A 72,089-nucleotide genomic window follows, 5' to 3' on the forward strand; every position below is an offset into this window, starting at 1 on the left:
TGAAGCTTGCTTGTAATGACTTATAAGAGCCAGTTGTTAAATTTTTAAAATCTTTGTAGATTGGTTGTTAAACATAGGGATTATTAAAAGATATATTATACAGAGTTACTAATATTAAGTAAATTATATTAAATACAAAAGTAATAAATATTCAAAATTTACCACTTACTGATTCTTTCAACTATAACTTAATAATATTTGTTCTTAAGGTTATTTACATTTATAATTATTGCATCTGTATGGTGAAAATACTATAAAATTGTGTTACTTCTCATTTCTTCCTGTGTTCAGTGATATGATGTCACATTGATAGTTTGAAATTGGTCATGGTAGGAGTAATAACACCACAGAAATTGACAAACATTACAAATAAGTTTTGTTTTGTTTTTCTGGAGAGCTGGTTGTTAAACATTTACCAGTTCACTACTGGTAAAAGGAGTCATTGTCAGAAAATACCTTTTACCCCACTACAATATCTACTACTTCTACTATACTAGAAGATAACTTCCTTCAAAGTAACAATAACACATTTGCTTGCAATATAATTGTTTCTTCTACAGTATTTGGCATTCTAATTAAGTTATAAGAAAGCTGATACATGACTTGGCTACCATGATTACAATTTAATTATTCATGACACTTCTAAAAAGCCCTGCTATCAGAGGGTTCATGTCCTCTGCCTCCAAAATCTGTTTGTTGAAATTCTAACCCCCAAGGTGTTGGTATTAAGAGGCTGGGATTTTGGATGGTGATTGGATTGTGACAGGAGAGCCCTCACAAATGGGATTAGTGCCCTTATAAAAGAGGCCCCAATGAGCCTGTTTTCCCCTTCCAAAATATGAAGACACAATCTGTAATCCTTTGTTATAGCAGCCCCCCTGAAATAAAACATACCCACATACAAACGTTGTTTTGTTTCTTTTTCCTGTTTCAGACAGTATCTCTCTTATCCAGGCTGGAATGCAATGGCACAATCATAGCTCACTGCAACCTCAAATTCCTGGGCTCAACCACACCTAAGCGACTTTTTGTAGAGACAGGGCCTCATGTTTACATTCTACAAGCATTTTTTTTTTTTTTTTCCAGAGATAGGATCTGGCTCTATCTTCCAGGCTGACATGCAGTGGCAGTGTTACACCTCACTGCAGCGTTGAGCAACCTGGCTGAAGCAATCCCCCCACCTCAGCCTCCCAAGTAATTGGAACTACAGGCATGAGCCAGCCACACAATCACACTCAGCTAAGCTTTTAAATTTTTGTAGAGACAGGGCCTCACTGTGCTGCCCAGTCTGGACTCTGACTCACGTGAGCACAGGATGACTCTGAGTTATGTCTATCTCTTGTTCACAAGGAATTTCCTTGTGGGAAAACTGGGAGGGAGGTATGTAGCTTTTTTTATCTTTGTAGCTATTTTATTTAGGAATAGAATGGGAGGCAGGTGTGCCCGTTGCAGTTCCCAGCTTGACTTTCCTTTTGCTTAGTGATTCTTGGGTCCTGAGATTTATTTTCCTTTCACAAGAGTAAAGTGAATTTTCTCAGCTTGATAATAATGATGATCAATTACTAAAGTACTTAGTACTAATATGCATACACACAACAGGTTAGTGATAAGTACTTCACATATCACTTGATGAAGAAAAACTATTAGATTAGCTATTCTAGTTAAAGAAAACAAAATGAGGTTCAAAGAGGTAAATAATTTGCTCTGGGTAGCAGAGCGAGGATTCAAGCCACATCCCTAACTCTGGAGCCAAGGCTCTTCACCTCTATGTTATGCTTCTCCAAGTTCACGTAGCTTCTAAGCAGTAAATGTTTGCTAAAATGCTAATCTTATGCCCAAGCCTATACTCCTAAGCAATGAGAAAATGTATGACAGATTATATTTTCAAGTGTGTTTTGGGAATTCACAGAGTTAAGACCCAGTCCAATATTTTTCAGATCTGAATTGACTCTTGAGACTTTCTTTTCTTCTTAGCAACAGGTCCTGAGGACTGCAGTTTACTTGCCTCTTCTCTTTGGAGTAGTCATCCTGGAAATCACCTCTTAGAAGTCTTAGAATCACTGTCCCACCAGCTCTAACTTTCTTTTTTCATCCTGAAGTTATGCTAAACACATTATTTACTAAATGGTGGTGGTGGTGGTGATCATCTTTTTTTTCCCTTTGGTGCTTGTTTTGGTAATCTCTGTGGTATAAGGACACAAACATCACATACACAAGAAATTACAAAAGTTGTAGAAATCTAAATATTCTTTCTAGTTCGCAGTTTTTGACCTTCTTTCTTAGGTTGTACCTTGAGGCCTCACTAGATTCTTTATCATCAAAGTGGTATCACGAACACTTTGTCCAAGAAGAGGGTCAGAGGGAAATTGGGTGGAAATGTGCTTCTGAATGTCTGCAGAGACATTAAGTGAAAGTACATAGGACTTGCACCCCACTTCCTGTTTGGAATTTTGGAAGCAGAGTGCCTAGAGCCAATGTGAAGGCCACAGTTGGGTTAAAATGGTTAAGTAGCATGTTTAAGCAGGGGGAGCCTAGGAGATTGTCTCTTGGTTTCCCAAGATGTGAAGAGAACCAGAAATGCCCACGTAACTCTGGAGGTGTGTGCAAGTTAACCATGGACTGAGTGAGTTTTTCCCCAAGGAGTCACCACTGCAAAGGCCAGTGCTGGGGTCAAATGGAGTATGCACATGAGTGAGTCTTGAAAAATCCACAGTACCAGCAAGAGCTGAAGTGAAGAATCTGGTCAGCCTGGGGAGATGGTGGGTTGTGATCCTTAGAAGAAATTGCCATACATTGGATGGGCCAAAAGAACAGAGCATGAGTTACAGCAGTCTCATATACTTCAAACCAGAAACTGAAGCCTAATCACCAAGAGAAATAAGTTGCACTCTTATTATGCCTTCAAGTTCCAGGAGAGAAGGAGAATATTTGGGTCAGGCACTCTTCTTAGCTTGGGTAATGTTCTCTGATTGTCTCCTTTGTATGAATCAGGATCCTATCACAAAACAATTAGCATGAATGCCAATTAGGGGGAGTTTTAATAAAGGGACTCTTTACAAAAGTGTGGGCAGAGTGTTAAGAAACTATAAGATAGTGCCTTACTACCCCAATTAGTCAGCTTGGGCTTCCACAACAAAATACCACAGACTGGATGGCTTAAACAACAGAAATTAATTTTCTTACAGTTTTAGAGACTGGACAGTCCAAGATCAAGGTTCATTCTAGCAGCGTACAATATGCGGTGAGGGCTGCCTTCCTGGCTTACAGACAGCTGCTTTGTCCTCACATGGCCTTTCCTTGGTGCCTGAATGAGAACAGAAAGCAAGCTTTCTGTCTCTTTTAATAAGTACATTAACCCAACTGGATCAGAACCACATCCTTATGAACTCATTTAAGTTTAATAACCTCCTTAAGGTCTTATTTTCTAATGTAGTCACATTGGGGAATAGGGCTTCAACATATGAATTTGGGGTCAATAGAGTTCATTCCATAGCACTACCCTAGGCCTGGATGGGCAAGTGGAGGGCAGAGTTACCAGAACCCAAATAGAATAGATGTATAGATAGGGTTGACAAGGAATTGAGGTCATGGATAGAGAGACAGAGCCACCTTTGTTAATCCTACATAGAGGGAGCCATGAAAATAAATAGTTCAAAACCCTTACTTTCTTCCTATCTTCAATTGCCTGAACTCAACTAAAAGAAGATAAACAATTATTGTGTAGTCCCTATGGATGAGATTCTTAAGGTACAGAGCAAGGTGGAAAACTGATCGGGGGGCCAGAGATATCCAGCACACCCTGTATCAAGATGCCACTAAGAAGCCGGCATGATGGCTCGCAACTGTAATCCCACCACTTTGGGAGACCGAGGTAGGCAGATCACTTGAGGCGAGGAGTTTGAGACCAGCCTGGCCAACACAGTGAAACCCCATCTCTACTAAAACAACAAAAAATCAGCCAGGCATGGTGCCACATGCCTGTAATCCCAGCTACTTGGGGGGATGAGGCAGGAGAATGCTTGAACCCAGGAGGAGGCGGTTGCAGTGAGCCGATATCACGCCTCTGCACTCCAGCCTAGACAAGAGAGCAAGACCCTGTCTCAACAACAACAACAAAAAGACTGAATGTTTACTCAGAAGAAACTTAGTTCCTAATAAAGTAAAGAGAACAAATCAGGTGCTGTGGCTCCTGCCTGTAATCCCAGCACTTTGGGAGGCCGAGGTCAGGAGTTCAAGACCAGACTGGCCAACATGGCAAAAACCCACCTTTACTAAAAATACAAAAATTAGCCAGGCTTGGTGGTGCTTGCCTATAGTCCCAGCTACTTGGGAGGATGAGGAAGGAGAATCGTTTGAACCCAGGAAACAGAGGTTGCAGTGAGCAAGATCGCACAACTGTACTCCAGCCTGGGCCACATAGGAGAGACTCTGTCTCAAAAAAAAAAAAAGAAAAAAAAAAAAAAAGGTAACAATAATCCCTTATAAGACTCTTATAGGAATGAAGTGAGGTAAAATATAGGCAGCACATGGAGCAGATTGGGCACAGTCAGTACTCAGAAAATGTCAGCTACCAATATTACTCAAAAGTAAGCAGAACAACTTCAGAATTCCAGAATTCTATAAATATCTCAGGGATAATTAACTAAGTTTTCCAAAAAAGGGCTTTGTAAAATTCTATCCTTTTTTGGAAGTACTTACATTTTCATAGTCTATTTCCTGTTATGAGACTCAATAAACCAATATAATTGCTATTAAAGGATTCAAGGCTGCATTCTGTGGTACATGTAAAAGCTAAATGAAAATTTAACGTTGACATCCTGGTGTGGAAGAAAAGGCTTAGATACCTGGTCTTAAATCTGAAGATCAATACATTTCCAAATGTAAGAATACCCAGTGATATTTAAATATTCCTTTTATTTATTTTTCAATTAAAAATATAATTGCTGTTATTGTAATTAAATCACAAGCTTTTTCAGAATGTTAAATAAGATAATATATGTGAAAAAGAAGTTATAAGTAAATGTATTGGTAAAATGTTAGTTATTTTAAAACTACAACATATGCTAAATTGTACAGGCAGGAACTTGGCACAACAAAAACGACTCTGCTGCATTACACTGTTAAAGAAAACCACAGTTGAATAGTAGCTAGAGCAGAAAAAACAAATTTTATTTAGTAATTATTGCAACGTAGGAAAATAAACTTCAGTATGGAATTGGGCTCAATTCTGAATACAGCATGAACAAGGGGAGATTTATAGCCAATGAACAGGGTGGGGTCAGCGGATTGAAAATTACTAAGAGAAAACATTAGGGGTGTCTGTCCATTCTGTGCTGCCGTAAAATAATACCTGAGACTGGGTTATTTATTTATTTATTTATTTATTTTCTTTTTTTTGAGACAGAGTCTTGCTGTGCATGCCCAGGCTGGAGTGCAGTGGTGCAATCTCGACTCACTGAACTCTCTGCCTCCCGGGTTCAAGCGATTCTCCTGTTTCAGCCTCCCAAGTAGCTGGGATTACAGGCATGCACCACCACGCCAGGCTAATTTTGTATTTTTAGTAGAGATGGAGTTTCTCCATGTTGATAAGGCTGGTCTCGAACTCCTGATCTCAGGTGATCCACCCGCCTTGGCCTCCCAAAGTGCTGGGATTGCAGGCATGAGCCACTGCGCCTGGCCCAAGAGACTGGGTAATTTATAATGAATAGATATTTATTGGCTCATAGTGCAGAAAGCTGGGAACTTCAATATCAAGGTGCTGGCATCTGGTAAGAGCCTTCCTGCAGCATCATTCCATGGTGGAATGCAAAAAGGCCGACAGAGGATTGAAGTCTCCTTTTCTTAATATCAATCCCACTTATGGGGGTGGAGCCTTTATTGCTTAATCACCTCTCAAGGGTCTCACTTCTTTTTTTTTTTTTTTAATTATACTTTAAGTTCTAGGGTACATGTGCATAACGTGCAGGTTTGTTACACATGTATCCTTGTGCCATGTTGGTGTGCTGCACCCATCAACTCGTCAGCACCCATCAACTCATCATTTACATCAGGTATAACTCCCAATGCAATCCTTCCCCCCTCCCCCGCTTCTTAATACTGTTACAATGGCAATTAAATTTCAACATGATTTTGGAGGGGACAAACATTCGAATCATAGCGAGGGGTAAGAGGAGATTCTTGCTAAACTGATTTGATAGTATTCTTTCTAAAGGCAGGTTAGGGTGATCAGATATCATCTGGGGGAAGGTAGAGAATGATGAATTTGATCAGATATTGAAGGTGATCAGCTATCAAGAGCAAGGGACTCTTATTAAAGTGACTTAGCAGAATTCTAGCTAAACCGGACAAATATAGACATGGAAGCCTAAGGTCAAGGTCCAGTTGACAAAAGGGATCAGAGGAGCCTGACTAAAGTTTGGTCAAGGAGAGAGTCTTTGTATTCATCCATGTAACCACCACAACAATCAAGATATAGAGCATTTCCATCTCCCTAGAATGTTTTTCATGCTCCTTTGCCATTAAACTTCCCCCCAACAATCTTACACCTGGGAACCACAAATGTGATTTATTTCTTAATGACTAATGTTGTCTCAATCATATTGTGTCCAGCATCTTTCACTCAACATACATGTGAGATTCATCCATGTCGTCATGTGTAGTTTGTTTTATTGCTAAGCAGTATTTTGATCGATAAATATGACACAATTTGTTTTTGTTAGGAGGGGAAATATTGGGTTCTATGATAAGAACTTGTTTAGATTCATAATAAATATTACCACTGTTTTCCAAAGTGGTTGTACCATTTTATATTCCTACTAGCAAAGCATAAATGCTCTAATTGCTTCAGATCCTTGCCAACACTTGCTATTTTCTTTTTTTATTATTTATTTATTTATTGACACAGGGTCTTACTCTGTCACCCAGGATGGAGTGCAGTGGTGTAATCAGGGCTCACCTAGGCTCAGGAGTTCTTCCCACCTCAGCCTCCCAAATAGCTGGGACTACAGGCATGTGCCACCATGCCCTGCTAATTTTAAAAATTTTTTGTAGAGACATCTCACTATGTTGCCCAGGCTGGTCTCAAACTCCAAGCCCAAACAATCTTCCCACCTCAGGCTCCCAAAGTGCTAGGATTACAGGTGTGAGCTACCATGCCTGGGCAACACTTGCTATTTCCAATCTTACTAATTTTAGCCATTCCAGTGGGATTGAAGTGATATTTCATTATGGCTTAATTTCCTGATGACAATGATGTGATAATTGCCTGTTCAACACATCTTCTATGATGAAGTCTTTTGTGTATTTTTTCAAATAGGGATATTTGTCTTTTTATTGAGTAGCAAGTCCTCTCTATATATCCTATGAGTCTTTTGTTGGACAAATGTTTTGTAACTATTTTCTCCTAGTCTGTGATGTGCCTTATTCACGTATTTATTCATTTACCATCCTTTAAAGACCATAACATTTTAATTTTTTGAGCTGCAATTGTATTAATTTTTAAAAATGTTAGGACTCGTGATTATTTTATATGAGAAATCTTATCCTACTCCAAGGTGGTAAAAATGTTCTCCCATGTTTTCTTCTAGAAGTTTTACAACAACTTTTATATTTAGACCTATCATCCATTTTGAATTAATTTTTGTGTATTATGTAAGGTAGGGGTCATGGTCATTTTATTTCCATGTGTATGTCTAATTGCCCCAACACTATTTGTCAAAAAGACTATCCTTCTACACATTTCAGTTATGTTGGTGCCTTTGTCAAATTCAATTGACCATAATATTTGTGACTCTACTTTTGGACACTGCGTTCTGATCTGTTGATGTATTTGTCTTACTTTACATAAATACCACACTGTTTTGATACCATAAGTTTGTAAGTCCTGAAATCAGGTAATGCTAGTCCTCCAAAACTGTTATTGTTTTCCAAAATTGTTTTGGCTATCCTGTATCCATGACATTTCCTTGTAAATTTCAATTCACATTGTGAATTTCTGTTAAAAAGCACACTGAGGTTTTGATTGGGATTGTTTTGAATCTATAGATGAAATTAGGTAGAATTGACATCAATATTGCCCAATGCTCTCGACACTTTTTTATTGCTAAATTCCACTCATCTCAATTCACAATTCGTTATGAGTATAAAAGGAACTGCCTTCAGAAGCATTCTATTTCTTTTTACTACATATTGAAATACTTTTTTGGTAATTATTGAGGTTTTTTGAAAAACATTTTATTATAGTATGAACCTTGAACATGAAATTACCCTCAACAAAATGTTAAGTGCAGAATACAGTAACATTAACAGTAGGCACAATATTGTATACCAGCTCTCTATAACTTATTCGTCTTGCAGAACTAAAACTTTATACTTGTTGAACAGCAACTCCCCATTTCCCTTTCCCCCTAGTCTCTGGCAACCACCATCTTACTGTTTCCATTAATCTGAATATTTTAGATACTTCATAAAAGTGGAATCATGCAGTACAGTATTTGTCCTTCTCCGACTGATTTATCTCACTTAGCATAACATCCTCCAGGGTCATTCACGTTGTTACATACAGCAAGATTTCCTTTTTTCAATTTTTTTTAAAAATTTGAGACACAGTCTCTCCTCCGTGGCCTAGGCTGGAGTGTAGTGAGAGGTGCGATCGCGGCTCACTACAGCCTCTGCCTCCCAGGCTCAACCGATTTTCCTGTCAGCCTCCTGAGTAGCTGGGATTACAGGCGCGAGCTACCACACCAGGCTAATTTTTGTATTTTTAGTAGAGACAGGGTTTCACCACGTATGCCAGGCTAATCTCGAACTCCTAGCCTCTAGTGATTGGCTTGCCTTGGCCTCCCAAAGTGCTGGGATTACAGGCATGAGCCACTGTGCCTGGCCGATTTCCTTCTTTTTTAAGACTGAATAGTATTCATTTGAATGTATAAACCATATATTTTTTAACCCATTCATCTTTCAACATACGTATAAGTTGTTTCAAAAGATACCAAGTTTTGGCAAGGATATGGAGAAATTGGAATACTTATACACCATAGCAGGAATGTAAAACAATGCAGTGACTATAAAAAAAAAAAAAAAAAAAAAAAAAAAAAAGAGTATGGAAGTTCCTCAAAAATAGAACTACCATATGATCTAGCAATTCTATTTCTGTGTATATATCCAAAACAATTGAAATCAGGATCTCAAAAGAGATATCTGTACTCCCATGTTCATTGTTATATTTTTACAATAATATTGTGATGATCCCTCAGGTCTGAAGAGGATTTTCGGCTGTACGTTTTTAGTTTAGCATCTTTACCCAGAAAGTTATTTCCACCCATAGCTAGGCCAAAAATCTGAGTCCCTCAATATTACATTTTCTGTTTAAGTTCACCAACAATAATTGTTAGAAAAATCCATCTTTCCTGAACTACAGGAACAATAAAAATAACAATAGCTCCAGCTTATTGATCACTTAACTGCCTTTAAAAAAAAATCATTTGAAACATTATAACAATCCTTCAGAAATTATTTCTAAATTCCCATTTATGAAGACACTAAAGATTAGAAATTAATTTCTCTAAGGTCTCATGCTATTGAGAGACAGAGCTGGAATTTGTACCCAGGTCATTATGACTGCAAAGCTTACTCTCTTAATCACTATACAGTACCTTCAGACCGATGTTCAACATATCTAGAGTTCACTCTTTATAACCTCAACAACTTTTCCTATTTACTAACATGACTGAATTAAAAACCACTTTTTTTTTTTTTTTTTACAGCTGTGCTCTTAGTTTAACATAAACTTACTTCAGTTTATTTTTTGAGACAAGGTCTCACTCTGTTGCCCAGGTTGGAGTGCAGGAGTGTAGTCATCTCACTGCAGCCTTAACCTCACCAGCTCAAGCAATCCTCCCCCTTCGGCCCCCAGAGAAGTTGGGACTACAGGTGTGCACGACGTGGTTTCGCCAGGTTGCCCAAGCTGGTCTTAAAACTCCTGAGCCCAAGCAATCCACCTGCCTCGGCCTCCCAAAGGGCTGGAATTACAGGCATGTGCCACTGCAGCTGGCCCCATAAACTTATTTTAATAACAAAGATGCACATATGGAATTCTATTTACATTAAAAATTACTCCTTAGTTCTAATAGGACAAATGTAGAATCACGGAAAACGGCATTTTTATATCTTCTAAATTACTTGGCTGTTTTCTTTTGCTCTTCCTTATAAATTTTTTTTTTTTTTTTTTTTTTTTTTTTGAGACGGAGTCTCGCTCTGTCACCCAGGCTGGAGTGCAGTGGCCGGATCTCAGCTCACTGCAAGCTCCGCCTCCCGGGTTCACGCCATTCTCCTGCCTCAGCCTCCCGAGTAGCTGGGACTACAGGCGCCCGCCACCTCGCCCGGCTAAGTTTTTTGTATTTTTAGTAGAGACGGGGTTTCACTGTGTTAGCCAGGATGGTCTCGATCTCCTGACCTCGTGATCCGCCCGTCTCGGCCTCCCAAAGTGCTGGGATTACAGGCTTGAGCCACCGCGCCTGGCCCTTATAAAAATTATTAAAGAAAACTCAAATTGCCAAAAGTAGAGAAGAGACTATAATATCTACTAATGTATGTGTAAATCAAAAGGTATCTAAGGCAAGTCTCAATCAATTTAGAAAGTTTATTTTGCCAAGGTTAAGAAAGAGCCCACCACAGCCTCAAGCTGTCCTGATGACATGTGCCCAACGTGTTCGTGCACAGCTTCATTTTATACATTTTAGGGATACGTGAGACATCAATCACCAGCTTGACTTCTTCCTTTGGCTTAGTGATTTGGGGAAGATTTTCCTTTCACATGTGTATCTCTCAGCTTCAACAATTATTAACTCATGGGTAGACTTGTTTAATCTATTCTCCCACCCACTTTCCTACACCTGCCACCAGTTTATTTTGATAAATCCCAGATACCATATAATTTCATTTGCAAATATTTATTATTATTATTTTGAGACACAGTCTAGCTCTGTTGTCCTGGCTGTGGTGAAAGTGGCACAATCTCAGCTCACTGCTACTTCCACCTCCCTTGTTCAATCAATTCTTCTGCCTTAGCCTCCCGAGTAGCTGGGACTACAGGCACACGCCACCACGCCCGGCTAATTTTTGTATTTTTAGTAGAGACGGGGTTTCACCATGTTGGTCAGGCTAGTCTCAAATTCCTGACCTCAGGTGATCCGCCCACCTCAGCCTCCCAAAGTGCTGGGATTACAGGTGTGAGCCATTGCACCTGGCCTGCAAATATTTTCATATGCATCATGAAATTGTAAGAAATTCTTTTTTAAAAAAAATAACTTATTACAACTAAAAATACAAATAGCAATTCCTCAGGATCATCAGATATTATTTAATGTGTGTGTGTTTGTGGTGTGTGCAGGTTCATATATTCAAGTTAATGTCCAATTAAGGTCCTAGAAACAGGACCAGTCCTGGTGGCTCCACACCTGTAATCCCAGCACTTTGGGAGGCCGAGGTGGGAAGACTGCTGGAGCCCAGGAGTTAGAGACTAGCCTGGGCAACATGGCTAACACCATCTCCACAAAAAATGCAAAAAATTTGCCGGGTGTGGTGGAGCATGACTGTAGTTCCATCTACCGGGGAGGCTAAGGTGGGAGGATCACTTGAGCCCAAGGTTGCAGTGAGCCACGATCACACCACTGCACTCCAGCCTGTGTGACAGTGAGACCAAGTCTCAAGGAAAAAAAAAAAAAGAGGTACTACATTCTAGACTTCTAGACTACTTGTCTTTCTCTGAATATGAAATTAGTTTGCCAGTTTGTCTTCATATCATAAACTTACTTAGTTACCTTTTTGCAGATTTTTCTTACCCTTATAATTCAGTTATAGTTCAGGGAAGCAAAATTAGATTTTCTTTCCATTGGATAATGAATCTTAAGCAAGTTTCTCTTGCAGATTTTACCACACTATGTAGTTATGTATCTACTGGTCATTTCTTCTGTAGTTTCGATTCCTGGATGGTCTGCTTTAATCAATTTTGTGCCCCAGGGCCTTGATACATGTTTAAATTAGTTGTTAATTACAAAGACATATTACGATACAATTCTTTCCCCAATTAAAAACAAACCTAGGACGGGCGTGGCGGCTCACGCCTGTGAGCCAGCACTTTCGGAAGCCGAGGTGGGTGGATCATGAAGTCAAGAGATCGAGACCATCCTGGCCAACATGGTGAAACTCCGTCTCTACTATAAATAAAAAAAATTAGTTGGGCATGGTGGCGGGCGCCTGTAATCCCAGGTACTTGGGAGTCAGAGCCAGGAGAATCGCTTGAACCTGGGAGGCAGAGGTTGCAGTGAGCGGAGATGGAGCCGCTACACTCCAGCCTAGCGACAGAGCGAGAATCCGTCTCACAACAAACAAAAACGAGTAGGCTTTTGTGACTACAAAGGAGCTGGTTGCATGCTGCATTGCCTTTGGGTAAGAGTGGAACCCCAACTAAGAAAGCACATCTGGTAAACATAAAGGATTCACCCAGACTTGTCCTAAATAAGACTCCGATTTCCCGAACTGAATCAGGAGTCCTTTAGAGAGACTCTAGCTAAAAAGGCCTGGCAGGCACCCCACTAAGAGTTTCAGGTTGGAAAATTACGCCATCCGGGTATAGCCAGCACAGCCGGAACTCCATGAACAGCCTGGGCAACCTAATCTCTGCATAAGACTCCTTCCAGGTACCAGCGGGCTGAGAGCAGCGGGGTGACGCGCTGACGTCACGTCACGTTCTTTTGCACGTCCCGCCTCCCCGCCCCTCTCCGTACTGTGACGTTCCCAGAGAGGAACGAAGCGTAAACAGCGCACGGCATTTCGGGAGCGGGATTGTTTCGCGCAGGAAGCAGGCTCCATTTTAGCGCCGCCCGCCGTCGCCATCTGTTTCCCTTCCCTCCCCCATACCCTCGCTCGAGTCTGAGCCCTAACGAGAAGGCTGGGCCTAGGCGGCTGGAAGCTGGAGTGAAAGGAAGGGAGAAAGAGAAAAAGAGGGAAGAGTCGAGAAGGCTGAGTGTTAAAGAGGCCAAGTGCGACGCGCGCAGCCGGGCGGACGGACTGACGGACGGGCCCGTGCTTCTGCCGCGGCTGCGGCACCCGCGCGAGTCGCGTCTAAGCGGCGGCGGCGGCGGCGGCGGCGGCAGCGGCGGAAACCGAAGGGGAGCAATGGCGGCCGACAGTCGGGAGGAGAAAGGTTAGAGCGGAGAAAGGTGACGGGCGGAGGCGAGGCTGGGGCTCAGGAGTGGAGTGATGGAGCAGTGGTCGTCGTTGCGGGGCGGGAGTGGGGGTTGGGGAGGTTAGCTTGCCTCGTGAGGAGCCGGTCGCCCCCACCGAGACACTTGGACTCATTGGCGGAGACCAGGCCTGCCCTTTCGTCCTCGGTCTCCATATGGCCTAACACTTCATCTCGGTAGGGTTTTTCTTTGATCCGGATTTCAGGCTTGATTTTCCGTTTAGCTGTCTTGGGCTGAGAGGGGGCCCTTCTGAGTTGCAAGCTCCTAGGTTTATTTCCTGGTAGGATCATGCGGATGTAATGCGTATTTTCAGGACAACCATTTCTGTTAGACTAAAATTTGAGAACCCCAAATGCCGCGATCAACACTAGTAGTGTGGTAAGTGAGCATGTTTAAGAAGTGGCACTGGCAGATTATTAATCTTGAGAAATATCTGCAAATAACTTCTGGCTGTTCCTGTTCAGTAGGCAAAGGGAACTAGCCGTTTTGTTCCTCGAATACTCATTTTGGAAAAACATAGTACTTGGAAAAATGAATACTTAGTTTGGAAAGATAACTATGTAACTTAGGCTGACAAAGAAATCCTGGGTCTATTATGCTAGAAAAACGTGTGTAGGTCCCAGAGGGTACAGTCAGAAACAGATGGATGCAAGTTATAGAGAGTTGGAGGGATAAATTTCAGTAACATGTAGGGAGAAGTGATGTTGCTATAATGGAAAGATATACTAAGTTCCCAAGCCCTAGAGATGTTAATGTAGGTCCTACATCAATATCTGTCTGGAGAGTGGTTTAGATTAAATGCTGCTTTAAGATCTTTTTCAACCCTAAGATTAACATAATAGTCTTGGAAAGATTTTAGTTAATAATATGACACGGTCGCTGCTCTGTGTCTCACACATCTCTTCTGTGTGCCTAACTGATTTGGGAGATTTTTGTGGGGGTTTGTTAAGTGGGCTCTAGAGTCAAGTTACTTAGGCCTGTGATCCTTTTTTCTTAATTTTTCTGGTTTCTACATCAGGAGAGTCTTCATGGTTCAGTGAACTGCCCTAGGATAGGGACAAGCTTGGAAAGTGGAGTGGGTGGGAATATGTTTAAGATACTGCCCTTATCCTAAAGCAGTTCTTTGATTGGGTTATAGCAGTTTGATGTTCCATCCTTAAACTAAATGCTAAAAAATCTCCCTGGGTTTGTGTTTTGTTTTTTGTTTTTTTCTGAGAAATCGAGAAGGAATGTGAACATAGGATTGCATGGTGTTAGTAAAAGAAACTGCTTTTACTTAGTTAACTCAGTTATTAAAAATACATACTTTTAATTAGTAAGTATTCAGCAAACATCTGATTGTAATTTATGAGCTGTGGATATGGGAGTCTGTAGTGGTTGTGGTGGGCGAAATGAACCAAACACAAACATAAGTGAAATTCAGTACTTCTCAAGAATTCGTTGTCTAATGTGAAAATATTTACAAGTCATTGATAGAGTAGACGCAGTAATGCACATTGAAGAAGAAAAGTAGATGATTTTAAAAGTTTTGCTTTAGAAATGATTTAGTGGTGATAATGCAATACAAATACATAAACTGTATAGCTATTATTGGGAAGTAGTGATGTCACCTGTTGTCTATACATAGGATGCGTTTCCCCACTTTTGAGAAGGTTCTTTGCCTCACATTTGCTTAGTTTTTTTTTTTTAATTTAATTTTCATAACTTTATTTAAAAAGTTTATATAAGTGCTTTATCTTTATAGTTTAGAACAAAGATTGTTTCTGGGCTACATGGAGAACTAGCACCTACCTACTGAAATTGTTTATTTGTTTTTGGGAGAGTTTTAGGTAACCTACAGGTTGTATCATTTACTTGATCATCATTGCATGCTGCCTAGCTTTATAGTTAGAATCAATACTTGGCTCTTCCTCTCTTAAGGAAAAATGGTACTCTAAGTGCTTTATTGCTTAACATGAAACAGGAAATTATGAGGATAAACCCTCTAAAAAATCTCAGTCATGTCACAAACGTTAAGTTCCTTCTCAAATGATTCCATAAATGGTTTAAGATCTTGATAACGAATGCGTCTAAGTTGCAGAAATTGGCAATTATATTAATCACAGAACAGTGAAAAGACTCCTGTTCGTAGAGTTCTTGAATTAAGGGTTTTGCACCTATCTGGGTAATAAAGACATTAATTTCTTTTTTTTTTTGAGACGGAGTCGCCCAGGCTGGAGTGCAGTGGCGCGATCTCGGCTCACTGCAAGCTCCGCCTCCCGGGTTCACGCCATTCTCCTGCCTCAGCCTCCCGAGTAGCTGGGACTACAGGCGCGCACAACCGCGCCCGGCTAATTTTTTGTATTTTTAGTAGAGACGGGGTTTCACCGTGGTCTCGATCTCCTGACCTTGTGATCCGCCCGCCTCGGCCTCCCAAAGCGCTGGGATTACAGGCGTGAGCCACCGCGCCCGGCAGACATTAATTTCTATAATCTATAATTATGCTTCTATAATACTCATACCTAGAAGCTGAAACCCATATAACTGGGCAGATTGCTAGCTCCCTGTCATTCCTGTGGTGATAATTTGCCCAATAAACTGGATTTGAAAAGTGTTACAATGTTGGTGTTAGCTAATATTAAATGCTATTTTTCTATATAAGGAGGAAATACGCATCTTTTCTGTTATCGCAGACACCTTGTATAAATTTTATTAAGCTTTTACAAAGTTTCCTACAAAGAACAGTTAAAAAATAATCTATCCAAAACGTGTATGAGTAATGTGTAATGAGTTACTGCATTAAAAATAACATGTTTTCTACATTACCCAACTGGAAGCTCCCTGAGGGCTCAGAGTACATCTGTCTTGTTCACTGGGTTCCTTGTATACAGTAATTGTGTTTTAGTACCTTGAATATTTACCAGGTTGGACTTCGTTAACTGATTGGTTATATGACATGTGCAGTGTGATAACCAAAGCTAAGAGTTTCTCAGTTTAAGTTATACAACACTTTTCCCCCCACCCCCAAACTCTACTAGCTTTATTCCTGATAAATATGTTCTAAGACTCACAGTGAATACCTGAAACAATGGATATTACTAAATCCGGTATATACTGTGTTTTTTTCTATATGTACATGTCTATGATGAAGTTTAATTTATAAGTTAGGGACTGTAAGAGATGAACCACAACAATAATAAAGTAGAACAGTCATTACAATATGCCACCATCACTACTCTTGTGCTTTGGGCCTCTTATTAAGTAAAATAAGGGTTACTTTGAACACTGGCACTGCCATATGTGGACAGTTGATCTACTACCCGAGACAGTTAGCTAAATGACTAATGGCAGGTAACATATGTAATGCAAATATTTGTTGACCAAAGGGATGATTCACTTCCCAGGTAGTACAGAGTGAGACGGTGCATAACTTCATCACACTACTTAGCGCACAGTTTAAAACTTATAAATTATTTATTTCTGGAATTTTCCATTTTTGTATTTTTGGACAGTGATTGACTCAGTTGACTGGGGGTAACAAACCCTCAAAAGCAAAACCTTGGGTAAGTGAGGGACTACTGTATATATACACACAGTTGTTGTTTTCAGACAGCCTCTATCGCCTAGGCCACAGTGCAATGGGGGGCAGTCATGGCTCACTGCAGCCTCAACCTCCCAGGGCTCAAGTGATCCTCCCATCTCAGCCTCTCTAGTAGCTGGGATTATAGGTGTGTACCAGCATGCCCAGCTAATTTTTTATTTTTAGTGGAGACGAGGTCTTCCTATGTTGCCCAGGATTATCTTGAACTCCTAGGCTTAAGCAATCTGCCCGCCTTAGCCTTCCAAAGTGCTGGAATTACAGGCGTGAGCCACCATGCCTAGCTGTTATACACATGGTTACATTCAGGCGTATACAAATCTGTATACACACACACAGAGTCTTGTGCACACACATAGTTATGTGTCATTTATCAGTGAAGGTGGGCATTGTTAGGTGGTTTCGTTGTGTTATCATAGTGTGTTTACACAAACTTCGGTGGTATATCTAGGCTGTATGGTATAGCCTATTGTCCCTAGGCAACAAATCTGTACAGCATGCTACTGTAGGCGGTAGTAACACAATGGGAAGTATTTGTGTATCTGAACATCAAAATGGTAAAGATGAGGCATTATAATCTTAAGGGAACCACTGTCGTTTGTATATGCATTTCATCATTGATCAAAATGTTGTGGCACATGACTGTGTATATACTATGGCTCTCGCTATAGTAATTTCTTAGGATAAAATTGCCTTTCCTGGTTCACTTTAGTTTGGGCTGTGTAAAGCATAGAGTATGTAATTGATATTCCAATATATTCATTTTATCTATAGGAGAAGTAAGGTAGAACATTTTAAGTGCTTTCTTTGCACTTAAATTGTATATTTTTTAGAAGACAGCAATTTTGGATGGGAAATCCAAGTTTTTAAACTTCATTTGGAGGAATGAGAATTTTGAATGACAAAAACTGAGAAACTAGTCTAAACGTACAATGTACATTACAAGATATAGAAGGGGGAGGTTCTAGTAATCTTACTTCATTGCCAAATCCCACTAAAATTATATTAAATGAGTTAAAATATAATTTATTTTGGTACCTTGTGTTAGAAAAAAAATGTGTAATATATTTAATATTTAACTTTCTTTAAATACTAAATCTTAGTCTGATGCTGGAACCTCACATCTTAATAAATAGTGCAGTCCTCTGACCCAGAAGCTTCTGCAGTAAAAAATGACTGTCCCAGATGAAGGTTAGTTTTCTACCCTGGTATCCCTGGAGTTAAGGTTTGTGACCTTCCTGGACAAGAATGTAAAGATTATGGTAAATTTTAAGTTTCCATGTTTACCTAAAACAAAAATCTCCCAGCCAAGCAACAAACAGCTAGCTTTGTTATTTCTAACATCTTGTCAGTTTTTGAACAGGCTTTAAAAATAATGATGATTTTTTTTTTAGTTGTAGGGGGACAGAGTCTTATTCTGTTGTCCAGGCTGAAGTATAGTAGTGCGATCAGGGCTCACTGCATCTGCGACCTCCCGGACTCTGGTGATTCTCCCACTTCAGCTTCCTGAGTAGCTGATAGTACAGGTGCGGTGCGCACCAGTAATTTTTGTGCTTTTTGTAGAGATGGGGTTTCGTCATGTTGCCCAAGCTGATTTCATGCTCCTGAGCTCAAGCTATACACCTGCCTTGGCCTCCCAGAATGCTGGGATTACAAGTGTGAACCACCATGCCCGACCTGTTACTCTTTTTATGTCCTTGTTTACTTCCTATATCCTGGGTATCTATACCTTTACCTCAAAACTCATTTTGCTAATAGTTTCTGATTATAATATTAATACAAAACATTCACACATGATTATACTTTCACAGAGGAATCTAGCAGCCAACTATGGAATCTAGCAGCCAACTGTTTCGTTTTTAATTGAGGCAGCACTTAAAAGTCATGCAATTCCAAATAAAAATCTGGGTTTCAGAGTCCTCTTGAAAATGTGGAAGATCTGACAACACAGTGCTTGCAACTGTCAGGGAAGTTAATCTGCAGTTGAGTAGGATTGTCCCTTTAGCTTTCCTCCTCTTTCCCAAAGTATTATATACTGTATACTAAAACTAGTTTGATGTTCCTGTGCCTTAGTATATTAAACTGAGCCTTGAGTTTTTTTGAAGTTTAAGATCAGTGTTATGCAGGGTTTGCAGATATGTGTGCATACCAGAATCTGGCAGATAAAGTACTTGCTTAATACATTAGGTAATATATCATGGGTTTTTTGTTTTGTCTTTTTTTAAAGAGCCAGCATGCTCTTTGTTCAGGTAGTGATAGTAAATACACTGATTCACCAGATACAAACCCAGATTGTCTCATGCAAATCTTTGACATATGTTACCTTCTCTGTGTCTTAACAGAAGACTAGACTACTCCAGCTGGTTGTTTTCAGGGCCCCTAATAATCAAGTAGTATATTTTTAAGTGGGTTTTCATATTAAATCCTTAGAATTTTTTAAAACAGCATTGAAGAGCTGAGTTTATTCTATAGACTGCTAGTATAAAACTTTTGGATGGATTTGAATTTTAGCTCTAAATGTAAATACTGTTTAATGTAGGATTGTTTTATTAAGCTTATTTGTTGCACTGGCACATTATTAAAAAAATCCATCTTTTTGTGACATCTTAATTTTGGAACAAAATTTTATAGATTTTAACCTGAGGTCGGGAGTTCGAGACCAGCCTGGCCAACATGGCAAAAACCCTTCTCTACTAAAAATACAGAAATTTGGCTGGGCCTGGTGGCGGTTCCTGTAATCCCAGCTACTTGGGAGGCTGAGGCAGGGAGAATTGATTGAACCTGGGAGGTGGAGGTTGCAGTGAGTTGAGATCATATCACTGCACTCCAGCCTAGGCAACAGAGCAAGTCTGTCTCAAAAAAAAAAAATTTTTTTTAAGAGATTTAAAGTGATTTTTTTTAAAGGCCAGGCGCGGTGGCTCATGCCTATAATCCCAACTTTGGGAAGCCAAGGCAAGTGGATCACCTGAGGTCAGGAGTTCGAGACCAGCCTGGACAACATGGCAAAACCCTGTCTCTACTAAAAATAACAAAAATTAGCTGGGCATGGTGTGGTGGGCGCCTGTAATCCTAGCTACTCGGGAGACTGAGGCAGGAGAATCACTTGAACCTGGGAGGTGGAGGTTGCAGTGATCCCAGATTGTGCCATTGCACTCTAGCCTGGGTGACAGAGCGAGACTCCGTCTACAAAAAAAAAAAAAGTTATTTTTAATGTCTGTATAGTTCTCTATATAGACCTCCAAAAAAAACTTTCAATGTGAAGTGCTTTGTGTCATAGAAATTAGGATTTTTGTAGTGCATGAATTGTATGTTTATAGACCTTTTCGTAACCTGGCATTTCTAATCTTTGTTTACTGTTATTATTCTTGGGTTGGGATGCTACTGTCAAACTATTGTGAAGTAATTGAAAGCATACATATTTCTATTTATATAGAATATCAATAATGTTAAATTTCAGGACAAAGGAAATGGTTAAAAACATTTGTTCAAGTAGGTTAAAGAAAGTCAACCTAGAACTAGTGGGTATTACTTTATATCTTAAAGAGATAATTCTTCTTAAAAATGGATATGCCAGTGATGATTATAGTCTTTAATAGCAGTAACTTGTGAGAGTATTAAAATGTTTCTGCTTTTGTAATTCATTCTACATTAAAAAAAATAATTAAAATGTATGGAAAGTGTACTTTTTCAAGTCAGTGAAGGTTATGGCCAGAGACTATAAGCTTTAACACTGACCTATTTAAATGAATTTTTTTGTTACTAAAAATGCACTTCACGTATATAATTAAAATATTTATCCTTAAAACTATCGTCATTTTGGAAACATCTGTCATGTATTATATATGACACTTCTGTCAACAGTGATTAGAGTATGTGTCCCCTCCCTTTGAACCTATGTAAGCTTTTGTGATGAATAAATACTGTGATAGTGTTGCTGGATTTCTCCCTGGTCCTTTCTCTATTGGGACACGAATGTCCTAAACCACCATGTAAGAGGTCTGCCTACTTGTGGCTGCCATAGTAATGAGTAATCACACAGAGAGAATTGGAGAGGCTCCAGCTTTGAATCTTCCCAGCCTAGACATCAGCCAGACTTGTCAATGAACAAGGCTTCAGATGATTTCAGCCCCAGCCCTAGCCCCATTTAACAGCAGCCACATGGGAGACCCAGGTCGAGCCCCGGAACCATGAGCCATAATGAAAAATGTTACTGTTTTAAGTCAAGTTTTAGGGTGATCATCTTACACAGCAGTAGATAATTGGAACATGTATGTATATACCATACCTGTTTTGTTGAAGAAGGGATTTTGTTTTGTGTTCTGGACCAGGTTTTATATATATCATGTAGCCCATTAGCAAGAGGATTGGGGCAGGCAACCTCTTAAAGTCCGATAGTGATAAGGAAGGAGAGTCTTAAAGGTTGAAAACTCATAGAAGATTCAAATGTCCTCCTTTTCTTGTCCCCAAAACTGATCTTTTTTAAGTGCCTCTTATCAGAGGTGAAGAATCTTGAACTCAGAAAGACTGGGAATTTCCTGATACTTAAATGTAAGCTATAACCTGTATTTTCTTAACCTCCAAGACTTTTTCCCTTGTATATCATATTCCAGTATATATATAAGGAGTTTCAATGATGGAGAAAAGTAACTTAAAATTTGGTCATTTGTATTTTGTCAGGGGTTGGCAAAACTCTTTGTAAAGGGCCAGATAGGCTTTGTGGGCTGTAAGTGTTTTCTGACATATTCTTTGCTTTTTTTTTTTTTTTCCCTTGTTAATAAGCACCTTAAAAATGTAAAAACCATTCTTGCAGACCATTCTAAACAGGCAGTGGGCCACGTTTATCCTGTAGGTTTTAGTTTGCCAGTTTGTGGTAAAACCACACAGTTAATTGATGTTATGGACTGTAATATGGATAAAAGTGTGTACATCATTTAAGTGAGGATGTTATAGTTGATTTTGAATATTTCAGTAGATTTTAAATGTTGTAATGTTAAAGATATAGAGCTTTCTGGTGCACTAATTTGAAATTTATGTTCTAGTATATATATCCTTTTAATATTTTGCATTTGTGTTCTTTATACTTTGGTTAAAGGTGCTTTTATTGTTCCCCATCTAATTTAACTGTAGATTTGTAAAGCCAGAACTTCATACTAATCTGTTTGTTATTAGACAAGTGTATTTGGTGAACTAGAACATTTGCGCTTCTGTTTCTTTATCTGCTAAGTAATGAATGATTAAACATGCCTTACTTTATATGATTTGTATATATATTTTAAAAACGATAAGATTTTAAAGTGACAAAGTATTTTTAAAAAGTAGTAAGGATTGGTTAATATTTGTTGTCTTGAAAAAGGTTACAGGTGCTTTGTAAAACTGCAACCAATGTCTGAATTTGAATTCATTAAAACTTTTTAAAACAGTAATACCCCCTTTTATAGGAAAACCAGGCTTTAAGTGTCTTTGAAACTTAAATTTATTTAAATTAACATTCTGCAGAATTCATTCTGTATTAAATTTAGCATGTCTAAAGTGTATAATATATAAATGTTCAGGGTTCGGGGGTGATATTTCCAAATAAGATCTAGTGATTTTATGAAAAGATTTGCATAGCATTATATTTGCCTATTTCATTTGATAGTCTTAAATTTTTTCTTTTTGTTTTCTGCAAATGTATTTGATTCTGTGAAGACCTGTTGGATCTACTTTTTTATTGATTAGTGAACTTTGACCCAGTACTTATTAAACATCTGTAAAACGTGGATTTACTTCTGTCAAACTATTTTTTTTTATTTATGATGTAGAGTCCAAAAATGGTGTTTGCCACCGTTCAGATCTTGAAGGAATTTTGTCTTAGCAAAAACATGAGTCTAGATGATGAGAGAAGCTTTTTTGTTTGACATGTCTGGATTTTAAATAAGATTTTTAAAAAGTAAACAAAAATGAAAACCCATGTAACCTGTTTTCATTTTAGAAAAATGATAGAAAGTACATATCAGCATTGGTACCACCCAAAATAATCAATTTTGCTATTCCAGACATAGTAGTTTACAGATATCTTTAGACTGTGTCTGTCCTCAAATATAAAGGAAAATGTTATCTTTTCCATTTCCCGTGTAACCTTCTTATCATTTGTATTAACTATTCTCTTCAGTCACTGATTTCTTTCCCACTTTGGGGAAAATTTGAATCCCCGTTAACCTGTTTATAGCCCCCAGGTTAATTAATAGACTTTGCTGTAATTCAAGTGGGCTTTGTTTTTTCCCTGAAGCCACAAATATAATTGTTCTGTCTCATCAGTTTTCATTGCTTTATACTTCCTCTTTGGCACAACTTAAATTTGGAAAAATTTTTTTGGTATTGGAATAATGTTTAAACATTTACTATTAGCATTAGCACATTATTTTAAAATTTAAAATGGTATTTGTGTGTATTTCTAAGGTTTGTCTTGTTGGACAAGGTGGAAGTGGGGACAAAACTGAGTTTTATGCTCTCATGATCGTTGAATATGTCAATATAGTCATAGTTCCCTTGTCTGAGTAAGTTTTATGCTTTTACAGTCCACACCAGCAGGCTCTAAACTTTTTTTATTATATAGCGCATTGATAATTTTTTCGTTTAACTTCCTTTTTGACATAATTTCACATAAACATAATAGCTACAAGTGCAGTGTGAAGAATTTTCTTTTAGTCTCCAGCCACATTCTGCGAATATTAGCATTTTGTCACGTTTGTCTCATTCTGTGTGTCTGTGTGTGTGTGTACGTGCGTATGTGCACATTTTTTCCTGAACCATTTGTAAGTTTTAGACATAATACAGCTTTGTCCCTGAATGCTTAAATATGTCTTATAAGGACTTTCTTTGACTTAACCGTAGTACAGTCAAAATTAGAAAAATAACGTTGATATTTACAACCTTTTTCAAGACAACGAATATTAACTAATGCTTACTACTTCTTAAAAATATTTTGTCACTTTAAAATTTTATTATTTTAAAAATATATATACAAATCATATAGAATAAGACATGTTTAATCATTCATTACTTAGTAGATGAAGAAATAGACGTGCAGATGTTCGAGTTCACCAAATAACGTTGATAAACACGTTAAATGGGATACATTTACGTTGATATAAACTATTCAGATTTCACCAGTTTTTCCAGTTATCCAATATTGTGGGCTGTGTTCAGTTTTCATGCTTCTCTAGTCTGCTTTGATGTGTAATAGTTCTTACTCTTTGTTTCATGACAGTGACATATTTGGATACGCTTTAATTTGGGTTTGTCTGATTTTTCCTCATGTAGGTTCAGCTTTTCCATTTTGCATAGAACATTACAAAAGCATAGTTCTGTTCTCAGAGCATTGTAACAGGAGGTCCATGATATTGATTTGTCTCATTACTGGTGATGTTAATTAACTTTAATTACCTGGTTAATTTGGCCTGTGCGACATTTCTCCCCTGTAAAGTTGTTTTCCCTTTGTAATTGTGGAGTGCACATTTTTGGTAAATGTGTATTTATAGGTTGTACATATGTATTTCTATACTAATTTATTGTACACATTTTAAAGCCATCAGAAATTTTAGAAATTTAAGAATGAGGTAAAAATAGAGACATTCTTATATTTTCTTTTTATGCTCCAATATATCTTTTCATGCCTTCTGAGATGTATACTCCTGGCTTTGTAGACCAGATAGCCCAGACTTCTCTCTGTCTCTGTGTGTGTGTGTGTGTATGTATGTGTGTGTGTGTGTGTATGTATGTGTGTGTGTGTGTGTATATATATGTATGTATATATATTTTGAGACACTCACTCTTACCGTCCAGGCTGGAGTGCAGTGGTGCGATCTTGGCTTACTGCAGCCTCTGCCTCCCAGGTTCAAGTGATTCTTGTGCCTCAGCCTTCCAAGTAGCCGGGGTTAAAGGCATGTACTACCACGCCCTGCTAATTTTTATATTTTTAGCAGAGCAGAGTTTTACCATGTTGGCCAGGCTGGTCTCGAGCTCCTGGCCTCAAGTGATTGGCCTGCCTCAGCCTCCCAAAGTGCTGGGATTACAGGCATGAGCCACCATGACTGGCCAATTCTTTACCCTCTATTGTTTTATAGAAATTAATCTTGTGTCTTGATTCTGAAATGTAATGCTTTTTTGTGTAAAAGTGAAGTAAAAGCTCCCTGGGCACTTGTGACCTCACACTTAGTAAGTACTCAAAAGTACGTGCTTAATGATAGTGATTTTTCCCTATTAATTTTTTATTTGCAGATGGAGAACTTAATGTTCTAGATGATATTTTGACTGAAGTACCAGAACAAGATGATGAACTGTATAATCCAGAGAGTGAACAAGATAAAAACGAGAAAAAGGGTATGTAAGAGTTCTATTATTTTTGAAATAACAGTATAAATAGAGGAGATTCAGTTTCTTAAGAAAATGACTTAAGTGCTTTTTTGTACTTGTTCCTAGAGGCAGTTAACACTTAATGTACATAACAAACTGATATCCATATGAATGGGGATAATCTGTTTTTTTTTCTAATATGTGAAACTTTTCAAATATATGGATTTATTCCTGTAGTTGAAAGCTATGTTTTCTTTTAGATTAACTCTGGAGCAGAAATCTTTCAGAAGACTTTTAAAGAAATGAGGCCTTTTCCCCCCTTCCTGATGTATATTATTGTCAATCTTTGGTGAAATAAATGGAATACTACAAATACTACTACTACTTTTTTTTTTTTTTTTTTTGTATTTTAAAGGATCAAAAAGAAAAAGTGATCGAATGGAATCTACTGATACCAAACGACAAAAGCCTTCTGTCCATTCAAGACAACTGGTTTCTAAGCCACTGAGCTCATCTGTTAGCAATAACAAAAGAATAGTTAGTACAAAAGGAAAGTCAGTCACAGAGTATAAAAATGAGGAATATCAAAGATCTGAAAGAAACAAGCGTCTAGATGCTGATCGGAAAATTCGTCTATCAAGTAGTGCCTCCAGAGAACCTTACAAGAATCAACCTGAAAAAACCTGTGTCCGGAAAAGGGATCCTGAAAGGAGGGCCAAATCTCCTACGCCAGATGGTTCTGAGGTAGTAAATGTTATTGCAGATATAAAACAGAAAGCCATTCTTTTTGAGGCTTTAGAACTGTTTATTCACCCTGACCTTGTCTTTTATATGACTGCTGATTCCCTTTTTCTTTAAACATCAGAGAATTGGGCTTGAAGTGGATAGACGTGCAAGCAGATCCAGCCAGTCTTCTAAGGAAGAAGTGAACTCTGAAGAATATGGCTCTGACCATGAGACTGGCAGCAGTGGTTCTTCTGATGAGCAAGGCAACAACACTGAGAATGAGGAGGAAGGAGTGGAAGAAGATGTGGAGGAAGATGAAGAGGTAGAAGAAGATGCAGAAGAAGATGAAGAGGTAGATGAAGATGGAGAGGAGGAGGAGGAAGAGGAGGAGGAAGAGGAAGAAGAGGAGGAGGAGGAGGAAGAAGAAGAATATGAACAGGATGAGAGAGATCAGAAAGAGGAGGGAAATGATTATGACACTCGAAGTGAGGCCAGTGACTCTGGTTCTGAATCTGTTTCCTTCACAGATGGGTCCGTCAGATCTGGTTCAGGCACAGATGGATCAGGTACTACTTTTTATTTGTAAAAGTTCGTCTTTAAAAAAACTTGATAGGTTTCGGTCTTGAAAATGTTTAAATTATAAAATTGTTGAGGAGATGGGGGATATTAATAGGATTGTCTTGTGATCTTTTATAATTATATGCCATTGAATGTTATAAATACATTTGAATAATCTTGGATAAGATTTGCATATTTTAGTAAAGGCATTTCCTAGCTACAGATTGGTTGTGTTGTAAATGAGCACAAGTCCATTTGATTCAGTATAAGGAAATGTATTTCAGATTTCTGTAAATTCTTAGATTTTCATACCAGTCAGCAGTTTATTTAAACACTGATGTACTTGAAGTATATTCATATGAAACCTGTCCACTGGGTATTACAGTATTTCCTTGGTAAAATATCCCTGGATTTCCATCTTATGGCTTCAGAATCAAAACAAATTATTTCTTTTTTCCCTGGGAGCACAGACTTTTCTTCTAATTCTGTGTCTGTCAGTTGACTGGCTGAGACAGGGTCGACAGGAGGGCTGGGGTGTAAGGTATAAGATGGAGACGAAGACTATAAATAAAATTCTTGTGGAAAAATCAGGTAAGAGCTGTCTTGAGTCATTTCTTCAATGCTGTCTATCCTGCCTCTCTATACCTATGAGACAAAAATGTATGACTGTTAGGTAGTTGGAGGCACTAGGCTTAGGGGAACCTTTCCTGGGGGGAGGGTACAGCAAGGAGAGGTCAGGGTACTTACAGAGCACTGTATGACTCTCTTATGTAAAGATGCTACCAGATTGCTACATAAGCAAAATGTACTAAGCATAAGAAAATTCCTATTTTTTGAAATACATTTACAGTTTCATTATTATAGAATTTGATCATTTATAATAGTACATTTTATATATATATAGTATAGAAAAGTACTTCAATTGCCAATCACTAGAAGATAACTGGCCATCTGCTCTACCTATACTACATATAGATAGTACATATCTATACTATATGTATTACATATTTATACTATATAGATGGTTTATATCTATACTATATACAGTATAGGTAGAACAGATGGCCAGTTATTTTCTAGTGATTGGCAACTGAAGTGCTTTCAACCTTTTGTTCGCTAGAATTCTGGGTTTCGGAGTTAAGATAGGCTTTTCAAGGGAGGTAGAGATAAACGGAATGGATGAGTAGTTGGATTTGTTGTAAAAACTTGTGGAATCTTTAATTCTGTGCTTCCATCATGCCTTTTGCAAACTGATAGGATGTATTTTTTATAATTTAAGATAATAAGAAAAATTTCATTAGCATTATGTGTTGAATGTTCATTTATTGTGGAGAATGTGTGAAACCACTCCCGTGGGTAGGGAACATTTTGTTGTAGGAATCTTTTTTGTATCTGTGTTATTTCTTAGACTTTAATGTTTGTATTGTTTACATTAAACAAAGGGAACTTACTTAAATGGTAGGACCAGAAATCTGCAATTGTAACAGGCTCCTAGGTGATACCATAGTAAGGTAACTTGATTGATATACTTTGTTTTTGTGGAGAAGACATTTCAAATTAAATGGTAACTATAGTTTTATAACAAATCTTGATATCAAAACTCTGTTACTAGATTAGGTTTATTCTAAAAGAGATACCTGAAATTTTTATTTTCCTTATTAAAGGAAAATCCCTTATGTGGAACATGCATTAGGTACTATATTAATAAGCAGGAAATTTTTTTTTATACAATAGTTTATGAAAGAAAATGGAGTGGTTTTGGAACTTCTTCATTAGGAGACATCAGTTTTTAGATAAAAGTGATCACAATTTAGTTTCTGTGTCATGAATTTTCTAGATTCCAGTTCATTTTACCTTATTCTCAGAATGTTTGGTAAGTTTATAAAAGCAACAGGCTGATGGATAATGCTTTATTTATTAGATGATTTTCATTGTTCTTTTGACCTAAGAGTAACAGTTGGGGGAGAGAGCCATAAACTTAAGAGCATTGGGAGTTATTCATACAAAAATGATGAAAATTCCTTGGAGATTTCTAATGCTAATGCTAGATTTAGCATTATATAAAAACAATTGAGTAGGATCTTCTTCTGTTATTTTCCCTGCATTATCTCAGATCTTTTTAGTAATTTTTTTATTATTGTTTTGTCTTTATATAAAGAGGGTCTTGCTATGTTGCCGAGGCTGGGCTCAAACTCTTGAGGTCAAGTGATCCGTCTGCCTAGACCAAAGTGCTGGGATTATAGGCATGCGCCAGGCAGGCCCTTTTTGGTACTTTGGACCATAAAGTAATTCTTTTTTAACAGCAACAAGAGATAAATTACACTAAATCTGATCCATTCATAATGCTTAGACTCCTGAAAGAAATATCCATGGAGGAAAAATTAGAACATATCAGAACTTTTGAAAGGAACAATGAAAAAAGCCCCCCAGACCGGGTAAACCTGTAATCCCCTTTCAGAAATAGTTATAAAACATCCTTTCTACTTGCTCAAGCCAGAAGACCTGCCCTTGAGTCTAGGTTCTGCCACCCAGGAACTGTGGGACCCTAGTCTAGTTGCCTAACCACTTGTCTAATCCAAGGTTTCTTCATCTGTAATGAGAATATCTTGTAAACTTGATCTGAGAATTAAAGGAGATAAGTATTTAAAGCTTTTTAAATAGCTGTCATTATATAGTGGGTTATTGTATACATGGGCACTGATTATTCTTTTTCAGCTCTCCATTGTTTGTATAAAAATAAACATGCATTTTTTTTCTTCTTATTCCCTTATCTCTAAGCTGAAAAGTAAAAGGAGCTTATCATGGTAAAATTAAAATAAAAATAAACAGATAGGAGAGCTGTATTCCATTTCAAGTCCTCATGTATATGCTTATAAAGTTCCAAACTAAGCTTGGGACTGGTTCTTAACATGACAGGTAATCCAAACCTTTTCTATTTACTGAAGATTTTCAGCTCTGTTACAGAAGTACACAGGCTACCATTAAAATTGTAGGGGTAAATTTTAAATTGAATTTGAAAATAAGAGCAGTAATCCAGGGAGGAAATGGCTAAGGAGAATGAAATAGAAGACACAGAAACAAGCAGTGACAACCAGAAGGGAATCACTAATTATGGTATATATATTTTTTCCATTTGTAAAGCTTTGGGTTCAGGGGTTTATCACATCTCTTAAGATAGAATCAGAATTGTAATTGTGATGAAGAATGGTAGTGGAGTTTTAAAAAATAAGGACTTAAGACAGTGTTACTTGGTGTGTAGAAAGGACACAGTTTTGAAAGAAATTGTTTTTGCTTTGCAAATTTTTCCCCCTCTTGGAAAACTGTATTCACGGTCACCTATATATGCCAGTTAAGGCCCTGACTTTGTAGTTATTTCATTTGTTTTTATTTGCTTGAAACTAATGAGAGAAATAAGATGCCTGTACTTTTAAAACAGTATTTTTAAAATAAAACATTCTTAGGAAATTGAGGGATCAGGAGAGGAGCACAGACTAATATAAGGGCTATGCAAAAACTAGACATGTAATGATACATTCTTGTTTGATTACTTCTCTTCGTTTCTGTATTGTGATTTAAAAAAAAAAACTCTTGTTCTTTTTAGATGAGAAAAAGAAGGAAAGGAAGAGAGCTAGAGGCATATCTCCAATTGTTTTTGATAGAAGTGGAAGCTCTGCATCAGAGTCATATGCAGGTATTCTCATTTTGTGATCATATCTGACTTGATTCTAATGTAATCTGCTTTAGAAAGCGTGTGGAGGCTGTAGTTTAGTGTGAACTTGTTGATGTCCATTAGTACTGATTTTTGGCATGTTCAGTGTAATAATTCTAGAGAAAAACTAAGCTTTTTCTTATTATTTTAATCCTGTTCTGTTACTGCTTAAGTGGAATTTTCACTTTTTTTTTCTTGGAAGATGATGATTCAGTGACTAGTTTTCTGAGTGGGAAACTGTTCAAACACATACTTTTAAAAAAATCCAAACAACCCAAAAAGCAAAACACTCGTACACATTGAGAAGTTTTTTTGTGTGTGTGGGTGCGCCAGGAAGAATAATTTGTCTTGAATGAGAATTTTATGTGACAAGACTGTAGAAATTTTGTCTTATCTCTATTAAAGCTCAATCTGAACAAATGTACTTTGGCTAAATACAGGTTCAGAAAAGAAGCATGAGAAATTATCATCTTCCGTTCGTGCTGTCCGAAAAGGTATCATTTAAATTTGAAATTGTTTTCATTGCATGCTGCACAGTTATTATTTTGCCTTATTGGTTCTCCATTAATAGCTGCTTTTAATGTAGTAATGTTCCGATATATTACATGAAGCAAAAAATAATATCTTACATTGAAAGCTCTCTGTCTGCTTCTTACTGCGTATCTTTTAGAATAATGCCAAACATTTCAGGATATTTTAGTTTTTGGACAAAATGGGATGGGTGTATGTGTGTATATGTGTGTATGTGTTATATATAGATGCGTGTGTATATTTATGTATGTATATAATGGTCTATTATCACCGTTGAATCTGAGTAAGAAAATCTGTAAAACTTGGTAACCATTTTCATACTTAAATATGGATTTGATATATCGGAACATCACTAGGTTAGGTTTACTTTCTTGCAGTATGCTGGTTGTCTTTTCTTAGCTTTGCTTTATTACATGTCGTGGCTTAGCTTTCCAGGTTGAATGGGTGATTGTTTTAAAAGTTTAGCTGGGTTGTGGAGGGCTAATTTCAATTAGTACAGTTTTGATCCCTTTGTGTGATAATGGCCTGTGGTTAATTGATTTGGGTTTCTTTTTTTCAGATCAAACCAGTAAACTCAAATATGTGCTTCAGGATGCAAGATTTTTCCTCATAAAGAGTAACAACCATGAGAATGTGTCTCTTGCCAAAGCTAAGGTATTAGCATCAGTTCTGTTGAAACTATCCTAATATTAAAATTTTTAAATGGGAAAGTAGACTTGTATTGTATCAAGTAGCATAGGTATTACGGTTTTCATTACGGCTTTAAAGGTCTACATTGCAATTACCACTTAGGATCTGGGTTGTAGTCAGGATCTGGGTTGTAGTTAGGCAGCCTACTTGTAATTTTAGTTTTCTTTTTTTTTAAGATGATTTTAGGAGTCAGAATATTAAATGTTGAAGGCTATACAGTTTAACTTTTTGCTGTAAAAGATCCTGTTTCTGTTGATTTTTGTTTTTGTACTTCCTCAGTGGCTTGTTTATTGTGCTAACACTTCTAAAAGTACCTCGAGTTAACCAATTACTGTTTTATGTTGATGGTTGATGAATACTTTGAAGTTCTTTTGAAATCATTCTTTTATGGAGAGTTTTATTTTTTTAAATTAAGATCATTGGTGTTTAGAAGAAAAAGGAAGAATTAGTTTAAAGGCCCACTCCAGACTTTGCAAAAAGGATATGCATAGTTGCTGTAGGATGTTGTAAGATAGTAATTTTCTTTTTATATTTGGCTGCAAAAATACATTTGTGTGTTATACTAGCTATTATAATGTTTTGCTATTCTTGGTTTAAATTGAGTAACTGTACAGTTTCAACTGATTTTCAGAAACTTTAAAGTTAGACATTTTTCTAACGATATTTTTGTCAATATTCTGTATTTCTAACTTAAGGACTACCCATAAAACTTTACAAACAGAAGGAAACAGTACACCAAATAGCCTTATTCTGCTCTGTAGCTTAAGTGGATTTAGGCAGAAGTACACTTAGCCCTCAGTATCCACAGGATTCCCCATCTTTCGATTTAACTAACTGGATTGAAATAATAGGAGAAAAAGGAATGAGAAATAACACAACAGAAAATACAAACTTAAACACAGTATAACAACTGTTCACATAGCATTTACATTGTATTAGGTATAAGTATTCTAGAGGTGATTTAAAGTATATGGGAGTGTATGCATAGGTTATATGCAAATACTATGCCATTTTATATAAGGGACTTGAGCATCCTCAGATTTTGGTATCTGCATGGGTCCTGGAACCAGTCCCCAACAGAGACTGAGGAACAACTGTAAGCACTTAGTTTGAATGAGATGTCATTTGTATGAGCAGATTAGTGTGAGCTGAATGATAGCATCTGCCTTATTATTCCATTTCTTTTTATCTTTTATGAATGAAGAATTGGTTAAAATGCTTTAGAAATTAACAAATATCTTCCAGCTCTAGGTAGAACATAGGCCTTTTCAGTCAAACTATTGATACATAAAAATTTGAACTTAAAAACTGCTTTGAAAAAACGAAGTTAAATAGAAAAATGCTAGATTCTTGACTAATACAGTAATTTTTAATTATTTGATTAGGCACAGTTTTTCAAGAAGACAAACTTCTAAGTTGCAGTTCACCTTCAAACAGGATGTATTTACCACAGTAAATCGTTGTAATATTAAAATAATTGTAGGTGGTTGGTTTCAGTATGTAGAATTCTAGTCCCTTAGATTTGAACCTCGTCTCCATGTGTTTACTAGTTGCTTTAATAATTTTGTAAAATTGGTAATTGTCTACATTTTTTCCCGTAGGTTTTTATTATTTTGACAGCTGATAAATCTTCATTATAGCTTACTTAAATTGAAAGCACACCAAAATATATAGTTTTTTTTTGCAAACATAACTGGAAACACAAAAGAGTTGTAATTAATTTCACTTTGTGGTCTTTATGTCATTTATATAGGGTGTGTGGTCCACGCTCCCTGTAAATGAGAAGAAATTAAATCTTGCATTTAGATCTGCAAGGAGTGTTATCTTAATATTTTCTGTCAGAGAGAGTGGAAAATTTCAAGGTAAGAATAAAAATAATTTGGACATATAAAAACATTAATTATATTAGCATCTACATATTATTATATGATTCTCTTAGGGTTTGCAAGACTTTCTTCAGAATCACATCACGGAGGATCTCCTATACACTGGGTGCTTCCAGCAGGAATGAGTGCTAAAATGCTGGGAGGTGTCTTTAAAATTGACTGGATTTGCAGGTAAATTAACACTTGAGTATAGATAACTGAAGTTTTGAAAACGCTGCCAGTTTAGAATAATGTGTTAGAGTAAAAACATCATCATATGCATATCTTACCTTATTCAGTATCTTTATCTAATGTGGGACCCAACAAAGGTGTATTAAGTCTGAAGTTTTATGTATTTGATTTGTTTTGTATATTAGTAATACAGCAGTAAATGAATTGGACAATTGCTTGAAATGTTGTCAGGCATATCTGTATAATTTTAGTGATTTAACATGTCACTTAGCTATTGTGGAATAAGTACTCTGACTTGGCTAACAATTTCGGAGGTAACTAGTTTAGTTGTGGACAGTATTTTTTAAGGAGGTTAGCAAATGATGTTTAGTTGCCATTGTGATCTTTTAAAACTGAATTAAGATTTAACTATATTTATTAGAAAAATAATCAGGCTTATTTTGAACACTGAGTTGTCACTGTTTTTAGGTCCTTACTACATACTGAATTATTGTACACAAGAAGCTCATTATTTAAGTGATCTTTATGTGGCATACACAAATCTGTTACCTATAAAATTAATTTTAGTTAAAAAGTGTCTGAAAGGAGATGGTTACTTTGTGAGTTTTAAGTTGTTTTTGGGTATTAGATCTTGATGAGCATGAAGGAGTTGGATGAAAAAAAAGAAAACTGCTATGCATATGAAAGAAAGCAGCCTAAGTCAAGAAGAGCATGGAAACAAACTATGGGTGGGGCGGGTGGGGAGGGCATGTGGTTGTGTGAGTGGGATAGGGAGCTACCTTTTTTTATGAAGGAGATGGTTAGGAAAAGAGAAGGACAAAGGGCAAAGATGGATAAGAATGAATGAATGTGAGTCAGCCTAAACGTTTATTGTAGGATAGTGAGGAGCTGTGAAGATAGAGGGGTGATATATTACAAATAGCATACAGTCACTTGCTGCGTAGTGACATATCCATCAAGAAAGAATCTTGTCCCATAAGACTGTAGGATTCGTAAGAGGTACCTATAATACCATATTTTACTGTACCTTTTCTATGTTTAGATACACAAGTATTTTCATTGTGTTACAGTTACGTACGCTATTAAATACAGTAACATGCTGTGTAGATTTGTAGGCTAGGAGAAATAGGTCATACCATATATCCTAGGTATGTATTAGACTATACCATTTAGGTTTGTGTACGTACATTCTGTGATGTTCACACAATGAAATCACCTGATGAGTGTATCCCTGTCATTAAGTGACACATAATTGTATTAGGTTGATAATAGCATAGCAAAAAGCTATGTGCAGAAAAAATACTCATCCCATTATTACTTTCTGTGGGGAAGAGTTGGAAATCATCTAAATTCTTTGAAATAGAAAATTAGTTAAACAGATTATAGTTTGTCTGTTAAATATATGTGGAAGTAATCTTGCACATATCAGCATAGAAAGGTATAACATGAAAAAATCCATAATTACGGTATTGGAATGCAGTGTTAGGTGGTGAGACTGTTAGTACTATGTCCCACCTCTCTATTACCCCCAGGGATTTTAAAATATAAATTTAATAGTTTTTTTGAAATCAAAATTAAAGTTGAAAATCTGGTGACAATTTATAGGGAAAGGGAGTGATTATTTTTCAGCAGAGAGATGCACATTTTTATTTATTTTTATTTTGTGAGTGTATGTGACTGCTCTGTAAAGGCTAGAGGAAACATTGTAATGTAACATATTTGCAGGTATTGCTTTCTTGAGAACAGGAGAGAAAATAATTGCCCATTTTTATGTGGGTTGCAGCAGATTTTTGTTTTGAATGTTATTTGTTCTGTTAACTTTCATTTTTACATTATTGATAAGGAAATTTGTTTCTTAAGATGAATTTAATTTTTCATGGATTATTCATTCTGCATATTCTTCATTGACTTACTGACTATTCTACTGACTTGTTTGAAATGTATCAAGCAACTGAAGAGGTAGACAGACTCATGGAGCTACATGGGAGGCTAAGGCATGAGAATCGCTTGAACTCAGGAGGTGGAAGTTGCAGCAAGCCGAGATCATGCTGCTGCACTCCAGCCTGGGTAACAGAGTGAGACTGTCTCAAAACAAAAAACTGTGCACAATTTTACATTGTTTTGTTAAATTTGCTGTATTTGCAGAACCACTTAGGTCAGAGAGTCCCTTACATGTTCTCAAAGAACTCACAGTAAAGATAAGTTGTATCTGTATGCTTCATAACATAGCTGCTCAGAAGGTAACTGTTTGGTTGTTCTATGATTGCGATCTGAGAAGAAAGGATAAAGTAAGAAGGATACATGGATCACAGACCCTTCCATTTTCTTAATTCTGAGCCCTGTTTTGCCTCAGACTTCACAGTTTTCTGTGATGTTCTGGCTGAGATAACTGTGTTGAAACAGTGCACAGATGTCTCTTGAATATAGTTGGAACCAGTGCCACCAAAGAATCTCAATCCCAAATGATACATCTAGCTTGGCCTATGCTTTTACTTCTACTTGGATCATGGGTATTTACTTGCTGATATTTAAATAACAGTGATAATCCCATTAATTTATAACCTTCTTATATTTTGTTGGCTGTAGATTTTCATTTATTCCTTTCCTATAACTGTTTTAAACTGGCAATTAGAAGAAAAATTTAAATTATTGAACATAATACAAAGAAAACTAGATATCTGCCTCTGGATATTCAAGCTTTGGTGTGGACTTGTTCTAGTCTTTCTGCTTCTGACATCCTGAAAAGGGGAAAAAAAAATTCAGTATTTTTGACTCACTCTTGATGGGTGAAGTAAGGTGTATATTAGAAAAAGAAACCAAGCTTTTAAGTGATACTTAGTGGGTATTTTCATTACTCACTGATCACTCTTCCATGTATATATATATCACTACCATCACAGAACATACCACCTTGTTAGTTTAACTCTAAAATACTTCTGTTTCCCTGGAAAATGTCAAAGTTTTTCCTGAGGTGTAAAAAAAGTTATATAAGATCTGAGCATTCAGGCCAGGTGTGGTGGCTCACACCTGTAATCCTAGCATTTTGGGAGGCTGAGGTGGGAGGATTGCTTGAGCCCATTTGTTCGCAACCAGCCAAGGCAAAATAGTGAGATCCAATCTCTAAAAAATTAAATTTAAAGAAAGATCTGAGCACTCAGTATTCACTTTCAAGAAAATTCATGTAAGGTTATGTGGCATATTCACTGGGTAAAGTTACTTATGTTTTCGTTTTTCCATTATACCTCTGTTCTAGCCGTTCTCTTTGTTTCAGATGTATTCCTGCCTTAGTTCTCTACATAAGGCTTTACCTGGGTTATTTTTCTTTCAAGCTTAACTCATGTACCACTTCTTTCATGAAGCATTTTGTGATTATTTTTCTTTCTTTGAAAATAGATATGACCACTCTTATTAAAAACAAAACAGATCTTCTGTATTGTGCACATAGTACCCATTCTCTTTGAAAATTGTGTGTGCTTGTTTTTTTTTTTTTTCTTTGATGGCTATGGAAGAAAGGTTAGGGATACAAACTCTTTTATCTTTCTTGTCTTTGTATGTCCTTTGGCTGAACAGTTTCATTTGTGTTGTAGGTACAGTGAATAGTTCTTTAAAGTATTTATTTATTTTGGCATTATTGTTTTATGCACAGGCAGATAAAACCTTAAATACTGTTAATTTACAATTATATCTTGGCAGCTAACAACTGTTGATTTTGTGTCATCTTTGTATTCATGTGACATTGTGTTAGGTTGACAAAGCACTATAAAAATACAAGGTATCCTTTTAAGTTTGGTGAGACCATTTTGTCCTATGGCTCAGAGATCTTAAAACCAGGTTTTTAATATTTAAATTATGTAGATACTGCCTTTGAGTTTCAGTAAAGGGCATAATTAATATAAATATACGCATTTATAAATAATTTATTGCACAACTCAAGCCATTCTATGGGTGGTGAAGAATATTGCCATATTGAATGAGGGAGTACACTTGAACAGGGAAAGCAGCCTCCAACCTCCAACTGAGAATAGGGGACACTTCTATTTTCATTTGGTTTTAATAGCTGGGTTAAGGTACAGCTTCTTTTTGGTCAGTTTTAAGTTTTTTGAGGTCGTAGAGGAAAGGGATATGCTGAATATTTTATGTGTCATTTCATTTGCAAACTGCGTAAAACAACTATAAAGTAGATGGTGATATTCTTTCTTATCAAAGGAATAGATTCAGGCTCAGAGAAGAGAGCAGGCTGGGGTTTAAGCCCCGAGTTATCTTGGTTCTCAAGCCCTTGCTCTTAAGTTTTTTTTAGAAAACCAGAGAATATGGAAAAAGTCTCTGAAGAGGCTTTCTGTAGGGAATAAACTCAACCACTGTAAGTGATTTTTAAAATTTTAGTCATATTTAAGTTACAATTAATACAGGAATTCACTGCTAGAAGTAGTATAAGGTCCTTAAAGGATTCTGCAGAAGAATGTAATTGATATTACTTTGTGTTTAGGCGTGAATTACCCTTCACTAAGTCGGCTCATCTCACCAATCCTTGGAATGAACATAAACCAGTAAAGATCGGACGTGATGGACAGGTTTGTGGTTTTAATTGATTCTTTAAGAAGCACATTTAATCGACCCTTTTAGAGGTCTTCATTGATGTATTTGTTTTAACCATCTGAGATCATGTGAGAATTTGAAAAAATAGTCTTATCTGAAGTTTATAATAACTGATTAAGACTAATAAGACATCCATTAATGTTGAAATATAGGCAGCTTTGTATGGTACTTTCATTTGATATAATTGAAGAAATATTTCTAAAGAGAATTTGCCAGATTAAAAAAATGTTTTAACTATATTATCACTGTTTAACAGATTCTTCAGTTTCTGTAATACATTTTAGAATTGCCATTTAGTATATGTGCTAAAGTTTTCTGAGTAGAAAGCAGCTTTCTGAAAAGATTAAATATATGTACTCAAGTTTTCAACTCTACAAATGGAATTGAAAATGTGGAGTAATTGAAAACCAAAACCTTTGATCCTTGTAATTGTCACATGTAACTCTGAACCAGAAGTTTTGTTTTATTTTATTTTTTAATTTTAATGTTTTTGGAGACCAGGTTATGAGAGTGGCAAATTTTTGTATTTTTGGTCAAGACGGGTTTCACCGTTTTGCGAGGCTGATCTCAAACTCCTGGCCTCAAGCCATCCACCTGCCTGGGGCTTCCAAAGTGCTGGAGTTATAGGCATGAGCCACTGTGCCTGGCCACACAAAAGCAATATGACATTTTATTGCTCATAAGTAAAAATGTTTTCACTTTTTCAATTACAAATAACTGAAAATGATTTAATTTTAAAGAGCCCATAGATTGGTCTGCCTTTGTGGTAAATCTAATGTATTTCAGTGCACTTAGATCATAATTATCAAAGTTGTTGGTACACACACTAACATGTGTTTTTTCTCCATTGTATTAAATGACTTTGTCCTGGTATTTTTGTATTTTGCACAAAGAAATAGTCCCTTCTTTTCAGAGGGTGATTGTCACAGAATTTTAAGCAACTGCATTTGTGTATTTAATTTTGGCGATTCTACACTTTCAATTTTTACCCTTTATATAAATACACAAAACACTTTTGAAATGTTTCATAAATCTGGAAATCTTACTGGAATTGCATATGATCATCAACTTGGGAACAAAACCTCCAAGTCAGTTTTTGTTCTGGTATATCAGGAAAGTGCAAGTCTGTTGAAAGGGTCTGTTTTTGTTTTATAAATTACTGCTTTCCTATTCTAGGAAATTGAACTTGAATGTGGAACCCAGCTTTGTCTTCTGTTTCCCCCCGATGAAAGTATTGACTTGTATCAGGTCATTCATAAAATGCGTCACAAGAGAAGAATGCATTCTCAGCCCAGATCACGAGGACGTCCATCCCGTCGAGAACCAGTCCGGGATGTGGGAAGGTTAGAAACGTTCTTTGGACTGATAATAGGCACATGTATCAGAATAACATGATGGAGGAATATGATTCGTCAAAAGTTTGTTCTGCGGTAAAGAAGAAAGAGAAAATCCTCAAATCAAGCTGCATGGACTAGTTTGTGGCTTCATTGAGGATTTCACATGGTCACCTTGGTCTCAGTCATTTTTCAAGAGGAAAATGGGGATCTTTCCTTATTCTGAAAAAAGTATAACCAGTGATAACCAGTTTAGATTAGATAATACTCTGATAATACAATGTATACAATTGAAATGAGGTAGGCATTTGTTGCTAAGAACAGGCTAGAAAGGAGGAAGAGGAGGAAGTCTTTATTTGCAAAAATTGTTAATATTTTTTAAAAAGCCTTTTCTTTCAGGTATGTCTCTGGATAAGCCTTATCAGATATGGGACTTTTATAAAGGATCACTAATATTTTTTCAGAAGATGACGCCTCATTTAGAGGATAAAATATTTTAAGTTATTTTGATACTCAAGAGGAGCATTATTGGGACTATTTCAGATTTTATCACCGTGATGTGTTAATCCTATTGCCAAATATTCTCTAACATGTACCCAGTGAATTCATACATCTTGCTGAGCTTCTGAAAACAATAGGTTCTTTCCAAAGGGGATCAAGTGGCCCTGGGAGACCCGGCAACAAACCAAAAAGAAGGGCTGTTGCTGTGTCTGTTTACAACTTTTCCAGATGCTGGCAGTACCTGTGGACTTAAAGTGTTTTTTAGAGGATCGCCATGGTTATTGATCACTGCTTTATGAACTAAACAGCATTTTCCAGAAAAAGGGGGTTTAACTTGTTACAGAATTGGAGAAGTCTTTGCAAAGGACTGATTTAAGCCCTTCTACCCAACACCTTCCCCTGTGTAGATTTGCATACAGCTAAATCTAAAATATTCTGCTAAAGACTATTGGATGTATGGTTGATGGGATGAAACCTTTGGTTAAATTTCCTTTTGGTGGAAACATCCTGTGGTAGGTACAGATAATCCAACAAGAGTCCCCATTTCTTTGAGCTTAAAAAGGACACTGTCGAGTAGGTAGGAGGAAACCTGGCAGAGCCCCTTATTTTTGGCCTAAAAGGACTGAGCACCAAGATGTCTTTTGAAGTTTTAAACTAAGAGGTTTCCAGTGCAATACAGTATATACAAGTGAAGTTTTTACCTCAGTTTTGCAATGGACTGCAAACTATACTTATTACACCACTACACCTCCTCTCAAGCCTGCCAGGGCCTCCATTTATGTATGTGGCTTACAGCTTAAAGTCAGTAGTTGGACTACTATATGAACTGTTACTATCATGTTTTATACCGGTCGTAAATGCACTCCCCAAACTACAGGAAAGCGGTATGTTTATTTTTTAAACCAGCTTTTAATTTTCTTAGTATTATTTATTGTAGATGCAACTGTTCTTATTCTGTTGGGGGGGCTTGGGATTATTGCACTTAACTTTGCAGTTTGAATGAACTGTGTAGAAAAAGTTAATGAAAGTAGTTGGTATTCAGACAAATAGCTGAAAACTAGTGAATGCCAGGTTGTTATCAAGTTTTTATTTGACATTAAGGGTAAAAAGATTTATTTTCTAAATATTTTGGACTTTTTTTTTTGTTTAACTTTTATTAGCTGCTAAGTAAATTGAAGTGTATTTAATGATGTGTTAAGTAAACCCAATTTATGGAAGACAGTAAAGAAAAGCCCTCTGTAGTCAGTAAAATTTCACCTTCTAAAGAATATATTTTGAACTAGTTTTATGAACTCTGTTAAAATTCTGACCCATTACTTGCCGATTTATAAAAAGCCAGTTTTATTTCAAGGCATTGTCTCTGGAAAAAAAAATTCCCTTAATTCTTAAATGTCATTAAATGTAGAAAGAAAAACTAAATGTTATTAAGGAATATTAAGAAATTAGTTTTTTAAACTATTAAGATTTTAAAAACTTTCCTGTAAAGTTGCTTTTAATAAGTATCAGATTTTCTGTATGATCATGTAAAAATCATAATTTTGTGCAAAGCAGAGGAAAAATAAATTCTTAATTTTGTTTAGACTTAACCTAAAATGACATAAGTTTTAAATATATAAATTTTAGAGTTACATATTGTACAATGATGATAGGTTTTTCTAATTTTTATTTTTCAACTGAATGGAGACTTTATTTGGGAAAGTGTTTTAATTGTTAAACTGGTATTTAGTTTGAGAATGACTCTGTTTACTTTTGTTTAGACTACTAAAATGTGATTTACATGTTTTGATTGGATTATCCTGCAATTTTCTCATCATAGCATGAGATGGCAGAGAATATCTACTTCCAGCATACATTTAAGGTTTGGTTTATAGGAATTAATTTGAGAATCAAAATGCAGGAATTTTAAAACTAAAAATTAAGATGTTAAAGTAAATAATGGGTTATGTTTTGTACTTATCTCTGTCAGAAACTCTTACTTTACTATTTGTTCTCCCAGCAGTTTTTGGTTTAATTTCTAATGTGTCTAATTTGTGTAGGCGTCGACCAGAAGATTATGATATTCATAACAGCAGAAAGAAACCAAGGATTGACTATCCCCCTGAGTTTCACCAGAGACCAGGTTAATATTTTATAATCCTGCAGATATTTGATTTCAAATTATTGGAAAAAAAATAAAATAAAAAAATTATAAACAACCCTCACAATCCTGCAGTTTTAAAAGTGAAAAAAATTCAGGACCTGACTAAATCTTGGGAAATTTTAGTAGTTCTCATTAGTGTAATTCTTCCCTTTTTGTCCAGTCTATTCCAGTGTAGCTCATTATATCCTATTACCTGAAATTGCCAATTTTGCAAAAATGAAAACTTATCTGCACATGTGTTTAAGATTAAATGTAGTTAGTTATGAAAAGCAATTACCTTATATTCTATCAGGATTTTTCATAAAAATCTTTATGTCTTTGGAGAGGAATGGGAAATCTTTGGTACGTAATCTCTAAATGTAGCTTTTCAATTAATCTATCCCTCACTGGAGTTTGAGAGAGCAAACTATATTCAAGAAGGGATATCATGTATTTAGAACAGAGTCAGTGATGCACTTGTGAAACTTAGGCAGTTAGGAGATTGATGTTAGTGATCGTTGTAGCACTATTATGTAACAGGTGGCTTGATTAGCCTCATTCTTCCAAAATAGGATGTCCTGTTGTAGAAAGTGAAAATAGTTTTTCCCCAGTAACATGACCACTCAGATGTTTCTACATTTTAATTTGTTGGGTCCTTACTAAAAGAAGCAGGGGAAGGAATATTTTTCTAATCACCATCAATTTTTCATTTTCAGTGTATACATCTTCATTTTTGCAACTTTTGCAATTTTTTCCCTCCCCCTTAAGTTTACATTTTAAAAAGCTTATTGGTTTACTTGGTAAGGCCTACATATACCCAAGCTGGAAAGTAAACATTTAAGGAAGTCCTGTCATACTGTGTTCAAGATAGTTCCTCTGCCCTTACCTTCTCTGTGATGCAGAAAGAAGAAATTTTCTGATTAGCAAGATTTGGACTGTGAATGTAGAAGATACATATATGAAAGCTTCTCTAGCAGTTTACAATTCTATGATATAATTAGTTATTTTCTAGATTATCATGTAATCTGAGAAGAAAATTTGAAAATGGGATAATAGTAACATCACTTAAAATACATATTTCATGGAAAGAATTGAAACGAGTGGTAAGGAAGGTTTAATTATAATGCCATAATAGAAAAATATAAATTTGATTTACTAAAATGCTTGATGTTTGAACAGGGTATTTAAAGGATCCACGATACCAGGAAGTAGACAGGTAAGTCGGGTTCACTCTTGCCTAGCTTTGAATTACATTCTTGGAACTAGTTTATGAATTACCTGAATTTAGTTTCACAAATCTTATTCCCAACAGACGATTTTCAGGAGTTCGCCGAGATGTGTTTTTAAATGGGGTAAGCATTTCATTTTATCTATTTAATGTAGATAAAATCAGGCTCTGATTTATTTTGCAGTTCTGTGATAATTTTTAATTATATTGACATTATCATCTTTCATTTTAGTCCTACAATGATTATGTGAGGGAATTTCATAACATGGGACCACCACCACCTTGGCAAGGAATGGTTTGTATTATTCTATTTTTATAAGTTACATAACTTCATTTGCCGTTCTAATATTTCAGGTGCTTACTCAGAATATGATTGTTACAGTTGCTCATTAAAGAGACTTAAACTGGCTGGGCGCCGTGGCTCATACCTGCAATCCTAGCACTTTGGGAGGCTGAGGCGGGCAGATGACCTGAGGTCAAGAGTTCGAGACCAGCCTGACCAACACGGTGAAACCTCGTCTCTACTAAAAATACAAAAATCATTAGCTGGGTGTGGTGGCGCGTGCCCATAGTCCCAGCTACTCAGGGAGGCTGAGGCAGGAGAATTGCTTGCAATCCAGGAGGCAGAGGTTGTAGTGAGCTGAGACAGTGCCACTGCACTCCAGCCTGGGCAACAGAGGGAGACTCCGTCTCAAAAAGACTTAAAATACAGATTTTTGGTGATAAATAATTGTGTGCTGTCTTTCAAACTAAAGACCAAAAGCTCATTTGTGTTAATAGTACAGGCTTCAGAACTGTAATAGCGTATTATGGTAGTGATTAGTAGTGCAAAGTCTGCTTTGGTTCAGATATATTTCTTTTTCTTCCCATCTCTGTGACCTTGGGTAAATTTCTTAATACAACTCTTAGTTTTCCTCATCTGTAAAATTCCGTAGTTGGCTTATCAAATATAATATTTAGTACTTACTCTGTGGAAGGCACTGTGCTTGTTCTGATTATGTCATGGTGAATGAAATTGACATCGTGATTGTCCTGGTATAGCTTAACATTTAATGTAGTAGTGTCATTCTCATTGTCAAGAAGATAAATTTACAAAGTACATGTTAAGTTTAGCATAGTGCCTGATCTAATACTTACTAAATTTTCTGTGTAAAATAAGATTAATTAAACCCTGATTATTCCTGCTTTTTAACTATTTCCTTTAAGAAAACTTGTCTTCTTAGAGTATATTTTAAGATATTGAAGATAGCTGAAGCATTAATTTTCAAGAAATAAAAACCTGGAAGTTTAGCTTCTACTGTTTTCTTACATTTTAATTTATCTCTTTATTTTAAATGCTATATGTTATATGGCCTCTTCATCTGACTTTTGTGTCTCTTTAAGGTATACAGTTTTATACTATTGTATGCAGATGATTATGAGACTTTTTCCCTTTATATTCTGGGAAATTTTAAAAATTTAATATATGATCTTGATAGTAACTGTGAAAGTAATCTTTAATTTACCCTCTATTCATTTTTTAATAGCATTTAAAAGTTAATTTGCTCCTGGACTTTTTTTCTTTTTCTTTTCTTTTTTTTTTTTTTTAAAGAGACAGGGTCTCATTTGGTCTCCCAGGCTGGAATGCAGTGGTGTGATCATAGCTCTGTGCAGTCTTGAACTCATGGGCACAAGTGGTCCTGCTGCCTCAGTTTCCTGAGTAGGTGGGACTACAGCACATGCCACTGTGCCTGGCTAATTTTTTATAGAGACAAGATCTCACTCTGTTACCCAAGTTAGTCTCCAACTCCTGGCTTAAGGGATTCTTTTCCCTCAGCCTCCCAAAGCATTGGGATGTGGGCATGAGCCACCACACCGGGCCTGTTGAAGTTTTTAAGAGTAGATACATACAAAGTGATTAACCAGTTTACCAGTTGTAGAACTAGGATGCCTGATGCCATATATCTGCTTCACCACTTAACAGTAGTGTGACTATAAGCAGGTTACTTAACTCCTTGTTGCCTCAGTTTTCCCTTTTGTAAACTGGGAACAATAGTATCTATCTCATAAGGTTGTGAGAATTAAATGAGACTAGTAAAGTGCTTAGAACAATGCCTGGCTCACAGTAAGCACCATGTGAGGGTTTGCTATTTCCCTTAGTATTTATATGATAGGAGTAGAAAAGTATAAACATGTTGTATCTTAGAAGATGTGTAATTTTCAACAAACAAAAAGGGTATTTTGAAACACCTTAATGCCATAAAATAAATGTCTAGTACAGATTGACTTGTTTGGGATTGGCATTTTGGATGAAGGTTTCTAAGAATGGCTTGTTTACAAGGGTATTTGGTAGATTCTTAATGGGAATGGTTTTCCTTTTTTAGCCCCCTTACCCAGGAATGGAACAACCTCCACACCATCCTTACTATCAGCACCATGCTCCACCTCCTCAAGCTCATCCCCCTTACTCAGGACATCATCCAGTACCACATGAAGCAAGATACAGAGATAAACGAGTAGTAAGTGCACAAGGAGGCAAAGGTGTGAGGGAACTACTTAGAATTCTGTAGGTAATTTAAATATGGGGAGACCACAGTGTGGTGAATGACAGACCATTGCATATTCTTAAACTGCAGACTGTTTTGGAGTAATTCCTAGTTTGTTTTTATTAAAAATGCCTGATTATGCCCCTTTGGATTATATAGGTAGAATATATTTATTTTACTGATCAGATCACAAACTGCTTAAGGCAAACATCTACAAATAGAACCCCTTTTAGGTAGTACCTAGGCTATGTTCTTTCCATATTGAGACCTTAATTATGCCGTGTAATTAATATTGTTAATAGGTATTTCTGAACTTTTTGTGTATTCTGATTCAATTTTTGTAGGATAGATGGTGTATATTAAGTTAGCTGGTAAGCTGTAATCTCATTTAGTCATTTGTTTTTATTTTTACCAAGTGTTAAAGCTAGTAACTAATGAATTGTTTTACCTGTGGTTATTGTGATGTTAACAAAGAATAACTGGATGTTACGATATGTAGCAGGTATGTCCTTTATTCATTGATTCTGTTAATTATTTGATAAGATTGATGTGAAAGCTTTTTTTGATGGCTTCAAAACAGGACCAATGAAAAAAAGACTCTAGTTTGAGTTGTCTGGGTTTTTAACTAGTGGGGTTGAGTTTATTAAATGCTTTTTTTTTTTCCTCTAATATTAGGTACTTTTATTTTAAAAAGTGGAATTGTCTTCTGGCAGGTGTTGGAAGCATAATTCATATGCATATAAGATTGATAGCCTTAGAGAGGTAGTTTTGTTGTTAAACTAAGTAAGATATGCAAGTTAGAATTTTTTTTTCCACTCCCTACTTATGGTGATGAGTGTGTATGGGGCCAAATAAAGATATTTTTATTTTCCAGCTTAAGATGACGAGTGGGCCTATTTGTGAGAATCAGAGTAGCTTTCTGGCCTTTGAGACATTTTTATGTGTTGTCAGTAATTTCCTTATCCTCATAAAGATAGTAATTTTCTCTAAATCAAGTCATATCATGACCTTTAACATTGTGTAAAATAATTTGAGGGTACTAATTAACTGATTCACAAACTTTAAATTAGTAGTTTATTTTCAGTTAGGCATACAAGAAAGAAATACACAGTCTATAATGAAATCTTAGTTGACTAGATGGGTTGTGGTGTCTTAAAAATTCCCATAACTGATCACATGGCTTTTAAAATAGGAAGTCTAAGATTTTTTTTAATTTGTTTTCCTGAACTGTGTTTACCCTTTTTAACAAGTTCTATTTTATGGATCTTTATGTAGTGATTTTTTGGTTAGTATACATATTCTCTGCTTATATAATCACATATATAAAAGGTAATGTGGGATTGTGTTTTCAAATCCTATTTCAGCTAAATTTTGAGAAAAGACCAAAATCAGTAAGACGAGCTGAGAACTAAGAGCAGAAAGTTTAAAGTAGAGCAGAGGCCAAGTTTAGGAGCAGCCACAACTTTTCTTGCACATCACTTAGTTGTAACAATTTAGTTTGAAAGAAAATCTGGAGGCCGGGCGCGGTGGCTCAAGCCTGTAATCCCAGCACTTTGGGAGGCCGAGACGGGCGGATCACGAGGTCAGGAGATCGAGACCATCCTGGCTAACACAGTGAAACCCCGTCTCTACTAAAAAATACAAAAAAAACTAGCCGGGCGAGGTGGTGGGCGCCTGTAGTCCCAGTTACTCGGGAGGCTGAGGCAGGAGAATGGCGTGAACCCGGGAGGTGGAGCTTGCAGTGAGCCGAGATCCGGCCACTGCACTCCAGCCTGGGTGACAGAGCGAGACTCCGTCTCAAAAAAAAAAAAAAAAAAGAAAATCTGGAACATAATCCTCTCAGTTTGTAAAATTGAAGTTGGTAGAATTGGAGGAAAAATGTCGAGCTAGCCTGTGCCAGAAAAACATTGATGACATTTAGCATAATTGGCAGTATATATAGATAATAGTTGAAGGTCATCACTAATTTCTTTGGCCGAAATCTTATTGAAAGGATCAGATGGAAAAGTCATTAAAGTTAAGTAGAAAACTGCATAAAGAGATTTGAGTAATCTGTTGTAGATGTCTAATGAGACATCATCCTTTTTCTAAACCATGTCAGCATATTAACCTGTGAATTAATTTATTATTGCATTTCTTTAGATTGTTCTCTCCGCCAATTATAATATAGAGACTTTTTTCTTTTTTTGTATTTTAAAATTGTTTATATAAATTTTTTTTTTCAAATCAGGGATCCACTTATACTATTTGCATTTTTGACGTACCTAACACATTTCTTCCGTTTTCTAGCATGATTATGATATGAGGGTGGATGATTTCCTTCGTCGCACACAAGCTGTTGTCAGTGGCCGGAGAAGTAGACCCCGTGAAAGAGATCGGGAACGAGAGCGAGACCGCCCTAGAGATAACAGACGAGACAGAGAGCGAGATAGAGGACGTGATAGAGAAAGAGAAAGAGAGCGATTATGTGATCGAGACAGAGACCGAGGGGAGAGAGGTCGATATAGAAGATAATGGGCTTTTGGAAGCACTGATTGTTTAAAGATACAAAAAATCTTGTATTTTTTTTTGTGTGTGTTTACAAGTAGTAAATTTATTTTCAGCTGTCTACCTATAAAGTTCATTGTGTAGAAGGATTTATTATGACCCCCTTTGTTCCAAGCATGCAGTATCATAAGAACTGGAAAAACTCAAATCCGCCAAAAATCCACAGTTGACAGTTGAATTGACACTTTTATTGGGGCAGAATGGAACAGTCCAAGAATGTAGATATTGATTCTTTCTCCATAAATGTTCTTATAGTGTGTTCATCCTAGAGTTATTTTTTTGTTTGTTTTTTTCTTTTTGGATCTTGATTGATAACTGCCATGATATTTTGCTTTGATGTGTTTCTACATGTAGTTGCACACGGTTCAGTAAAAATAATGCTGCTATCAAGTATGCAAATGTTGAAGTATGATGGTTTGACTGTATGGCAGTGTTGTAGCAGCCTCTTGTTTTTTTCCCCATTGCCTCTTTTTTAAAAAACTTATAAAGTCACTTTTTATTTTTCCTCAGTCTTCAATGATGAGAGCAATATTAAGAAGACATTGCTATCTAATTTTTAATCTTTTTAAATGAAAAATTCCTATGTTCAGTAGCGTGGTTGATGCTATTGTTTAGCCTTCCCCTCCAAATTGTATACATTGGCTTGGAATGTTCACAACTTGCGTGCGTGGCAGCGGAAGACGATTCCCATATTCTACATTGCTACTGTTTTGTATAAAATAAATTGGTAAAGATTGACAGTTATCTTCTGTATTTTTTTCTTATCCAGTTACTGGTTTGCTTTATTATGCAATAATGGACATAAAAATACTTTTTGTTTAGGAATTTTAGGAACCCCATTTGCCTTTTTTGAGGCACATTTTAGCAGAAATGATTGACCTAGGCCTATTGTATTAAAAACTTCCTTCTATTTCTAACATAAGATACACAGAATTATGTTAGTAGTTTGGTTAAGTATTTATACACCTGATAACATTTTTGAGTCTACTCAGATCACAGAATCGTTTATTTAGGTTTTGTATTTGTTGTTTTAGTCTTCTGTAAGTGAACTACTTTGTACGTGCTTTCTACTTTACTTCATAAATAGACTTTTAACCCTCTTATATTAGTTCTGTATTTTAAGTTAACTGTCCAGCTCTCCCAGCTATAACATAGAAATAGAGCCGCTCAAGAAAACAATCTGTGAAATAATTTTTTGAATCTTAATTTGAGTTATACCTGGAGTTTTGGCCTTTGGAATTTGGCCTTTATAAACATTAGGAATATTTGAATGTTTGACTAATTTTTTTATAGTATCAAATTTGCACTGTTTTATATTTATATTGACCTGAAAAGAACACAGGCACTTTACTCTTAAAGGATATTTAAAACTATAGTTTTACTGCATTCATATTCATACCAGCATGTAGTATCTTCCCTGCATTCACACTAGTTTTATTTCCAGTGACAAAACTAAAGCCTAAGGATTTGTTTTAAATCTGCATTGTGGTAGAGAGGAAAAAATACTTTTAAGGAAACCTGTGTTCTAGTTTTGTCATTGTCTTTAATTAAACCTGTTGATGATATACGGTAAGTCACTTCATTGGCATTTTGTTTGTATTCATCAGTAAGCTAGTCAAGATGATATCTACAGTTTTTTAAGAATTTCTGTAACCAGTTACACAAAACTAGTAGGTAATATTAAAGGTATTTTCCTGAAATAATAGTAATAAATACTGAGCACTTTGTATGCAATAGACACTTTGTGCTTTTATATACAGGCTCATTTAAATGGGCTCAGAGAGGCTAGTAAACTTGCCAAAGATCAGAAAGGTAGTAATTGTTGGGCCAAGATTTTATCTATGTTTTTATTTGGTGTTTCTAAAGCCACCTCATCACTTTTGAAAAAATAGCATATAAATTAATATGCGTCATTGAGATGGAGTCTCTGTCGCCCAGGCTAGAGGGCAGTGGCACGATCTCGGCTCACTACAACCTCCGCCTCCCAGGTTCAAGCAGTTCTCCAGTCTCAGACTCCCAAATGGCTAAGACTACAGGCGCTCACCACCACACCCGGCTATTTTTGTAATTTTAGTAGAGACAGGGTTCCACCATGTTGGCCAGGCTCAACTCGAACTCGACCTCAAGTGACCCACCCACCTCAACCTCCCAAAGTGTTGAGATTACAGGCGTGAGCCACTGCACCTGGCCTGAGATTTTTAAACATTAATATTTCCTTCAGGCTTAATTTGCATCAGAGGGTTTTTCTAAAGTGCCATCCAATTAGATGTTAAGTTATGCTTTGTGTGTTGAGTGTTAAAGAGCTTAGTATTGAGTCAATCTATTTTAAAAAGCCATCAAGTTTTTACCAAGTATCTGGCGTTACTCTAACAGTTGTGTTGGCTCATGTAATCATCACTGTTTTATCCTTTCCTGACTTTATTTTTAAATAAAGTTACAGGAACATTGTATAAAAAATGCAAGATACAGGAGAGTATATAAAAATCAGAATTTTTTATTTAATCGTACACATTTGTGACAGCTTTTTGTCACCATGGGAGACATGGTTTCTTTCATGTACTGTACAGGGCTGTGATTCTAAAAATCTACATTAGTATGATGTGTTCAGGTGAAAAACAGAAAATTCAGTCATTCAGAGTTTAGAAATCCAGTCAAGGATTTTATTGGCTGGAGTAATAGTTCAAAGGAGTAACAATTCAAGCATGTAATTTTTGGATTTGATTTCCCCCATAATGGCTTTTTATCAAGCATGGTCTAATTTTTTAGAAAATGGCCATTATCTCCAAGCTTCCATTATCTATGTAGTTTCAGTGGCAGGAGAGAGACCATTTTCCTCCCAGTGTCCATGACAATTCCTCCGAAGGACTGAACAGCCATGTTGGTCCTGGAGCAAGCCCTAAACCAATCTGTATTTCCAGGGAAATGGGGTCCTTTGACTCCCAGCATGGGAAGCAAGAGAGGCAGATGATATGGTCACCTCTGTGAGGATTACATCAGGAAGGACAGTTTCCAAAACACATGGACAGAGAAAATGTAGCAGATGTCCATTAAATCAGGATCTCATACAAGTTACAACACCTGAATGTCTGACTTTTCAGAGTATTGGCCTCTTGCCCGTGGAGATATCTACAGTATTCTGCTGTAGAATGCCGTGGTCTTTCTGAGGGTCAGTACATCCTGTCTTGTTATAATGTTAAACATTGAGTCCTCAGGCATGTCAGGGGTATGGAATTGAAAGGAAGAAGGAACTGTTGCTAGCACTTAACTGACCAAGCTAGTTCTCTGACCCAATGTAAAGGTGACTGTGACACACATGGATAATTTTATCCTGATGTTTTAAGATTTTGTTATTTGGATAGGAAACATTCCAAATGCAGTTTGAAACATACTAACATTGAAGCACATAGAAAAGAACTGGCTCAAGTTTAGTCCCCAAGTTCCTTATAGTAGGAATAGGAATCCTTAGAGTATAAGCAATCCATGCATAGTATTCTGTTATCTATCATATGGATCATTTAATCTCTAATTTTTTGGGGTGGGGATTCTCTTGTTTCTAAATCTTACACTTTTTCTTTCCCTTTCAGTTTCTTCTGTGTCTTAAATATAGATTGACTATTTTCTTAAATACTAATCAATATATTAAATACTAATAAATACTATTGACTGTCAAACATAGACTATTGACTATTAAATATTTTCACTTGTAACCTTCATACTAGAGATTTGAAAGATAGTAAAGGCCGGGCGCGGTGGCTCAAGCCTGTAATCCCAGCACTTTGGGAGGCCGAGACGGGCGGATCACAAGGTCAGGAGATCGATACCATCCTGGCTAACACGGTGAAACCCCGTCTCTACTAAAAAATACAAAAAACTAGCCAGGCGCGGTGGCGGGCGCCTGTAGTCCCAGCTACTCGGGAGGCTGAGGCAGGAGAATGGCGTGAACACGGGAGGCGGAGCTTGCAGTGAGCTGAGATCCAGCCACTGCACTCCAGCCTGGGCGACAGAGCCAGACTCCGTCTCAAAAAAAAAAAAAAAAAAACGAAAGATAGTAAAAAAAATAATAGCTCTGAAAAGCTAAGGAATATACAACATAAAAAAAATGTCAGGCTGGGTGCAGTGGCTCAAGCCTGTAATCTCAACACTTTGGGAGGCTGGGGTGAGTGGATCACCTGAGGTCAGGCATTCAAGACCAGCCTGGCCAACATGGTGACACCACTCCTGTACTAAAAATACAAAAATTAGTGAGTCGGTGGTGCATACCTGTAATCACACCTACTCACGAGGCTGAGGCAGGAAAATCGCTTGAACCCAGGAGGCAGATGTTGCAGTGAGCCAAAATTGTGCCATTGCCCTCCAGCCTGGGCGACAAAGAGTCGTCTTAAAAAAAAAAAAAAGTATGGCAACAATATACATTGGGAAGAGGGTAAAAATCTGGAATAATTCTATATGATCTGTGTTGTTGCTAGCTTAAAATAGTGTATTACAACTATAACATGTTTTATGTAAGCCCATGGTGACCACAAAGCAAAAAATTACAGCAGATTCACAAACGATAAAGGACAAAGCTTATTAGCACTACAGAAAATTACCATATCACAAAGGTAAACAAGAGAGGAAGAAATGAACAAAGAATCTACAAAACAAGAAAACAATTTTAAAATGGCAAAATAAGTCCTTACCTATCAGTAATAACCTTGATTGTAAATGAATTAAATTATCCAATAAACAGAGTGATTGAATGGATTAAAAACAATATAACTACGGGCTGCCTAAAAGAGACGCACTTCAGCTTCCAGAACACACAAAAGTTGAAAGTATAAGAATGGAAAAATATATTCCATACAAATAGTAACCAAAAGAGAGCAGGTGTGGCATAATATACAATAGATAAAAGAAACTTCAAGGTAAAAACTGTTACAACAACAAAGATGGTCATTAATGATAAAGTGGCCAATTCATCAAGATGACATAAGAATTATATATGCACCCAACAACAGAGCACCTAGATATAGAAAGTATTGGCCAGGCGCGAAGGCTCATTCCTGTAATCTCAACACTTTGGGAGGCCGAGGCGGACAGATCACCTGAGGTGAGGAGTTCGAGACCAGCCTGACCAACATGGCAAAACCCCATCTCTACTAAAAAATTAGCTGGGCGTGGTGGTGGGCACCTGTAACTACTCAGGAGGCTAAGACAGAAGAATCTCTTAAACCCGGGAGGTGGAGGTTGCAGTGAGCTGAGATCGCACCATTGCACTCCAGCCTGGGCAACAGTGAGACTCCATCTCAAAATAATAATTTAATGTACATGAAGAAAAAAATAGCAATACTATTCAGTGATCTTAATACCCCGCATTAAACACTGAATAGCTCAACTAAACGGAAAATTAAGCAAATACTGGATTTGAACTGCATTCTACACCAAATGAACCTAACAGACATATAGAACTTACAATCCAAGAGCAGCAGAGTATACATTTCTTTTCTAGTGCACATACCACATTATGCCTCAAAAAGCTAGAAAAAGAACTAAAGCCAAAGTTAGCAAAAGGAGGAAAATAATACAAATCAGTAAAATAGAGAACAGAAACACAGAAAAAATAAAAGCCAAAAAGTAATCTTTGAAAAAATAAGATCAGCAAAACACTAGCTAGAGTATGACAAAAAGAGGGAAGACTCAAATAAATAAAACATGAAAATGGAGACATTACACCAGATGCCTCAGAAGTAAAGTATTATGAAGGCCTATTATAAATATATGCAACAGGACGGGCGTGGTGGCTCACGCCTGTAATCCCAGCACTGGGAGGCCCAGGTGGGTAGGTCATGAGGTCAGGAGATGGAGACTGTCCTGGCTAACATGGTGAAACCCCATCTCTACTAAAAGATACGAAAGATTAGCCAGACGTGGTGGCGGGCGCCTGTAGTCCCAGCTCCTTGGGAGGCTGAGGAGGGAGAATGGCGTGAACCCGGGAGGTGGAGCTTGCAGTGAGCCAAGATCATGCCACTCCAGCCTGGGGACAGAGCGAGACTGTGTCTCAAAATAAATAAAATAAATAAATAAATAAATGCAACAAATTGGATAATCTAAAAAAAAATGATAAATTCCTAGAAAAAAATATAACCTACGAAGATTGAGTTAGGAAGTAGTAGAAAACTTGAACCAATCCTGAACAAATCAGTTGAAGAAGTCATTAAAACCCTTCCAACCAAGAATAGCCCAGGACCAGAAGGTTTCATGACCAAATTATACCAAATGTTCAAAAAAGAATTTTTATCAATACTTCTTAAACTCTGTCAAAAAATAGAAATAGAGAAGATACTTCCAAACATTTTATGGCATCAGAATCCCCTTCATATCCAAGGCAAAGACACTGTAAGAAAAGATAGCTATAGGACAATATTTCTAATGAATATTTATACAAAATTCTTTACTAAAATATTAACAACTAAACCACACATCAAAAAGAACGTACATCATGAGCAAGTGAGGTTTAACCCTGGCATGCAAGACTGGTTTATCATACACAAACCAATGTGACACATGAATTATCAGAATGAAAGATTAAAAACCACATGTTCCTTTCAAATGATGCAGGAAAAGAAGTTAACAAAGTTCTGCATCTTTCCCAATAAAGACTTTCAGGTATAGAAGTAAAGTTTCTCAAAATAATAAAAGTCATTTATAAAAAACACACACAGATAATATATCAGTGGAGAATGACTGAAAGTTTTTCCAGTAAGATCTGGTATAAGGTGAGGATTCTCACGCTAATCACTTCTATTAAACATTGTACTTGAAATATTAGCAAGAGCAATTAAATAAGTGAAACAAAAGACATCTAAATCAGAGGTAAAACTATCCCTATTTGCAGATGATATGATCCTATATGTTGAAAATGCTTAAAGATGCTTAAAAAACACTGTTGGAGTAAATCAGAAAACTTGCAGGATACCAAATCAACAGAGAAACAAAAGTAACATTTCTATAGACAAATAATCACCTAGCCAAAAAAGGAATCAAGAAAACAACCCCATTTATAATAGCACACACAAAAACAAAAGAATACATTTAACCAAGAAGGTAAAAGATTTGTACAAGGAAAACTACAAAATACAGATGAAAGAAATTGAAGACACAAATAAATGGAATGATATATCTTATTTATTGATGGGATTAATATTTTTTAAATGTCCATACTACACAGGGCAACACATGGATTCAACACTATCTGTACCAAAAGTTTAATGGCGTTTTTTACAGAAATAGAAACAAAAATTCTAAATTTTTTATGGAACCTCACATACACATATAGACAGACGCACACACACGAACTGAACAGCTAAAGAAATACTGAGAAAGATAAAGTTGGGGACATCATACTTCCTGATTTAAACTTATGTTACAAAGGTGTAATAAACAGAATTATACTGGTAACAAACAGAAACATGGACTAATGGAAGACAATAGAAAGCACAGAAATAAATGCAACATATACGGTCAACTAAATTTTGAGCAGGGCACCAAGTGGACACAAAGGGGAAAATATAGTCTCCAATAAACAGTGCTAGGAAAACTGTATTTCTACCTGCAAAAGAATGAAAATGAACTCTTATCTCACACTATACATGTGAGATACACAACAAAAATCAACTCAAAATGAATGAAACACCTAAATGTAAGACCTGAAGCCATAAAACTCCTAGAGGAAAACATAAGGGAAAATCTCTTCAACATTGGCCTTGGCAGTGATTTTTTGGATATCATACTAATAGTTCAGATTACAAAAGCAAAATATATAAATGGGATTACATCAAATTAAAATGTTTCTTCACAGCAAAGGAAACAATCAACAAAATAAAAACGCAGCCTCCAGACTGGGAAAAATATTTGCAAATTACATATCTGATAAGGGATTAATACTCCAAATTTGTAAAGAACTCTTACAACTCAATACCAAAAAAAACATGAATAACCCTATTAAAAAATGGGGAAAGGACCCGACCAGAAATTTCTCTAAAGGAAACAAAAGTAGCCAATAGGCATATTAAAAATTGCTCAACATCACTAATCATCAGGGAAATACAAATGAAACCACTATGAGATATCATCTCATATCCATAAGAATAGCTGTTATAAAAAAGACAAGAAACAAAAAATGCTGGTGAGAGTGTGGAGAAAATAGTGAACCCTAGTTCGCTATTTGTAAGAGTGCAGAATGGTGCAATCATTATGAAAAACAGTACGGAGGTTCCTAAAGAAATTAAAAATAGAACTACCATGTGACCCAGCAATCTCTCTTATGGGTATAAAACAAAAAAGAAAATCACCACTTTGTAAAGATAGCGGCACTCCCATGTTCATTGCAACAGTATTTACAATAGCCAAGATATGGAAACAACTTGTGTCCGTTGACTGATGAGTGGATTTAAAAATGTGTGTGTGTGTATATATATATATATTTATATATATATGTATGTATTTGTGTGTGTGTGTGTGTGTGTCTAATATTATTCAGCCTAAAAAGATGGAGACGTTAACATTTGCCACCACACGGGTGGACAGAGAGGACTTCATGCTAAGATAAATAAGCCGGAGATAGAAACAAAAATATTGCATGATTTCCCTTACATGTGGAACATATATTTTTAAAAAGATCTCAGATACACAGAGAACAAAACAGTGGTCGCCACCAACAGGGGTGGTGGGCGATGAGAGGAAATGGGAAGATGTAGGTCAAAGTATACAAATTGGCAAACATGCAGAATGAGCAAGTTTAGAGATCTAATGTATAAGATGAGGACTATAGTTAATAAAATTGTATTACGGACTTTTATAAAGTAGATTTTAGCAGCTCTTGTCACACCAATAATCAACAATATGAGATACTGTATAACAATCTATAACATCAAAAACAAAGAATAAAAGGACAAGCTTTCTGACATCGCTTCAAATCTTGCTTTCTCCAACTTGGTAACAACAGCTAATATTGCTAATGATTGCCATTATACTGCTATTACCGTTCTCTGTGCCTTTCTTCTCCTCCTCCTCTTTCTCCCTCCTTGCCAACATAATCACTTTCCCGTTATGCGCATGAAGAAATCTTTCAAGAATAGGAGTTAATTGGTTAGAAATTCTACCAATCCTACCTCAACCTTTTTACCTTGTGAAAGTTACCATATACAGCCTAAATAACTTGCAGTCAAAATGAACATTGAGTCTTAACACTTGAATAAGATCTCACTTTTATATTGCTGCCAATAAGAACATAGACAAAAATAATATCTTAGATCATATAGTACATAAAGAATGCTGCCTTTCTGCTTATATCTTTTTTTTTTTTTTTTTTTTTTTTTTTTTTGAGACGGAGTCTGGCTCTGTCGCCCAGGCTGGAGTGCAGTGGCCAGATCTCAGCTCACTGCAAGCTCCGCCTCCCGGGTTCACACCATTCTCCTGCCTCAGCCTCCCGAGTAGCTGGGACTACAGGCGCCCGCCACGTCGCCCGGCTAGTTTTTTTGTATTTTTTTTTAGTAGAGACGGGGTTTCAACGTGTTAGCCAGGATGGTCTTGATCTCCTGACCTCGTGATCCACCCATCTTGGCCTCCCAAAGTGCTGGGATTACAGGTTTTCTGCTTATATCTTAAAAGTATGATATTAAGTTAGAATATGTTGACTCATGTGTTTCTTCATAAGGAATATCATCCTATATGCTGACAGAACTGATACAAGTGGTAGAAATTATTTGATCTTTATTTTACATGCACTGTACATTTTTCTATGCTTCTCTATCAAGCAGTTATGATATAGCAAGACCCATGTTCCCTAAGCGAGCTTTACTGAGGTGTACTATAGTCTGGGCATAAGGCAGAAAACTCTCTGATATGGTAAACCACCATTGTATTCTCTAAGATGTGAAACTTTGAGATCTTAAGTAAGAATAGGTTTAAAAAAGAAATACTAGAATAAAAGAAAGTTTTAAAAAAGTGGAATAAAACTGGAATAAAAGAAAGTAAATCCTGCCAGAGCCACCGCGGCCAACGACATGTTCAAAATAATTCAGAGATCCATGAGGCCAACCAGCCTACACTTGTTCACCTTCAAAGTCTATGCAGCACCAAAAAAGGACTCATCTCCCCAAAATCCCGTGAAGGTTGATGAGCTTTCACTGTACTCAGTTCCTGAGGGTCAATCGAAATGTGTAGAAGAGTCAAGGAGCCAGCTTGAAGAAGGCATCTTACAGTTCTGACGCTATTGTGAGACATATACAAATTTGTGTCAGGAAACATACTCCCAAACTAAGCCTAAGATGCAAAGTTTGGTTCAGTGGGGGTTAGACAGCTATGAATATCTCCAAAAATCCACCTCCTGGATTTTTTCCAAGACTTGGTGTTATTGGTTTTGCTGGCCTTAATGGACTCTTTTTGGCTAGAGGTTCAAAAATAAAGAAGCTAGTGTGTCCACCTGGTTTCACGGGATTAGCTGCCTTCATCTGTTATCCACAACAAGCCATCATGTTTGCCAAGGTCAGTGGGGAGAGATTATATGACTGGGGTTTATGTGGATATATAGTAACAGAAGATTTGTGGAAGGAGAACTTTTAAAAGCCAGGAGATGTGAAGAATTCACCTGGAACTAAGTAGAAAACTCCATGCTCTACCCATTTTAATCAGTTAAAGGTAAACACTGGAAACTCCATACAATAAATCACTATTTCTACAGAAAAATGGAGGATAAGTCAGTATTGAATGTATTAAAATGGCTTTCTTCTTCAGGAAAAAATATGTATATAATTAAAACCCAAGTGAAAGAAAGAAAGTAAATGCTAGTTTTGTCTGCAAATGTAGTTGAAGTCATATACTTATATTGTTGAGGAATGGTGTTTCTTTTAAGCTAAAATACAAGTGAAAAGCCTCAACCTTTCCAATAAAATTTTAGCATTTCCACTTGTTCATCTGATCCATACATTTACTTTATACCAATCCACAGGATATCTATTCTCTAGGATTTTGGTTGAGAATACAATGTTAATCTATTAGAAGACCAGTTTCTATAAAATGAGGAGTAATATCTAAAGTGTCTGGCACAAATTAGTTAATAGTATTAGTAATATAAACAAAACAGCAATAATGACAAGAGTCAATATTACTCTGGATCACTATGTACCAGAGATATTTCAAGTGTTTTATCTATAGTAACTATTTTTTTCCACACACACAACACAATATGAGGTTGGCCTATTACTGTATGAGTAGGCATAGTCATATCTATCAACATTCTTTTTTTTTTTTTTTTAAAGACAGGGTCTCCATCTGTTGCCCAGGCTGGGATACAGTGGCATGATTATGACTCACTGCAGCCTTGATCTCATGGGCTGAAGTGATTCTCCTGCCACAGCCTCCCATGTAGCTGGGACCACAGGCATGTACCACCATACCCAGCTGACTTTTAAACATTTTTTTTCTAGAAACAAGGGCTCATGTTTTTGCCCATGATGGTCTCAAACTCCTGGGCTCAAACCTGCCTCCCGCCTCCCCCTCCCAAAGTGCTGGAATTATACGTGTAAGCCATTGCGTCTTGCCTCTTTGAACACTCTAGTCTAGTTTTCTGTCACTTGTTGCCTGAATTCTTGCAAGAACATTCTTACAAAAGTTCTCTTTAGCGTGATTCCCCTTTCTATACTCCTGCCCCACTACAATCAACCCAGTTACTAAACCTTGAGATTTTTTTTAAAAAGGAAATCTGATAATATCCCTTTTTTGTTTAACTCTTTTTCACTGTCTTCCGCATGCCCTTAACATATGTTCAAACTCCTATAATTATCTGGCTCTATACTACCTCACCAGCATCATCTGCTTCATTACTCAACCTCTTCCTACAGAACTAAACTTTGGGTCTCTGGGAACTGTCCTTACTTTTCTACCTGCTTTTCTTTATGTTTCTTCCTCTCCCTCTCATCCCTTCACCTTGTTTAGGGCTCACGTTAATTATTAATGACTCAGAGATACTTGCTGTACTCTCCTCTAAATGCTTCGTTAGCATTGTAGTCTTTCCTTAAGATGACACTTTTCATGCAGTTTTTATTACTTGCTTATATTTTATCTTTCACAGTAGAAGATAAGATGTATAGGGTGCAGAAGCCATGTCTACTTTGTTTCTTTGCAAATCTGGCACTTCTGATATATTTTAGTCACTATATTCTTTAAATGAATAATTGATTCTTACATGTTGAATAATAAGACCTTAAGTTAACTGACTGTATTCTCAAAGTCTCCTAGGTATCTCAGGTTATTCTGTAATGGTAATGCAATTCGCATACTTATGATGGTACTGAAAACAAATATACCAGTTTCTAATTGGCAGGTCACTTTCCCCACTTTCCATATGTGTCTCACTATGAGACAAACACTCTGAACGAAGAATACAGTCATTCCCCCTGAAAATGCAAAGCAAACAGAATAAAACAACTAGGAATAGGTTTACCTTAGACAGGGGTTTGACAGGTTTGCAGTAGGGTCCTACAGCAAATTCAAAATTAGGTAAGGGTGGGTGAGGAAATTCCAAACACCAGTAGTTTTGAATGAGCCACATTTCAGCTTTTCCCATGATCTCAGATAATTGTAGTGCATTTTCCTGAAGCGGGGCAGGGGGAAGGCAAAAGAAATAAAATTGTCACATGAATATGCCAGGTAATTTTCTAAAATCATTGGAAATAATGTAGCCAAAATTGTTTATGTCTTGCTAAAGCAAATATAAATGTGCATATTATACATAATTTATACATTTTATAGATGTTGTTCATACATATGTAAATAAAGTGGGTAGACTCTAAGTCACATTAGTATATACATAATCATGAATGATTATTAACACAAGTCACTGTAGAATTAAACATAGATTTGTTTTTCTCTCTAAAATATAAAAGTAACCATTATAAATTTAAAAACTCTTTGTACTCCACCATCACTTAATCCTACCATAGCCATAGCCATGTTTTTCCAGAGTATTCAGTCTAGTTTCTACAATTTAGGAAGCGACATGCAAATGCCATTGGTCCCCGTGGAGATATTTTTAATAGCTCAGCCAGCAGCTCTCCACGGGAACCAATGGTATTTGCATGAACGACATCAGATCTTGATTATTGTAGGTTTGTCATAAGTTTCTTTTTCAAAACTACATCTTTGAAGAAGTTCTCAGTGTAACCAGAATATTCCCAAAGAAGTTCTTGCATTAGTGAAAACTATGTTCAAAATATATGTTTTGGAAGTCATGTATCCATTTAGTAATCTGTTGTGTGAGAAAAACCCTGCAAAATAATCTTTAATTACAGGTATAGAATTAACCTCAAATTTAGTAATGGATGTTATGTTGGGATAAACAAGAATAGAAGCTGACAATGTTAGAACAGTCACCTCATGACCTCTCTGCATAAGTTTATCCAGGATTGTATTTATATTCATCCAATGACTATATTCTGTGGGCCACACCAGCACATTTCCACAACTCCCAGAGCTAGAGTAATAGCTCAGCTGTATCAGTAGAAGAGCTGAAGTCCATTTCATAGCCATCTTGATAAAATACAATGCCTTTTTTTAAATTGTTGTTCCCTCTGCCATTCTTACGTTTTGTTTTTATGCAAGGATAAATCAATCCGGAAGTTAAAATGTAATTCTTATCCCTTGAAGTAAATACATTATATAAGTAGTCTGAACATGTCAATGGCAAATGGAAAAACAAAATGTAGATGACCCTGTGTTTACACAAATGTATTTAATGTCTCTTTATGTTTTTAAGTGCTTTCATCCAGCTGAGATCAATGATTTTGCATGAACACGTCATCACATTTATGGAATATATTTTAGACTACTACCAAAAGTAGTGGCAATAGAGAGGCTCTTTTGTCTTCAGTCTCCTTGACACACAACTAGAGATAAAATAATTATATGGATGAATCAGCATTTTTTAGAGTATTTTTATAAAAACACTTTAGTCATGATTTTTTGACATATAATTCACATGCTATGCAATTCACCAATCTAATATATGTATATTAGTCTGTTCTCATGCTGCTGGTAAAGACATATCCAAGACTGGGTAGTTTATAAAGGAAAGAGGTTTAATTGACTCAGTTCCACATGGCTGGGGAGGCCTCACAACCATGGCGACAGGCAAGACAGAGAGCTTGTGCAGGGGAACTCCCATTTATAAAACCATCATATCTCATGTGACTTATTCACTACCACAAGAACAGTATGGAGGAAACGACCCCCATGATTCAATTATCTCCACCTGGCCCCACCCTTGAAACGTGAGGATTATTACAATTCAAGGTGAGATTTGCGTGGAGAGATAGCCAAACCATATCAGTGTACAATTGAATGTTTCGTTGTATATTAACAGACTTGTAAAATCAGAAAATAATTTTAGAACAGGTTCATCTCCCAAAAAGAAATACTTTACCATTCGCTGTCAACCCCCACACTGTGCAATTTCTGCATCTCTAGAGTCCTAGGCAACCACACACTAATCTACTACCTGTCTCTATTGGTTTTCCTTTTCTGGATATTTCACACTAATGAAATCATACAATATGTGGTCTTTTGTGGCTGGCTTTCACTTTTCATAATATTTTAAAGACTCATTCATGTTATTTAAAGTACCAATATTTCATTCATGTTTATTTCCAAATAACGTTGTGTAGTATGGATATACCACATTTTGTTTATTATTCATCAGTTAATGGACATTTGAATTTTTTCCAATTTTTGGCTATCATGAATAATGTTATTTATTAATGTTCATGTACAAGTTTTGTGTAGACATATTTTCATTTCTCTTGGGTTTATACCTAGAGATGGAATTGCTGGGTCACATATTAGCTTTATGTTTAACTTTTGAAGAATTACTAGACTGTTTTCCAAAGTGGTCATACCATTTTCCAGTCTCATTAGCAATGTATGAGGATTCCAATTCCTCCACATCCTTGACAACACGTGTTAATTGTCAAAACAAACAACATTTGTTTACTAGGCTCTTTCCCTATTGAACTGTTTTGGCACTTTTGTCGAATATCAGTTGACCATTAACATATGGTATATTTCAGGATTCTAAAACCTATTCCATCAATCTATACATCTATCTGTAGGCCTATGCCACATTTTTTTTATTACTGTAGATCTGCAGTTGACTTCAAAATCAGGACGTATAAGTCCCCAACTTTGTTCTTTTTAAGACCGTTTTGTTATTAAAAACGGCACTTTGGGAGGCTGAGACGGGCGGATCACGAGGTCAGGAGATCGAGACCATCCTGGCTAACACGGTGAAACTCCGTCTCCACTACAAAATACAAAAAACTAGCCGGGCGAGGTGGCAGGCGCCTATAGTCCCAGCTACTCAGGAGACTGAGGCAGGAGAATGGCGTAAACCCGGGAGGCGGAGCTTGCAGTGAGCTGAGATCCAGCCACTGCACTCCAGCCTGGGTGACAGAGCGAGACTCCCTCTCAAAAAAAAAAAAAAAAAAAAAAAAAAAAAAAGACATTACTTCACATTATGAGAGAGCTTTGGTGTTTTATAAATAGGTAGGAAATATCCTTTTGGGAAAAGGCAATAGCCATTATCTGAGAATACATGGCTCTTTTCATGTTTAAATCAGAGAAGCATGCTCTTGGCCACCTAGAAGGCATGTAAATATCCTCACCCCACACTGAGAGATAAGAGTCTTATGGGAGATGGACTGATTCCCTCTTTTGGGGATCCAGGTTTTGGTATAAAAATAGGACCCTTAATTTTGGGGGATCTGTTTTGCCTTCCAGCTGTGCCTGCTTATTAGGTCCTAGAAACTGCATTCTTTAAAGAGAAACTTACAAACTGGCAAACGATAAATCTTACAATTACTAGATCTTTTTTGTCTGTCTGTATACTTCTAAGTGTTGTGTGTTTGATATTTATTATTTCTAAATAGGGAGATAGAAAACAATTATCTTATTACTATATAGACAGTTGTGCTAGAAATATGTTTGTAATTCAATAATGCATCTACGTTCATCTAGAGATAAAACTAAAACTATAATTAAATGAATCTGTAATTTCTGAAAGAAATCTGAAGTGCTTCAAGTTTCAGAGTCATGATTTCTTAGAGTGTCTTGTATGAGTGATGGCCACAGGGTTCTAACTGACCCTATAATGTAAGCCCCTTCAGAATATTTATGAGATTGATAGATCATTCTATATTTTCATTTCCTTATTTACCTATAAAAGAAAACTTTCTTTGATTTTTATATTCATGGAAGCTCACCTTCAAATGCACAAAGAAAATGGAATGTTTATGCTACCATATAAAAACATAGCATACTTAGTGATTCTCTGTAAAACTGATCTCATTTCTTTTCATAAAACGTTTGGAACCAAAAGTCAAAGTAAAGTACATATATCGTATTTTTACCTTCTCCATAAATTTAATTTGACCACTTAATTCAGGTATAACAACAGATATATAGGAAGGAAGGAATCAAAGTCCTCACCCATATTTTTTCAATGTATGGACAAGAGAGAAGCAGAGACTATACACAAAGGACATTTCAAGTATCTCAGACAGCAACTCACCACAGGGACCGCTGGCATCTCCAAGAAGGACATTGTCTTAGTCCATTTGCACTACTATAACAAAATACCTGAGAGTGGATAATTTATAAAGAACAGAAATTTGCTTCACACAGTTCTGGAGGCTGGAAAGTTCAAGATCAAGGGACTAGCAGGTTCATTGTCTGGTGAGGATCTCTCTGGTCTCTGCTTCCAAGATGGCTCCTGGAACACCGAGTCTTCTGGAGGGGAGGAATGCTGTGTCCACTCTTGGCAGAAGGCATAAAGACATAAAGGCGGCCGTGCGCGGTGGCTCAAGCCTGTGATCCCAGCACTTTGGGAGGCCGAGACGGGCGGATCACGAGGTCAGGAGATCGAGACCATCCTGGCTAACCCGGTGAAACCCCGTCTCTACTAAAAAATACGGAAAACTGGCCGGGCGAGGTGGCGGGCGCCTGTGGTCCCAGCTACTCGGGAGGCTGAGGCAGGAGAATGGCATAAACCCGGGAGGCGGAGCTTGCAGTGAGCTAAGATCCGGCCACTGCACTCCAGTTCGGGCGACAGAGCGAGACTCCGTCTCAAAAAAAAAAAAAAAAAAAAAAAGGGGCGGAGCAAGATGGCCGAATAGGAGCAGCTCCAGTCTCCAACTCCCAGCGCCAGCGACACAGAAGACCGGTGATTTCTGCATTTTCAACTGAGGTACTGGGTTCATCTCACTGGGGAGTGCCAGACGATCGGAGCTGGTCAGCTGCTGCAGCCCGACCAGCGAGAGCTGAAGCAGGGCGAGGCATTGCCTCACCTGGGAAGCGCAAGGGGGAAGGGAGTCCCTTTTCCTAGCCCGGGGAACTGAGACACACAACACCTGGAAAATCGGGTAACTCCCACCCCAATACTACGCTTTAGGAAACAGGCACACCAGGAGATCATATCCCACACCTGGCCGGGAGGGTCCCACAACCACGGAGCCTCCCTGGTTGCTAGCGCAGCAGTCTGTGATCTACCGGCAAGGCAGCAGCGAGGCTGGGGGAGGGGCGCCCGCCATTGCTGAGGCTTAAGTAGGTAAACAAAGCTGCTGGGAAGCTCGAACTGGGTGGAGCTCACAGCAGCTCAAGGAAACCTGCCTGTCTCTGTAGACTCCACCTCTGGGGACAGGGCACAGTGAACTAAGACACACAGACACCTCTGCACAGACGCAAACGACTCTGTCTGACAGCTTTGAAGAGAGCAGTGGATCTCCCAACACGGAGGTTGAGATCTGAGAAGGGACAGACTCCCTGCTCAAGCGGGTCCCTGACCCCTGAGTAGCCTAACTGGGAGACATCCCCCACTAGGGGCAGTCTGACACCCCACACCTCACAGGGAGGAGTACACCCCTGAGAGGAAGCTTCCAAAGCAAGAATCAGACAGGTACACTCGCTGTACAGAAATAGTCTATCTTCTGCAGCCTCTGCTGCTGATACCCAGGCAAACAGGGTCTGGAGTGGACCTCAAGCAATCTCCAACAGACCTACAGCTGAGGGTCCTGACTGGTAGAAGGAAAACTATCAAACAGGAAGGACACCTACACCAAAACCCCATCAGTACATCACCATCATCAAAGACCAGAGGCAGATAAAACCACAAAGATGGGGAAAAAGCAGGGCAGAAAAGCTGGAAATTCCAAAAATAAGAGCGCATCTCCCCCGGCAAAGGAGCGCAGCTCATCGCCAGCAACGGATCAAAGCTGGACGGAGAATGACTTTGATGAGATGAGAGAAGAAGGCTTCAGTCCATCAAATTTCTCAGAGCTAAAGGAGGAATTATGTACCCAGCGCAAAGAAACTAAAAATCTTGAAAAAAAAGTGGAAGAATTGATGGCTAGAGTAATTAATGCAGAGAAGGTCCTAAACGAAATGAAAGAGATGAAAACCATGACACGAGAAATACGTGACAAATGCACAAGCTTCAGTAACCGACTCGATCAACTGGAAGAAAGAGTATCAGCGATTGAGGACCAAATGAATGAAATGAAGCGAGAAGAGAAACCAAAAGAAAAAAGAAGAAAAAGAAATGAACAAAGCCTGCAAGAAGTATGGGATTATGTAAAAAGACCAAATCTACGTCTGATTGGGGTGCCTGAAAGTGAGGGGGAAAATGGAACCAAGTTGGAAAACACTCTTCAGGATATCATCCAGGAGAACTTCCCCAACCTAGTAGGGCAGGCCAACATTCAAATCCAGGAAATACAGAGAACGCCACAAAGATACTCCTCGAGAAGAGCAACTCCAAGACACATAATTGCCAGATTCACCAAAGTTGAAATGAAGGAAAAAATCTTAAGGGCAGCCAGAGAGAAAGGTCAGGTTACCCACAAAGGGAAGCCCATCAGACTAACAGCAGATCTCTCAGCAGAAACTCTCCAAGCCAGAAGAGAGTGGGGGCCAATATTCAACATTCTTAAAGAAAAGAATTTTAAACCCAGAATTTCATATCCAGCCAAACTAAGTTTCATAAGTGAAGGAGAAATAAAATCCTTTACAGATAAGCAAATGCTTAGAGATTTTGTCACCACTAGGCCTGCCTTACAAGAGACCCTGAAGGAAGCACTCAACATGGAAAGGAACAACCGGTACCAGCCATTGCAAAAACATGCCAAAATGTAAAGACCATTGAGGCTAGGAAGAAACTGCATCAACTAATGAGCAAAATAACCAGTTAATATCATAATGGCAGGATCAAGTTCACACATAACAATCTTAACCTTAAATGTAAATGGACTAAATGCTCCAATTAAAAGACACAGACTGGCAAACTGGATAAAGAGTCAAGACCCATCAGTCTGCTGTATTCAGGAGACCCATCTCACACGCAGAGACATACATAGGCTCAAAATAAAGGGATGGAGGAAGATTTACCAAGCAAATGGAGAACAAAAAAGAGCAGGGGTTGCAATCCTAGTCTCTGATAAAACAGACTTTAAACCATCAAAGATCAAAAGAGACAAAGAAGGCCATTACATAATGGTAAAGGGATCAATTCAACAGGAAGAGCTAACTATCCTAAATATATATGCACCCAATACAGGAGCACCCAGATTCATAAAGCAAGTCCTTAGAGACTTACAAAGAGACTTAGACTCCCATACAATAATAATGGGAGACTTCAACACTCCACTGTCAACATTAGACAGATCAACGAGACAGAAAGTTAACAAGGATATCCAGGAATTGAACTCATCTCTGCAGCAAGCAGACCTAATAGACATCTATAGAACTCTCCACCCCAAATCAACAGAATATACATTCTTCTCAGCACCACATCATACTTACTCCAAAATTGACCACGTAATTGGAAGTAAAGCACTCCTCAGCAAATGTACAAGAACAGAAATTATAACAAACTGTCTCTCAGACCACAGTGCAATCAAACTAGAACTCAGGACTAAGAAACTCACTCAAAACCGCTCAACTACATGGAAACTGAACAACCTGCTCCTGAATGACTACTGGGTACATAACGAAATGAAGGCAGAAATAAAGATGTTCTTTGAAACCAATGAGAACAAAGATACAACATACCAGAATCTCTGGGACACATTTAAAGCAGTGTGTAGAGGGAAATTTATAGCACTAAATGCCCACAAGAGAAAGCAGGAAAGATGTAAAATTGACACTCTAACATCGCAATTAAAAGAACTAGAGAAGCAAGAGCAAACACATTCGAAAGCTAGCAGAAGGCAAGAAATAACTAAGATCAGAGCAGAACTGAAGGAGATAGAGACACAAAAAACCCTCCAAAAAATCAATGAATCCAGGAGTTGGTTTTTTGAAAAGATCAACAAAATTGACAGACCACTAGCCAGACTAATAAAGAAGAAAAGAGAGAAGAATCAAATCGACGTAATTAAAAATGATCAAGGGGATATCACCACCAACCCCACAGAAATACAAACTACCATCAGAGAATACTAAAACACCTCTACGCAAATAAACTGGAAAATCTAGAAGAAATGGATAATTTCCTGGACACTTACACTCTTCCAAGACTAAACCAGGAAGAAGTTGAATCCCTGAATAGACCAATAGCAGGCTCTGAAATTGAGGCAACAATTAATAGCCTACCAACCAAAAAAAGTCCAGGACCAGATGGATTCACAGCTGAATTCTACCAGAGGTACAAGGAGGAGTTGGTACCATTCCTTCTGAAACTATTCCAAGCAATAGAAAAAGAGGGAATCCTCCCTAACTCATTTTATGAGGCCAACATCATCCTGATACCAAAGCCTGGCAGAGACACAACAAAAAAAGAGAATTTTAGACCAATATCCCTGATGAACATCGATGCAAAAATCCTCAATAAAATACTGGCAAACCGGATTCAGCAACACATCAAAAAGCTTATCCACCATGATCAAGTGGGCTTCATCCCTGGGATGCAAGGCTGGTTCAACATTCACAAATCAATAAACATAATCCAGCATATAAACAGAACCAAAGACAAGAACCACATGATTATCTCAATTGATGCAGAAAAGGCTTTTGACAAAATTCAACAGCCCTTCATGCTAAAAACGCTCAATAAATTCGGTATTGATGGAACGTACCTCAAAATAATAAGAGCTATTTATGACAAACCCACAGCTAATATCATACTGAATGGGCAAAAACTGGAAAAATTCCCTTTGAAAACTGGCACAAGACAGGGATGCCCTCTCTCACCACTCCTATTCAACATAGTGTTGGAAGTTCTGGCTAGGGCAATCAGGCAAGAGAAAGAAATCAAGGGTATTCAGTTAGGAAAAGAAGAAGTCAAATTGTCCCTCTTTGCAGATGACATGATTGTATATTTAGAAAACCCCATTGTCTCAGCCCAAAATCTCCTTAAGCTGATAAGCAACTTCAGCAAAGTCTCAGGATACAAAATTAATGTGCAAAAATCACAAGCATTCTTACACACCAGTAACAGACAAACAGAGAGCCAAATCAGGAATGAACTTCCATTCACAATTGCTTCAAAGAGAATCAAATACCTAGGAATCCAACTTACAAGGGATGTAAAGGACCTCTTCAAGGAGAACTACAAACCACTGCTCAGTGAAATAAAAGAGGACACAAAGAAATGGAAGAACATACCATGCTCATGGATAGGAAGAATCAAGATCGTGAAAATGGCCATACTGCCCAAGGTAATTTATAGATTCAATGCCATCCCCATCAAGCTACCAATGAGTTTCTTCACAGAATTGGAAAAAACTGCTTTAAAGTTCATATGGAACCAAAAAAGAGCCCGCATCTCCAAGACAATCCTAAGTCAAAAGAACAAAGCTGGAGGCATCACGCTACCTGACTTCAAACTATACTACAAGGCTACAGTAACCAAAACAGCATGGTACTGGTACCAAAACAGAGATATAGACCAATGGAACAGAACAGAGTCCTCAGAAATAATACCACACATCTACAGCCATGTGATCTTTGACAAACCTGAGAGAAACAAGAAATGGGGAAAGGATTCCCTATTTAATAAATGGTGCTGGGAAAATTGGCTAGCCATAAGTAGAAAGCTGAAACTGGATCCTTTCCTTACTCCTTATACGAAAATTAATTCAAGATGGATTAGAGACTTAAATGTTAGACCTAATACCATAAAAATCCTAGAGGAAAACCTAGGTAGTACCATTCAGGACATAGGCATGGGCAAAGATTTCATGTCTAAAACACCAAAAGCAACGGCAGCAAAAGCCAAAATTGACAAATGGGATCTCATTAAACTAAAGAGCTTCTGCACAGCAAAAGACACTACCATCAGAGTGAACAGGCAACCTACAGAATGGGAAAAAATTTTTGTAATCTACTCATCTGACAAAGGGCTAATATCCAGAACCTACAAAGAACTCAAACAAATTTACAAGAAAAAAACAAACAACCCCATCAAAAAGTGGGCAAAGGACATGAACAGACATTTCTCAAAAGAAGACATTCATACAGCCAACAGACACATGAAAAAATGCTCATCATCACTGGCCATCAGAGAAATGCAAATCAAAACCACAATGAGATACCATCTCACACCAGTTAGAATGGCAATCATTAAAAAGTCAGGAAACAACAGGTGCTGGAGAGGATGTGGAGAAATAGGAACACTTTTACACTGTTGGTGGGACTGTAAACTGATTCAACCATCGTGGAAAACAGTGTGGCGATTCCTCAAGGATCTAGAACTAGATGTACCATATGACCCAGCCATCCCATTACTGGGTATATACCCAAAGGATTATAAATTATGCTGCTATAAAGACACATGCACACGTATGTTTATTGCAGCACTATTCACAATAGCAAAGACTTGGAATCAACCCAAATGTCCATCAGTGACAGATTGGATTAAGAAAATGTGGCACATATACACCATGGAATACTATGCAGCCATAAAAAAGGATGAGTTTGAGTCCTTTGTAGGGACTTGGATGCAGCTGGAATCCATCATTCTTAGCAAACTATCGCAAGAACAGAAAACCAAACACCGCATGTTCTCACTCATAGGTGGGAACTGAACAATGAGATCACTCGGACTCAGGAAGGGGAACATCACACACCGGGGCCTATCATGGGGAGGGGGAGGGGGGAGGGATTGCGTTGGGAGTTATACCTGATGTAAATGACGAGTTGATGGGTGCAGTACAGCAACATGGCACAAGTATACATATGTAACAAACCTGCACGTTATGCACATGTACCCTACAACTTAAAGTATAATAATAATAAATAAATTAAAAAAAAAAGAAAAGAAAAGAAAAAAAAAAAAAAAAGACATAAAGGCAAAAAGGGGCAAACTGTCACTGTCCAGTTCTGTTATAAGGACACCTAGTCCCATTCACAAGGAAGAAGCCCTCATGGCCCAATCTCCTCTTAAAACGTCTACCTCAATACTATCACATTGGCAACATTTGAATTTTGAAATGGAAATTCAACATTTTGAATTTTGAAGGGGACACATTTAAACCATAGTATATGTCAAACCTTGATTTTTGTAGTTTTGTCGTAAGTTCCTTGTTCAGAACTGCATCTCTATAGAGCTTTTCAAAGTAATCAGAACATTCACCCCCAAACATTTTTGCAGTAATGGAAAATATGCTCAATATGTGTCTTTTGGCAAATTATACACCCATTTCCTGACGCATTTTGTAAAAAAAAAATTCCAGTTCAACTCTAGTATAAGATGTAGGAAAAATTTCAAATTTAGTAATAGTTTATTGAGA

General features: G+C 37.1%; 1 protein-coding gene and 1 pseudogene across 7 annotated transcripts; both read left to right on the forward strand.

Annotated features, from left to right (window-relative positions):
• The first annotated feature begins 12,828 nt into the window (after positions 1 to 12,828).
• On the forward strand, positions 12,829 to 49,020 carry YTHDC1 (YTH N6-methyladenosine RNA binding protein C1). Of its 7 annotated transcripts, none has more exons than XM_074039909.1 (17): positions 12,829 to 13,204; positions 25,081 to 25,182; positions 25,416 to 25,899; positions 26,021 to 26,447; positions 30,041 to 30,130; positions 30,589 to 30,642; positions 31,239 to 31,333; positions 33,123 to 33,231; positions 33,309 to 33,426; positions 37,913 to 37,997; positions 39,199 to 39,365; positions 41,894 to 41,976; positions 43,156 to 43,192; positions 43,265 to 43,328; positions 43,437 to 43,499; positions 45,568 to 45,702; positions 48,019 to 49,020. In XM_074039909.1, the coding sequence occupies exons 3-17, from the start codon at positions 25,594 to 25,596 to the stop codon at positions 48,241 to 48,243; spliced, it is 2,058 nt and encodes a 685-aa protein (XP_073896010.1). In that variant the 5' UTR covers positions 12,829 to 13,204; positions 25,081 to 25,182; positions 25,416 to 25,593; the 3' UTR covers positions 48,244 to 49,020. The 7 variants fall into 7 exon arrangements, with proteins under 7 accessions (XP_073896010.1, XP_073896011.1, XP_005555239.1 ...); XM_074039910.1 differs by having other exon boundaries at positions 43,289 to 43,328; XM_005555182.5 differs by having other exon boundaries at positions 25,571 to 25,899.
• Positions 49,021 to 58,185: 9,165 nt separating this feature from the next.
• LOC102129959 (MICOS complex subunit MIC26 pseudogene) lies at positions 58,186 to 59,457 on the forward strand (annotated as a pseudogene).
• Positions 59,458 to 72,089: the final 12,632 nt, after the last annotated feature.

Source organism: Macaca fascicularis, chromosome 5, assembly GCF_037993035.2.
Source record: "Macaca fascicularis isolate 582-1 chromosome 5, T2T-MFA8v1.1".
NCBI lineage: Eukaryota > Metazoa > Chordata > Mammalia > Primates > Cercopithecidae > Macaca > Macaca fascicularis.

Coding starts and splice junctions, on each gene's coding strand:
- YTHDC1 (XM_005555182.5), top strand. CDS start 13,177: ATGGCGGCCGACAGTCGGGAGGAGAAAG. Junction 33,427..37,912: donor AAAATTGACTGGATTTGCAG/GTAAATTAACAC, acceptor CTTTGTGTTTAG/GCGTGAATTACCCTTCACTA. Junction 41,977..43,155: donor TGAGTTTCACCAGAGACCAG/GTTAATATTTTA, acceptor ATGTTTGAACAG/GGTATTTAAAGGATCCACGA.